General features: G+C 43.8%; 1 protein-coding gene across 1 annotated transcript; it reads right to left on the bottom strand.

The window, feature by feature from the left end:
- Positions 1-13,404: 13,404 nt before the first annotated feature.
- On the bottom strand, positions 13,405-70,638 carry LOC311240718 (uncharacterized protein; the record flags this gene model as incomplete). The annotated part of the gene is made up of 16 exons (XM_084329292.1): positions 70,517-70,638; positions 65,430-66,131; positions 45,349-45,538; positions 43,456-43,579; positions 34,599-34,703; positions 27,560-27,646; positions 23,935-24,010; positions 23,633-23,848; positions 23,379-23,512; positions 23,011-23,277; positions 22,703-22,892; positions 22,082-22,557; positions 21,549-21,876; positions 21,230-21,449; positions 21,068-21,121; positions 13,405-13,604 (listed from the first exon to the last, which is right to left on the bottom strand). The coding sequence occupies exons 2-16, from the start codon at positions 66,090-66,092 to the stop codon at positions 13,405-13,407; spliced, it is 3,330 nt and encodes a 1,109-aa protein (XP_084185418.1). The 5' UTR covers positions 66,093-66,131; positions 70,517-70,638.
- Between the last annotated feature and the right edge of the window lie 1,451 nt (positions 70,639-72,089).

The following is a 72,089-nucleotide window of genomic DNA, read 5'->3' as shown; positions in this document are numbered from 1 at the left end:
ATCCGTTAATAAAGTTCTCATTCATTCATTCAGACGGCAAACAGAATAATTTTGATTGACAGTCGAGTCTGCCAATTACGTCACACAGCTTGCACCCGCCCTGCTGTTCTTAGCACCAAATCGGCAAGCGTGTTGTGAAGTTGTTTACTTCCAGGGTCCTCCATTGATTTTGAAGAGTGCTCACAACATAGCTACTAACGTTAGCTCCCCGCGGCCGACGACTAGATTACCAGCGCTCCGCAGGATGACTAAAACGAGGCATAATGATTTTACTGCAACGAATGTTATAATAAAAGCCTTGCCATACATCGGTCTGATTGAAAACTTTATTAACAGACCGCAGAATGGGCACAACTCAGTCAGCACGGGCTGAGATATGTAGGTCGTCCGCGGATGTTGCTATGTTCGGGTAAATACGCTGATGTTATTGAACGTGTAACTATATAACGTTAATGCCACAAAACGAATGCCTTTGGTAATCATAAGTAGTAACTTTGATGCAGTAGTGTGTGTGTGGGGGCGGCGTTTGTGGTGTTAGGTTAATGTGTGTGCGCTATTGAGAGTGTACAGGCCACCGTACTGGGGGTCAGGTAGAGTTCGAGATGAACCTAGAATGGACACCCATGTAATGTAGCGACGCATAAGCTAATAAAGATACTAACAACCAAAGCAGAGGACTCACGTATTTGTTACCGTGTGAAGTAACACGACATGGTGTCAGAAGTCCTGCAAGAGTTGTGTATGAGTTCGGTCGGACGTTAAAGTGCCATTTGAGACTCGTTGATGACGAAGAAAAGCAGAAGGAAGAAGAAAAAGATGGACATGGCTAACGCTGTAGCCCCGGTAGCGGCAGTGGTTTCAAGTCCTACGTTTAACATCCAGCCTCCCGAGTCCTTCGACTTCTCAAAGCCGCAAGAGTGGGCCAAGTGGATACGCAGGTTCGAAAGATTTCGTCTGGCAAGTAACCTAAATGCTAGCTCTGAAGACAATCAAGTCAACACGCTAATATATTGTATGGGCGATGAGGCGGACGATATTTTGCGTGGATTAAATCTGACTGTGGATCTACGACGTACGTACCAAGGGGTGCGGGATGGATTACAGGGTTTCTTAGTGGTCAAGAAGAACGTGATCTACGAACGTGCCAAGTTTAACATGCGCAATCAGGGAGAATGTGAAACAGTCGACTCCTTTGTGACGGCATTGTATGCGCTGGCGGAGTATTGTACATACGGAGCGTTACATGATGAACTTATACGTGACAGGCTTGTCGTCGGTCTGATGGATAAGCGGCCGTCAGAACGCATGCAGCTGGACCCGGACTTGACCCTAGAGAGGGCAATGAACATGGCGAGGCAGAGTGAAGAGGTGAAACGACAGCAAACCTCTCTGCGAGGGGACGCCAGGACAGAGGCAAGTGACATTAAATCGGTCGACAGGGTGTTTAAGAGCAGTAGCAAGAATTATGCTAAGAACAGCCCCCAACAGGCTAACAGCTACCCAGCCAAATCACACAGTGCCCAGTACTCAAGGGGGAGAAGTGTCCAGTGTCATAAATGCGGCAGTTCTCAGTCCCACCCACAGCGCGATTGCCCTGCTAATGAGGTGGGAAGATGGGGCATTATAAGCGTGTGTGTAAATCTGCCAAAAATTTACATGAGGTTGAAGAAGACTATTCCTGCTCCTGTGATGGGGAGGAGGAGCACATGTTCTTGGGCAGCATCACAACTGATGGTGAGCCATGGATGGTCGACATAGACATCAATGGCAGACGTGTGCCGTTCAAAATAGACACTGGCGCTGATGTTACTGTGATGCCTCACACTGTATTCAGAGAGATCTACGGACACAAGGATCCACCTACCCTACAGAAGGCAACAAAACCACTGATGGGACCTGGGAGGAGTCCACTAGATGTTGTGGGCGTCGCCAAGCTGTTGCTGAGGAGAGGAGAGAGAGACGCCCAGAAGGATTCCATTGCCACTGATGGACAAAGTCAAGCAAGAACTGTCCCGCATGGAAAGCCTCGGAGTGATCAGCCGGATCGAGGAGCCAACCGACTGGTGCGCCGGCATGGTAGTAGTCCCTAAGAAGAAGACAGGTGACGTACGCATATGTGTCGATCTCACAAACCTCAATGAGTCAGTGTGCCGGGAGAAATACACCCTGCCAACAGTCGAGGAAACACTGGGAATGCTGGCCGGAGCCAGGATATTCAGCAAGTTAGACGCAAATATGGGATTTTGGCAAATACCCCTGACTGAGGATTCGTCAAAATACACAACCTTCATCACGCCGTTTGGTCGTTATCACTTTAATCGCCTACCTTTCGGCATCGCCTACCTTTCGGCATCGCCTCCGCCCCAGAACACTTCCAAAACAGAATGGTGACTGAGGTCACAGAGGGGCTGGAGGGTGTCGTCTGCCACATGGATGATGTGCTGGTGTGGGGCCGATCACAAGAGGAGCATGACGCTCATCTGCATGTCGTGCTGGAGAGGATCGAGAAAGCAGGAATCACCCTGAACACCGATAAGTGCGACCTGTCAAAAGAAGAGGTGACCTTTCTAGGCCATGTGATCTCCAGCAGTGGCATTAACCCCGACCCGAGTAAGACGGATGCCGTGAGGAGGATGGAGGAGCCGACAAATGTCAGTGAGCTGAGAAGCTTTCTCGGCATGGTAAACCAGCTGGGGAAGTTTATCTCGCAGCTGGCGGAGAGAGACAAGCCCCTGCGAGACCTTCTGTCAAAGAAGAACTGCTGGCTGTGGGGCATCGAGCAGGCCAGAGCCTTTCAAGATTTAAAAGATGCACTAATATCCCCACCAGTGTTGGCCATGTACGATAACCACAGGGAGTGCAAGGTCTCAGCGGATGCGTCGTCGTACGGCTTGGGGAGTGTGCTTCTCCAAGAATGGGATGGAGTGTGGAGACCAGTAGCCTATGTGTCGCGGTCTCTCACACAGACTGAGCAGAGATACGCACAGGTTGAGAAGGAGGCCCTGGGCTTGACCTGGGCTTGCGAGAGGTTTAGAAATGTTCTCATCGGCAGACACTTCCAGCTGGAGACGGACCACAAGCCTCTCCTGAGTCTCCTGGGGTCTCAGGCGTTGGATGATCTCCCTCCACGGATTCTGCGCTTCCGGATGCGCCTGATGCGCTATTCCTATTCCATTGCACATGTGCCAGGGAAGAGCCTGTGGACTGCTGATACGCTCTCACGTGCACCTGTGAAGAGGAGAGAGACATGAGGAGAAGGAGTTATTTGAGAATACAAATATTTATGTGGACATGGTAATGGAGAACCTGCCAGCGAGCACTGCCTACCTGGACGAGCTGAGAGCAGTTGGAGGGGGACAGTGTGTGCGCACAGGTGAAGCAGTGGTGTGCAGAGGGATGGCCAGCACACAACAATGAACTGGCTCTCAGGCTGTACTGGGCAGAACAGGCGTCACTCACAGTAGAGGATGGACTGTTGCTGAGGGGAAGCAGGCTTGTAATCCCTTCAACAATGAGAAACAATGTGCTTGCCAGGCTGCATGAAGGCCACCAGGGGGTGGTAAAGTGCAGGGAGTGCGCACGGCAGTCTGTATGGTGGCCCGGGCTCAGCCAGCAGCTGAATGAGCTGGTCCTCAACTGCCGAACATGCAGCAAAGAGAGAGAGAACCAAAGGGAGCCCCTGATGCCATCTCAATACCCGGGGCGACCGTGGCAGAAGTTGGGAGCAGACCTGTTCATGCTGGAGAGCAAGACTTACCCGCTGGTCGTGGATTATGCATCAAGGTACGTGGAGATATGCTCTGCTGACTCCCACAAAATCAACAGACGTCATCCACCACCTGAAGTCAATTTTCACACGACACTGGGTGGAAGGAGGAACTGGTGACGGATAATGCGCCGCAATTCTCCGGAATGGCCTTTGCAGCGTTTGCAACATCATATGGGTTTCGCCATGTCACAAGCAGCCCGAGATATCCCCAGAGTAATGGGGAGGCAGAACGTGCTGTCAAGACGGTAAAAGGCCTCCTGAAAAAGGCAGCCGACCCATACCGTGCTCTGCTGGCATACAGAGCCACCCTGTTGCATAACGGATACAGTCCAGCCCAGCTTCCAGCGGTGCCAACGCTTCCTGCTCTACTGGTCCCTACTCTTCCCGACAGTAAGGCGGTTGTTCTGAAAGAAGAGGAGAAGAGAATGAGAGATGCACAAAGCTACAACCGGCGTCATCGTACACAAAGTCTCGACAGGCTCCCTCCAGGAAAGGAAGTGTGGGTCACAGATCAAAGTGCAACTGGAGTTGTGGTCAGCATTCACCCCACTCCACGTTCGTACATCATAGATGGACCCCATGGAACATTAAGGCGAAACCGTCGCCATCTCGTCCCCATGGAGCCCTCACCGGAGCAGAGTGCAGCAGAACCTACGGAGCAGGAGGTCCTGGAACCACCAGCTACTCCCAGAACCAGGTCTGGGAGATGTGTGGTGAAACCAACTAGGTTGGACTTGTAAGAGACAGTAGAGAGAGAGAAAGAAAAGTGACATTCCTGCAATAGAATGAAAGAGGTTTATGGTTAAGCTAAGACTGATTGATTGAAAAGTTTATTAACAGATTGCAGAATGGGTACAGTACAGTACAGCTCAATACATACAATTGTTAAGGGGATGCAGACCAGAGAAAGACTTTAGTCTTGTTTACATCAGGGTCCCCCATTTTCAATTCATCATAACATATATGACATACATGACATACAGATAGACAGTACTGCTACATCTATACATTTATGACATATCAGATTTGCAAATACAGTACTGTTTGTGATACAAAGTGTCCAGAAAAAGAGTGTATATACATTTGACGTAGAAACTGTACGTTGGAGGAGGTTGGGTGGGTGGGGTGGGGTTGGGTGGGTGGGGGCTGTACATTGGAGGGGGGACACTGTACACTGTACATTGGAATACTGACAAAGCCATACTTGGTAATTTACTGTACAACTGGGTTAAGACATTTGTAGGGGCCAGTTTCGAATTGCAGTCTCCCGTAGGTGTTCTTTGAGAGTGTTTTTGAAAGTGGGTAGTGATTCACATTCCTTTACAGCTTTGGGTAGGGCGTTCCACATTGATGTGGCATAATTGCGAAACGTGTTTAGTCCCTTGTTTGAGCCGAATCTGGGTTTAACATGATTTGTGGCGCTCCCTCTGGTGTTGTGATCGTGGTATTCACTGACCTTTGGGAAGTATTTTGACATGTACATGGGTACCTTGGTCGCATAGTGTATCTTGTAGACCAGGCCCATTGCAAGTTGCTGTACTCTGTCGTCTACTCTAAGCCATCCTAGGTTGTCAAAGTGGGCCGGGGTGAGGTGGGTTCTAGGAGTCAGGTTAAAGGATAACTCCACTATTTTGGGAAATTAGCTTATTTAACATCTTCCCTGGAGTTAGACAAGAAGAGGCATACCTTTTTTGTCTCTGTGCGTGCATTTTAGCTTTGGGAATAGATGCTCCGTTAGCATAGCTTAGCTTCATCACTGGAAGTGGGGGAGGACAGTAGCCTTACAGTGCCTTACAGTGTATTGCAAGGTCTGACATTGACCAAACTTGATATGCATGACCTTGGTGGGCTCTAGGTCAACTCCTGAAAAGGGGGTCAATGTCAGACCTTGCAATCAAAAGTTAGGGGCGCACTGAAATTATGGCAAGGGTTATTAGCCCCCTAACTTTTGATTGCAAAGTCTGACATTGACCCCCTTTTCAGGAGTTGACCTAGAGCCCACCAAGGTCATGCATATCAAGTTTGGTCAATGTCAGACCTTGCAATACACTGTAAGGCACTGTAAGGCTACTGTCCTCCCCCACTTCCAGTGATGAAGCTAAGCTATGCTAACGGAGCATCTATTCCCAAAGCTAAAATGCACGCACAGAGACAAAAAAGGTATGCATCTTCTTGTCTAACTCCAGGGAAGATGTTAAATAAGCTAATTTCCCAAAATAGTGGAGTTATCCTTTAAGCAGTAGTCTGACTAGCTTGTTTTGAGATGTTTGTAATTTGTTTTTTAGTGCCTTTGAGGTGCTTTGGTACCATGAGGTGCACGCATAGTCGTAGTACCCTTGAATGAGTGCTCCTGCCAGAGTCTTCAGGGTATTCTTGTTTACCAGAGAGGAGATCCGGTACAAGAATAGAGTTTGTTGGTTGACTTTTTTTATTACATTGGATGCCATTTTGTCACAGGAAAGATTAGCCTCTAGGATGGAACCTAGGTAGGTAATTTCATCTTTCCTTGTGACAATATTGTCACCCACTGTAACCGAGAAGCCGTCGGTCTTGCTGAGTTTGTTATTTAAACCGAAGAGTATGGACTCTGTTTTGCCCATGTGTAATGAGTTTGTTGTCGGCGAGCCATATGCAGATTTTGCCTAGTTCCGAGTCGAGGGCTTTTTCAACCTGTAACTTGTTCTCGTCAGAGACCAGCAGGGCTGAGTCGTCCGCAAACAGGAACAAGTTGCAGTCACAAGCTGACGACATGTCATTTGCATAAATTAGGAATAGTAGCGGTCCTAGTATGCTTCCTTGTGGAACACCACAGACATGTGTTTCATGTTTATATATATATATTCGTTTAGATATAATGTTCGAAAGAAAGCAATTGCTATGTTTAATATAGCCTATGGTTTATATGGCGTTAAAGAAATTGTTTAGATCAGTTCAGATCGGAACAGACCTTTTAGATATAGAGGCAGAATAATCCTCTAAGGTCTGGGGAATCAATGGCAGTCTACCCATTGATTCTAGAAAGGGAGATGTGGTATTAGGTTAATGTGTGTGCGCTATTGAGAGTGTACAGGCCACCGTACTGGGGGTCAGGTAGAGTTCGAGAGGAACCTAGAATGGACACCTGTGTAATGTAGCGACGCATAAGCTAATAAAGATACTAACAACCAAATCAGAGGACTCACGCATTTGTTACCGTGTGAAGTAACACGACAGCGTTGTTCAAAAGTTTGAACGTGTGGACCAGATTGACGCGACACAATCCTCTTGGGCAAAACATCACGATATCCACGATAAGTTTAAAAAGTGTATCGTTAATGAACTGTACCCGATATTTATATAATATCGTCATATCGCCCAGCCCTACACCAAAGTTATGGAACACACTACCTATGGACATTAGGGAAGCTAGATCTCTTAATATTTTCAGAAATAAGCTAAAAACGTACCTCTTCACCATAGCCTTCTAATACACCCCGCTGTTGATTGTACTGTAGCACTATTTTACTCTGGCCATTCTATTGCATAATTTTACTATCTATTCTACTATTCTATTATTGCACTGTATTATTGGTGTGCAAACTAGTCAACTTACAAAAAAGAGCCTGTTGGAGGATTTCAACAAGATAAATTCGACAACAGTGCAAAATATTTCACTATAATATTTCAAAGTGAAGTAAAAAATATTATAATTATTTGATCATGTTAAAAAAGGGAAAATTTAAAAAAAATTATCAGTGGGGCACAGATGATCATCAGTAGGGCACGGGTCTAAATACGCCGATGGGCAGGAGTCTTTAGATCACAGGCTGGTCATGCATAATCTCGCCCACCAGACTCTACCGAATTGACTAGGTCATGCAAGTCAATCAATAGATTACACTTTCTGTAGGCCTAACACTCACCTACTCATTCTGTTGTGACACAACTCCAAACTCATAGCCAAGCTCAGGGACCTGGGCTTGAACTATGACCTCTGCCAGTGGGTCTTGGACTTCCTGATGGGCAGACCCCAGGTGGTAAGAGCAGACAACTGCACCTCCTCATCCATCACGCTCAACATAGGGGCCCCCCAGGGCTGTGTTCTGAGCCCCCTCCTCTACTCCCTGTACACACATGACTGCGTGGCACAGCGGAACAACAACACAATCATCAAATTTGCTGATGACACAGTAGTGGTGGGCCTGATCTCTGCCAACGACGAGAGGGCCTACCTGGAAGAGGTAGAGAATCTGTCACAGTGGTGTCAGGAGAACTGCCTCTCCCTGAACGTCAGCAAAACAAGAGATGATTGTGGACTTCAGGAGGTCGGGGGTCAAGGACTACAGCCCCCTCAGCATCGACGGGGCACCGGTTGAGAGAGTGAACAGTTTCAAGTACATCGGAGACCACATATCCAAGGACTTGACATGAACCACACACATTGACAGTGTTGTGAAGAAGGCACGACAACGCCTCTACTTCCTCAGGCGCCTAAGGAAGTTCCAAGTCAGTCAGAAGATCCTTAAGAACTTCTATTCATGTACAATAGAGAGCATCCTGACTGGCAACATCACCTCCTGGTTTGGGAATAGCACTGCACAAGACCGTAGCAGACTACAAAGAGTGACACGTTCAGCCGAACGCACAATTGGAGGGGGGCTTCCCACCCTCCAGAACATTTACAACAAGCGGTGCAGGGGTAAGGCTAAGAGAATCATCAAGGACTCCAGCCACCCGAACAACTGCCTCTTTGAACTGCTGCGGTCAGGCAAGCGATACCTGTACAGCTTTACTCCCGCTGCTGGGGTGAAGGGATGGACAGGATGCCACTCAGTTGTAAAAAGGTTTTAATTCTCTCTCCAACAGCTTACAAACCTTGAAACAAAACACACATTAAATCAATAACTACCACAATACTACTATCATTCTTAAAACAAATCGCTTACACACATCCACTCACCAGTTCTCACTCGTCTCCCTTCGCTGCTGTCAAATTCCCCGCAACTTCCTGTTTACTAGTTTCACTGACACCACGTGACGTATCTCGACCAATTACAGCCCACTCCTCGCTACGTCCCTGGATCACATGTGAAATGAATACACCTCCATTCACAACTTTAACCAAGCATACAGTGCCTCCATACATCCGAAATGACAACATAATTATAATCATAGCTCAACTACCACTAATCAACATTCACATAAACGCACAGCATAAAAAACAACACAAGAAAAACATTACTTATTTACAAACGCAGACTAAAGTGCACCTAAACTCCACCACCACAATAGAAAGCTGCACAATACCGGAGTCTTAAGGCGAGCACAGAAAGACTCAGAAGAAGCTTCTATCCCCAGGCCATCAGGCTGCTCAACGAACAATAAACACTATGCAACAACCATCAAATGCACACAGCACACACACCCACACACTCACTTTAAACAAACACACTGCAGCACCCACTCTCCACACTTTAGATCACCTAAACACACTTTATATTTATTGGTAAAGGATTTGCACTACAACTCGTACACCTTACTGTAAATTGTACCTAAATTGTACCTCATCCCATTTCTGCTTTGCACTATATAGTATTGTATATTAGTACATTGCATAGTATATTGTATATTGTATGGTAACTCAGTTACTTGTATTCTGCATCGAACATTGTACATATGTCTATACTGAACACTGTGACCTCTATTTTTACTTCTATTTTACATGCTATACTATTTTATTTCATACTTATCTTGTCTAGCACAGTCTCTGGAGCGTAACAGTAAGAAGCATTTTGTATAAAAGTATTCTGTACTTCTGTATGACAACTATTAAAGAAACTTGAACTTGAATGTTAGGGTTGTCACCTTCCGTGATCATGTTTGAACCAATGTGTAAAAAAATCTGTTTTAGATTAGGCTGTAAAAATCTGTTCTATAGGCTATATTTAGTCTAGTTTATTAGACAAAGCATTTAAAAATACTTTGATGAGTCTACATCAATAGCATTAACCATACATCATCAAGGTTGACGGAATAAAGTCTATATCAACTTATTTCCATCATGGACCTTGGTGTAGGCTAATAACAGAACAGATTGACAGGTGGCGACAAAGCACAAGACTGGGCATTTATTTAAAAAACATACATGCAGAACATGAAAGAACAGACAATCATCAACAAACACAACAACCGCATTGGCCATGGGAGTCTTATGCATGGCTATACTCTTATGTCATTCTTTAACTGTATGTGAAATGCCACATACCTGTTCTGTATGTGCATACATTGAATAACTAATAGCACCAATTCAACCCTCCCCTGTCACGAACGCTGTTTCTTGCCTCCCACAAGCCGGCTGCAATGTGGACTAAGTCATACATAGCACAAGTCCCCTCCGGTACTTGAGGTAACAGCAGTCGCATCTTTTCACCTGCGCAGCTCGATCTCTCAGTGGCGAGGAGTGACGCGTGGGAGGCTCACGCTGCCCCCGACACTTCCTGATTCTACTGCGCAGGCGCACCAACCGACCTGTAGGAGTCGCTGTCCACAACGCCCGATCCCCACCCATCAGTTTCCCACCCCCTAATACGGCCAATGTGTATTAGTATGAACGACCAGCTAAACTGAAAGCAATGTGGAGCGCTGGGCTCGAACAGGCGAGCCCAGCGTCTCCGCATTCGTGGCGAGCGCCTTGCCCACTACGCCACCCCAACAGGGCAGTTTTAAAAACAGACAGTGGACAGACTTGTCTTTCTTGCCTGCAACTTAAAGTAATGGCTTTGCTTGTCCAAATGACAATACTGACCAAATTGAGATTTATTTTTCTCTTGTCCATTTATTTTGTTTGCTTTCTAATTTAAAATACAGTTTGAAACAGTCTGTACACAGTAGGCTATGTGTGCTAGCAGAGCTAGACTCGTCACGAGTCACGGTCCACCAAAAAGCCACAGCCAGCAGAGAAGCCGTTTTACTTTAGCTTTTAAACCAGCTGCAGCCTGAGAACTGGAGTGTGAGGGGATGTAACACTAAAGATGGCGGCAACGACAAAGAATTGCTGCAAAATAAACATACATCTGTTGTTTAATAATTTTTTTTTTTTTTTTTTTTTTTTTACTTATAACAATTTTGATAATTATCGATATTGAGAAATATGATAACATTATCATATCGTTATCGCGATATGATTTTTTGCCATATCGCCCAGCCCTATAATAGCATATGTAGCCTATAGGTCTACACACATAAATCAACAGATCTGACTTCAGAACAGAGAGTTGAAGGTAAGTAGGCCTATTGGGTACGTTCAGCAACATATCATTCAATCCAGAACCAGTACCAAGCAGTGGCATCGTGTGGGTAAAATAACAGAAGATGCCAAAAAAGATAATTATAATTTTTTTTTTTTATTAATAATCTTTTTTTAATAAATTGTTTTCATATTTAAGCCAAATAATATATATAATATATTTCTCCCTCCCTCGCTCTCTCTCCCTCTCTTTCTGAATATTACAGACACACAACACAAATATACACACACACAGTGGTTGCCTGCAGGAGGTCTGGTTTGATTATGAATCAGAGAGAGAGCGAGAGAGAGAGAGATCATTTAGGTTCTAGGTTGAAATGAATGAATGGCCTGATGTCGCCATAGGAAGCGGTTCTCAGCGTCTTGCAAGATATTGCTGACATGGCAGAACATACATGTATACAGTAGCATGTGGCTCGGCCCATCAAACACAAGCAGACCAGTACAGTATGACTCTGCGAGTCGGCGCCGCCCCATCAACACAGTATGATATGACACGGCAGAATATACAGTATGGCTTCCCACACACACACCGGCATCACTTATGAAAAGTTATCAGATTAGGTACTCACCATTGTAGCAACTGACGCGCCTTGGCCCAAATTAAGTAAAGTAAAGCAACGTCCACAAAGTTCTCCAAGTCCTGTGGGTATTCAGGTATTCTCCTAAACTTTTCTGCAGCCGAGCGAATTTCAGGTCTCCTCAATGAATTAATCAGAGAGGAATCCGAATTTCAATCAAACAATGCTGTTTGTTTAGACATTAAGACTCACATAACGTTAGCTAGCTATCTCCGGGGTTCCCTCGTATTGTTGTTTTGATTCAAACGTGGCCGCGAGGCGTGTATATTTTCCCCAACGCAGTTTCACTGAAGCGATGACGTCGTCACGTTTAGCTTTGATTGGTCAATCGGTGGAAACATTCTGGACTGGCCCGCCTCCAGAGCGGCACATTTTTTTTTATCCGCTTTTTCTCCCATCCCAATTTCGTATCGTCCAATTCAACCCTCCCCTGTCTCGAACGCTGTTTCTTGCCTCCAACAAACCGGCTGCAATGTGGACGAAGCCATACATAGCACGAGTCCCCTCCGATACCCGAGGTAGCAGCCGTCGCATCTTTTCACCTGCGCGCCGCGATCTTTCAGCGTCAGGGGTCTGCGCTTTGGAGGGGCGCCGCCCCCATCGCTTCCTGATTCTACTGCGCAGGCGCACCAACCGACCTGTAGGAGTCGCTGTCCACAACGCCCGATCCCCACCCATCAGTTTCCCACCCCCTAATACTACCCCTAATAATGTGTATTAGTACGGACGACCAGCTAAACTGAAAGCAATGTGGAGCGCTGGGATCGAACCCAGCGTCTCCAGCATTCGAGGTGAGCGCCTTGCCCACTGCACCACGTAGCCGCCCGCCCAGAGCGGCAAATTTGAAGATGCTAGACTACTTCGCTGTCAAACGGCCCCGTGTTAAGGTGTGGGAACCCCTTTATTAAGCTCGAATCTTATTGGCTAATAATTGGTTCTGGAGTCCATAACCATGAATCACATGGTGGACGCTTGAAAAAGACACCTCCCCCCTCCCCATTCTGCCTGAGCTGCAGTGACTGAAGCTGCAGTGAGCAGAGTGACTACCAGCCTGCCTCAGTGAGTCTGACAGTGTTAGAGAGAGTGAGAAGAGGGAGACAATTAAAAAAAAAAATATATATATAACAGAGATGAAAAATAATGATTTTGTATTATTATTGTAAACTATATATAAAAAAAAATATTATTTTAATTTTTTACTGTTCATATTTTTCTGGGGAAGCATGGCTTCCCTTGGCTTCCAGGAAGATTCACCACTGGTACCAAGAGGTAATTAACATGTCATTTTAGCAACAGGTAACTTCATATAGGCCTAGGCCTAGAGATTTCTACAATGGCATGCAAATGTATTGATTCTAAACAGTCCACCCTTGAGTCTAACCCTCCCACAACCGCATTTCTTTAATTACCCTGTTTATTTTATAGCAATAGGGCTGGGTGGCTTGGGCCATTGTAGAAAAGCATTAGACCACTTAAAGTCGTGGGTTAGACTGTTTAGATCACGCCTAGGGGGGTCTCTAACAACCACCCCTAGGCGTGATCTAAAGAGTCTAACCCACTCCTCCTCGTGATCTAATGCTTAAGCAGCCTACGTAGGTAGGTTTAGCAATATGTAACCACATAACAGATATTTAAAAGGTAATTAACAGGCATGTTCTGCAACATATATCCACTCTTGAACAATGAAAAACTATGAGCTTCAATGTTTTTTTGCCCCACTAGTGTTCAAAGCCACCGACAAGCTCAGGTTGTGTTGCTTCCCAGGTCGCTCAGCTGGAACTCGCCTCCTTGAGCCGGCTGGCAACTTCGGACTTGCCGTATGTGTGGAGGGCTGACAACATTGCGGAAGGGTTTCTCTTCAGCAGCAGATACTGTTTTGACATGGCCTTGAGTCCAGCAGTGAAGAGGGGGTCCCGGCTGCGTCGCCTCATGTCTGAGATCACCTCTGCGAGATCGGAGTTGTCATCATCTGAATGTGTGACAATAAGGGAATAGGTTTATTTTGAATGTGTATGCTGGTATTGTACATGCAGTATAGTATAGGTAATAATTACCATTATGCACATTGCTCTCTGCTGAACCAAGGAGACTCTGATCCGCCAGATCAGAGTCGTCATCATCTGAATGTGTGACAATAAGAAGGGAATAGGTTTATTTTGAATGTGTATGCTGGTATTGTACATGCAGTATAGTATAGGTAATAATTACCATTATGCACATTTCTCTCTGCTGAACCAAGGAGAACTAGAATGGTCTGTCTGTATTGTAGTCACAGGGTTTGAACAACTTCAAGGATGTACATACTTCATATTATTATATCCTATTTAACACTTGTGGCTGGAGTAGGGAATCCTACATAGTTAAACTAGTGTGTGCGTGTGTGACTGTGTGTGTGTGTGCAGTGGCGTTGCACAATATTTCGGGGCTCCCCCGCAGGTCGGACCATGGGGCCCCGCCCACTCCCCTAAATCAATAATAAAGTGACATGGGATAGACACTTAAAGCTTTTTTTTTTTTAAATGTTTATTTTTTCAGGCATCATTCGTTGACAAATACAAGTGGCTTTGTATTTTTTGTAACATGAAGGTATTGTAGAACGTTATAGCCATATCATAATTTGAGTTCACACAATGGAACGGTTCACATAACATAATCCTGTATAAAAGAAAAGTAGTCTACAAAAAAAAAAAAAAACACATGCTATAGGCTAGGTGTCAAACTCATGGCCCACGGGCCAAATGTGGCCCGCCACGTCATTTGATGTGGCCCCCAAGAGCTCTGGTATTTTTTTTAAACATTAATCTTAGGTTAAAAAATAGCAGCGTTAAAAGAATTGTGGGTTAATGCGTTAATAAAGCTTTAACTTTGACAGCCTTAGTTATTACACATTCTTACACACATGTATGTTGAACATCTGAGGTATTGATGAAGTAACAAAGGAAAAAAGCCAAAAGCACTTACTCCTCAGACATTCTTTGACAATTTTACAGCCCAAAATACAAAAAAGATCCAGGCGGAATAGGTAACAAAGGGTTGAAGAAATATTGTCTGAACTGTCAGATGCAAACTGGCTGTGTGACATAACCGAGCATCTCGCTCAATTGAATAAGAAGCTGTAGGGACGCAAACAAGTCCCACCCAAAACTTGACAAATATAGTTGTGAACTGAGACAACCCTTATTTTGTTATTTTTGAGTACAGTTACAGTTGTGTGTTCATGCAGACACATAATAGCAATTTCATTACGAATTGAAAATGGGGGACCCTGATGTAAACAAGTCTAAAGTCTTTCTCTGGTCTGCATCCCCTTAACAATTGTGTGTACTGAGCTGTACTGTACCCAAAATAGTCATGAAATGGGCCATGTTTAAATTTATTGAAATAACACCAATATCGTGACCTTTCAAATTGGCCCTATATTTTGTTTTCAGAGCTGTCATGGATGAAAAGCCAGCTTCACACAGATACTGTATGTGGTGCTGAATGGTATCAACACCTTAACTGCTGCATCATGAGATACTTGGTGGGCCATGAGATGAGATACTTGGTACTCTGCACCACACTCTGAAACTAGCTCTCTAGGTGGTATCAGATGAGATTTCAAAGAGTTCTTCCAAGAGTTTGGATGGAGATGTGTCAGGAAACTTTGTCTCAATGTAGTCTGTAAAAGTTTTTTTTATCCAGAGTAACTTGGTGATCCTTTTCTGTGTTTTATTAAATAATGATTTTCAGATTTTGAGAAATGGTATTTTCATGGAGAACAGTGCAGCTGCAACAGATAGCACTTTAGTGATAATTTTCTGTAATCCCAATTTTTTTTTAAATAAATTTCAAGGCCCCCCCTGTCATGCATCTATGGAATTGTCAATCAGCAGTCAAGAAAGCTGACTTCATTACTGCCTACGCCCATAGTCTAAATCTGCAGCTCCTGGCTCTAACTGAGACCTGGATAACCCCCAATAACTCATCAACACCTGCAGCATTATCTACAAACTATAACTTCACTCACACACCTCGACCTTCCAGGCGGGGTGGAGGCACTGCCCTCATGACATCTCCTTCATGGGCTACAAACGTAACACCACTCCCAGAACTGTCACTCTCCTCTCTCGAATATCATGCAGTATCTGTCTCTAATCCTTTCAATCTCACCATTGTTACACTCTACCGCCCTCCAGGTCCGCTCGATCACTTCACAGATGAGCTGGACATGCTTCTTAGCTCCTTACCGGAAGATGGTACCCCTCTCCTTCTACTGGGCGACTTCAACCTGCCTGACTCATCTCAGTCAGTCATAGTAGTCTCCCTCCTACAATCGTTTGACCTGACTCCCACTGCCATGCCTCCCACCCACAAAGCAGGCAACTCCTTGGATCTCATATTTTCCCGTAACTCCAGCATCATTAACACCACGGTAACTCCCCTACATGTATCTGACCATTCCTTCATATCCTTCTCACTAACTCTCATGCTTAACCGAAAGGTCTTCACCCCAACTCAAACAGTCTCACTCAGACGCAACCTGCCCTCCCTATCCCCCTCCACCCTCTCCTCTGACATACTATCCGCTCTACCTTTGAGTGACACCTTCTCTGCTCTCTCCACAGAGATGGCAACCTCCACCCTCCTTTCAGCCCTGGCAACCTCCTTCGACAAGCTCTGTCCCCTCGTTGAGAAACCTGCCCGCCGTTCCCCACCCAGTCCATGGCTGACAGATCCAGTGAGAGAACAAAGACAGGTCCTGAGAGCAGCTGAAAGGAAGTATAGAAAGTCACGCCTCACTGCTGACATCGACACATATCACAACCTCTTGTTAACATTCTCCAAAACCATCACTAATGCCAAAGCTTCTTTCTTCCACCATAGGATCGAGGCCTCTGCCAAGAATCTTCGCAAACTGCATGCTACCATGTCCTCCCTCCTCACTCCCCCCCCACCCCCCCCTCCCTCATCTTTCTCTGCCGAAGACTTTGCGATCTTCTTTGAGGAAAAAGTGGAGAACATCCGCAGCTCCTTCTCCCAACCCCCACCCATTCCAAATGCTGAATCGAGAACCTCATCCTTCACTCTGTCATCTTTCTCTCCCATTACAGAAGCAGAGACCCTGACACTGGTAACGTCAAACCGTCCGACTACTTGCCAGCTGGACCAGCTACCCTCCCCACTCCTCCAGACCATAGCACCAGACATCCTCCCATTCCTAACTGCAACCATCAACTCCTCACTCAACTCGGGGGTGGTCCCCACCTCCCTAAAACAAGCCAGAGTCACGCCGCTCATAAAAAAACCAACCCTGAACCCTACTGTCATAGGCAACTACCGTCCTGTCTCTCTTCTCTCCTTCCTTTCTAAAACACTTGAACGTGCTGTATCCAACCAACTTACTACTTATCTCTTACAGAATGACCTCCTAGACCCTAATCAGTCAGGCTTCAGGACTGGTCACTCCACAGAGACAGCCCTCATTGCGGTCACAGAGGCACTTCACTTAGCAAAAGCGAAAGGCCTCTCCTCTGTCCTGATTCTCCTAGATCTATCTGCAGCCTTCGACACAGTCAACCACCAGATCCTCCTTGCGGCCCTCGCAGGAATGGGAGTGGCTGGCTCTGCGCTGACATGGCTGTCATCATACCTCAATGACCGCTCCTACCAAGTGTCATGGAGAGGGACCCTGTCGGCCACCCGCCCCCTGCGGACGGGTGTCCCCCAGGGCTCGGTTTTAGGACCCCTTCTCTTCTCCCTCTACACTAAATCACTGGGTAACATTATCACGTCTCATGGCTTCTCCTACCATTGTTATGCCGACGATACTCAACTCTTCCTCTCCTTCCCTCCCTCAGATATCCACGTCTCTGTGCGGATCTCGGCCTGTCTGTCCGACATCTCAGCCTGGATGACGTCCAACCACCTCAAACTGAACCTAAGCAAAACAGAATTGCTCCACCTGCCGGCCAAATCCTCCCCCCTAACCGACCTTTCAATCACAGTCGAGAATGCAGCTGTGACTGCGTCCCCGACCGCCAAGAACCTTGGTGTTGTCCTCGACGACCAGTTGAACTTCTCTGCTCACATCGCAGCGACGACCAGAACCTGCCGATTCCTCCTGAGCAACGTCAGAAGGATACGCCCCTTCCTGACAAAAGAAGCCACCCAACTCCTCGTCCAATCAACAGTCATCTCCCGCCTCGACTACTGCAATGCACTGCTCGCTGGCCTCCCGGCCACTGCCACTAAGCCTCTTCAACTCATTCAGAACGCAGCGGCCCGCCTGATCTCAAACCTACCGAAGTCGGCCCATGTCACCCCACTTCTTAGGGACCTGCACTGGCTCCCCATTGCTGCACGAATCCGCTTCAAGGCCCTCGACCTAGCATACCGTGCGGCAAAGGGAACCGCTCCCGCCTACCTCCGGTCAATGGTCTCTAACTACACACCCTCAAGACCCCTACGCTCTGCATCTTCTGGCCGCCTCAGACCTACTCCTATCCAAGCTCCGGGAGGGTCATCAAAGAGAAGTCGCCTATTCTCAGTCCTTGCCCCACAATGGTGGAATGAACTACCCACCCCAGTTAGGACAGCCGAATCACGTCCAATCTTTCGCCGTCGACTAAAGACGCACTTCTTCAACCATTATCTGAATTAAAAAAAAAAAAAAAAAAAAAAAAAAAAATCTAACCCTAACTAACCGTACTGTCATGCACTTGTCCTAATAAACTAACCTACACTGTAGCACTCAACACTTTGATGAACATTGTTGCTCAGCTGATAGAGTTGTGCCCTTCCTGATGGCTTGTCGTACAGAACTTGTAAGTCGCTTTGGATAAAAGCGTCAGCTAAATGACTAAATGTAAATGTAAATGTAAATGCATCTGCGCCCCCCCTGGGGGGCGCGCCCCCCACTTTGAGAAACACTGCATTAGTTGGATGTATGGCCTCTGCAAGGTTGTGTGCAGCCATTTGTTTTTGTAACATCTGCTACATCTGTCCCACGTGTTCTTTGCAGCTCACAGTTGTTAGTTCTGCCCCTCTTGACTGTGACAAAAAGGTTTTGAACAAACTTAATGTCATAGCTTGTATTTGATGATATTCTTCTTTGTTATTTACTTGAATGGTTTAATCATTGATTGATGGAGTAATATGGGGTTCTGATAAACTAAAATTATTTGTTAAAATAACATGAGCTAACATATATTTTTACATCTATGCAAATGCATATGCAATGTATAACTTGAATAAGTAATAAATACAGAAACATGTTTAACAATATGTAAATGAGTAGCTACATTTATTTTACATTACAACATTAATTTTTTTGATCCACTTTTTCTCCCATTTTTCTATATTTTTCTCCCATCCCAATTTCGTATCATCCAATTCAACCCTCCCCTGTCACGGACGCTGTTTCTTGCCTCCCACAAGCCGGCTGCAATGTGGACTAAGTCATACATAGCACAAGTCCCCTCCGGTACTTGAGGTAACAGCAGTCGCATCTTTTCACCTGCGCAGCTCGATCTCTCAGTGGCGAGGAGTAACGCGTGGGAGGCTCACGCTGCCCCTGACACTTCCTGATTCTACTGCGCAGGCGCACCAACCGACCTGTAGGAGTCGCTGTCCACAACGCCCGATAACATTTATAAGGTCTTTGGCCCTTTGAGGGCAACCATAATGCTGATGTGGCCCTCTGTGAAAATGAGTTTGACACCCATAGTAGAGGATGCAGTCAGGAGCTGCTTTTATATTTTTTTTTTATTATCTTTCTTGCCCTCCTTTTTCCCGATTTTTTCTCCCATCCCACCCTTCCTGGTTGTTGCGTACTTTCCCCTACTGTTGGTCCGGGAGACCGGAGACTGTCACATGCTTTCCTCCGACGCATGTGCAGCCTGGGACACTATCTCTCCTCAGATCCAACCCTCGCTGAGCAGGCGCCCCGACCGAACTGTAGGGGTCGCTGTCCACAACGCCCAGGACCCACCCTTCAGCTTCCCACCCCCTGATACAGCCAATTGTATCAGCGTGAGAGGACAGCCAAGCTGATAGCAACGCCGGGAGCTGGATTCGAACAGGCGAATCCTAGTGTCTCCCGGTGTTTGTGACGAACGTAATCTCCGTGCGCCACCTGCCCCCCCAGGAGCTGCTTTCTATTGTAGTAGGCCTATTATTTTATACAAGCACGTCTCCTGGCATTCTTCTGCGCAAAGTCCAACACTCTTTAAATCTAGTGTCGGCTCTCAATATTAAAAACGTTAATAATAATAATAATAATAATAATAATAATAGCTTCATTTTATATAGCGCCTTTCAAAAGACCCAAGGTCGCTTTACATAGGGGGGAAAATAACTAAAGTAACAAACAGTGGTCAGACACAACATAATTTTGTGCTGGCTGTTCGGTGTCTGCCCATCACCTCCACCAAGCGTGGAGAATAGGAATAAATTATTGGCAGGGTCTCTCTAAAGAACAAGAATTATCTCGCTCTCATTTGGCAGCATGTATCGTTTATGATACGCGGCGGTGGAAACATAATCTGACCATTGCGGCGCAAATATCATCCGATAGTTTTACGAGAGAGTTGGGGTTTTGGACCGAGGTCCTAACCAGAATAACTGATGTTAGTACACTAACACTGGCCTCTCGCAACTCTGCTTTCCGGAGTCAGTGAGAGAAAATAGGTGATATAGATAATGGTAATTTCTTATCTATAGAACTTATGGCGCGTTATGCGCACAATTTAAACCATGTACTAAAAAATTTACGGATTAGATTCCAATTCCAATGTAACCTGTAGCCTACTCGTACTGGTTATGGCGAATAAAACGTTATATTATTCTAACCTGTCTCGGCGGCTGTAGCGACAGCGTGGTGGGGGCCTGGCTGGGCTGTGTGTCTGCTGTCTGCCTGGACTCGGAGCTGACCGGGGGGTTGCTAGTGGTGGCCGGGCTGGGTGAAGAGCTTACTGCCGAGTGCCGATGCATCTTCAGTAACGTTAGAGTCAGTCTACCTTTGCTGCCTGCTGGACCAATGATGTTCTTTTTGGTAGCTTTGCCGTCTCCTGTTCGGCTTTCGCTCTCATCTTGTTTTTCTGAGCACTGCTTGGGTATTTGCGCTTCATTTTTACCAGCGCGTCCCGCTTTGTTTTGAACGCTGCCCAGCCTGCCAATGAACATTAGTTATCAGCCGGCTAGCCCTATCGCAGTTGAGCAAATCATTATAATGATACACTGTTGTACTACAGCGTACACATGACGGGGACGGAGTGCCTAGCAACATAGCAGGGAGGGAGGAGGGGGCCCCGCCCTCTGCGTCCTGTTCCCGCATTACGAAATCTAAGAGGATAGCCTACAGTCGGGGCGTGCAGGGGCCTCCCCTACGCCACTGTGTGTGTGTGTGTGTGTGTGTGAGAAAGTGACACAAACAGACAGTTCATAACTAACCGGTTTCTTGCAGCTGTTCCATGGGCGTACTGCTTGGTCCAGGGGGGGTGGCTTCTGTTGACACAAAAGACATCCACATATCAACAACTACAGTATTTCACATCTTATGGTGTGTGTGTGTTTGTGTACGGTTTATTGTGAAAAGGAAGGCATTAGCTTTACCTCCTGATGTTAATTTGAGCATTTCTGCTCTCATCTCCGGACTTGTGGGGAGGAAAGTGCTGGACATATCCACACTGTAAAACTTGACCACTGCTGCCAGGTGTTTACATGGGGCCCCAGTTTGTCCTACCGGGCATGAGCACAGCTCCATCTCCATGTCCACGATGTATGTCCCCTGGGCCTTCACCGACCCCTTCACCTCATACGTGTTGTCCTCAAGCTATACAAATCATAAGTCATACAAGGGACATTATACAATGGCTAAATCTGCACTGCTTACTGCAGTAATCTCTAAAAGTATGCATTTGAGATATAGTACCTGCTGAATCTGAGATGCAGTGTGGTTGCAATCCTGGGGAAGGAATCTCCTCTTCTGGTACGCCTCCCAGCGTCCGAGGGCAACATCCACAATGCGGGCCTCATAGTAGACATCCAGCCTCGAGGTCAGGAGGTCAAACACTTGGCCTGGATTGAAGGCTTTCGTCTTCTGGAGGATTTTGTCTTTGAGGACCACCCGCATCGCTGCTTCAGCAAAATTGTTGGTGTTAATTCCCCGGGTGAGGAGACCGCAGCTGTCCCGGTAACAGAGTGCCCAACACTCCCTGCGACTGTACAGGCGCTCAATGTACTGCAGGTACTTTTCATACCTGCAATTGATCAAATAAGGAAACAAACAGAGAAAATGCACTTACATGGATGTAATGACAGCAGGCTCATGAAGAGGTAGACACACATATGAAGTATGCAAACACAAGCCTCCTGACTTTCTTGCACCGAATTTGCAAGACTGCTGTGTGATTGTGGGAATGTCTGTGTAAAGCTAAACATAAGCAAACTTGTCTAAGCACTAACCTGACTGCAACAGGGTGCTCTCTCGCCTCCAAGTACAGCCTGTCCACCTCTGCTATCTCCTTGGAGTAGAGCATCTCTTTAACCAGAGTGAACAGAGTTGGTCCGTCTCTGCACACCACCAGACTCTCCTTGCTCCACAGCCATCTCCATACTGCTTGTAGCAGATGGAAGGAGCACAGGAGAGGAGTGGCTAGTGGGAATGCCCTCCCTAAGGCTCCCCTCTCTGCCGTGCAGTCATCCGTGATGAATACCTGTGGCCCTGCTGCTCCCCTGCCAGCAAAGGCCCTCTCTCCAATCAAATTCTTCAGCAGCTGTAACCCTTCAAAAATAGTCTCCTCATCCTCAGACTGGCAGAAGAAGATCCCCAACGGTAGACCTCCGGCAGGGCTGTGTGTCAGCAACAAAAAAACTTGCATGTTCTTCCTATCCATGTTCCCTGATGAATCTATAAAGCAGAGTTCGCCACTGTGCTTCAGCTGACAGACCGACAAACACAGACGGACAGACAGAGGCAGGCATAGTTAGTGTTAGTTAGTGTGTTACTTAGTTGCCACCTCAGCACCACTGTGAATGGAACACCATGACAAAATCACAGTATACAGATACAAATAGCCAAAATACCTGGTGGTGCACTTTTTTCATCAGGGGAGAGCACACCGCAATTAATGGGGCTCCCTGAGAAGAGGTTCCCATTACAGCACAGCTGTCCTGGCACTTCTCGTTGTAGGTTTCCACCTGTTGACCGAGGGCTTCCACCATACTTTGGCCACTCTGGGTGCCAAGTTGGTCCTTGGACACCTTTTGGAATAATCTGGCATAGAACACTAATTTAGTTGGTGGAATTGTAACTGCATACAATTCCAATTCAATGAACATCTACATGGTTATGAATATTTTGGCAGTACTGGAGTTTATAATTGAACGTTTACCTTTGCACATAGGACTTCTCTGGGCAGATCTCTCTGTTGCCTGCAGCATAGACGTAGTTGTCTCCTTGTTCGATTTTGATATCGTGCTTTAGCACAGCAAAAGCAGAAGGAGGGGTGTGGCCAATCGCAAATAACCCCGTCAATGTGTCTATGGCCTTTTGTCCAACATCTCTATAGCGGATGGCATCTCCAACATGGAGATCATGATTGTGCCTATTCACAATGCGAACGCGCAATGGGAAATGAGGGATGTGTGGGTCTTTGCTCCTGTAAAACAAATCAAAATCAACTTAACAATAAAAACTAGGCCCCAACTGTTATGTCCATAAAAACAATTGAATTATAAGTATTGTATAGTGCAAACTCACCGGTACATTCCTCTATTTTTTAGTGTAACAGCCATGGTAGCTTGGCAGCCGGTGTTTTTGGATGCCATGGTAGCTTGGCAGCCGGTGTTTTTGGATGACATGCTGCGCACCTTATGCTGGCACCGGTAACATTTCTGCGCAACATTTTGATTGAATGCAGTATGGGTTAGCAGTATGGGCTAGCAGTATGGGTGAAAGACAGAAATGGTAATCTAACAAATGACAGTAAGACGTTTTGACAACACAATTCTTACCTTGAATAGGACAGAGCGCCCCATCCCTGGTCGGGTACACTCCACTCTCCATGTCACCCCAGATGACTCGTTCACCAACCTCACCCACTCCTTGGCCTGTTCCACAGTGCGGACATCCACGCATACTGTAGACACGAAACCAGTGTGGTCTCCTAATGGGGCCACCTCTTCTTCATACCCGCACACATGAAGCGGAAACTTGTCAGGCAGCCAACCCTACAGGATACATGCAATTAGCCTACTGGTAATTTAAGACCCCCACATAAAGATCAGGAATGATCATATTCCACGACAGGGATTACCTTTAACTGTGGGTAGTCCTCTATATTCTTGTCTTGTGCTCTCGCTGGGTAGTCATCACAACCCCCACCACCAAGTCTAAAGTCCAAATGAACACAAAAACAGCAGGCTAGCTATTTAGGTATACAAATACTGTATATCTTATGATCAGGGGTGAAAATTTACTTTTGGCTCACCCGCCAGGGGGACTGGTAGATGAAAAAAATCCACCGGCCAAGTATATTTTTTACCGGCCAAATATTGTATTTGTCACAAATATATGTTTTAGTAGGCTAAATTTTTTTGAGAATTATATGGGTTCAATTACATAGCCTACTGAAAGCTTTGCTCCACTAGTCTGTCAAACAATTAGTTTCCGTGTGACTACTAGTCTGTGTGACTAGTAGTATAAGCCCTGCTTATGATGTAGCCTACAGCAGGGGTTCCCAAACTTTTCAGGCCGCGACCCAAAAATAACGGGGTCAGAGAACCGCGACCACCACTATTATAGTAGGGAAAAAAATATATATATATAAATGGAAATGTATGGTTGAAACATGCACACTGTTGTGAAGGGCCAGATTAAACCGAATATATATATTTATTTATATATATATATTTAATTGTATTTGTATATTCTCTAATATTCCCTGATATCCCTTGTATATTCCTTGTACAATATGCATTAAATATCCATTCTAGCCTACTGAACATCCCATAATAGTCTCCATTCGACTATTGGTCGAGACCTTGGTGCCAGGCTGCCATACCCCCCAGACCCAGTTCAAACGTACCGCTCAACATGTACGAACAAGTCCTAGTTCCGCGTAGGAATCTGGCTACCGCACCACTAACGGTACTATTTGTTCATAGTGCGTATATATACTGCGCTACTAAAGTAGGACTTCCTTTTTAGTCCAGTTTCTTACCCTCCAATAGAGTGACAGACGTAAAGCCTCCCCGCGACGCCACGTGTGGGAGTAAGGCCAAGTTCGGCCTACCATCGGTATTGAGACATCGTGTATATTAATATTTGAATAGTCATATTTGGCACTATATCGTCGAGTTGGACGTAGTCTATTAAGCTAATAATAGTCTATTCATATGTAGTGCTTCGTGCGGTGAGAATACTATCGTAGTCAGTACCCCATCGTTTCGGGCAGAGAACTGGCTGCTTATCCAGGGTGGCCGACCCCATGTGAGGCTGCACCCGAGGAGCCCCAGAGCCGACGAGCGAGTGGACCTGCATACCGGATTATTCTACCGACGACAGCCCGCCTTCCCAGGCACGGATTATGCTTTGTATACAGTGATTATTCTATGGATAAAGACCAACACTGCCGTGTGTTGGAAAACCCCCCCCCGGAGAGGACGACAGGTGAGGAGACGCTCTACACGACGAGGTCGCTTCACGTCTCTCCATCGTGGACCGAAGGAAGCCGGCCCACAGAGAGTCCAACTGCTTTCATCTGTGGATCGAGGATCGCTGAGGCACCGAGCCGCACAACCGTGGGTTCTCCCAGGATACCCTCGGCCAGACGGATACAGCCAGACTGCGTGTACCGGTTCCGCAACAGTAAGTGACTTCCGGGTAGGCCTGATTGGCCCCGACAGGCACGTGACGCGGCAAACTCAGGACGCGCAACGAGGCTGCTGAGAGCTGTCGCGCGGAAATAGGCTGTCTATTGCCATTCTCTAACACAAACTCTAACCTTAACCAGCTCCTTAACAGCGCCTAAACTTAACCGTTCTAACCTTAACCAACTCCGAAACAATGCCTAACCTTAACCTTAACCATGCCTAACCTTAACCATAGAAAGAATATTGCCATTCTCTAACACAAACTCTAACCTTAACCAGCTCCTTAACAGCGCCTAAACTTAACCGTTCTAACCTTAACCAACTCCGAAACAATGCCTAACCTTAACCTTAACCTTAACCATGCCTAACCTTAACCGGCGAAAGAATACACGTTAAAAAAAAAATCACGTTAAAAAAAAAGATTTGATGGGATTCGAACTCACCAACAACGGACCGCAGGATCGCAGGACCGCTGCTCTGCGAGGTGAGCTATAGCGCCGAATGAGAGTCATGGCGTATTTGGACGGTTACGTAATTCCGTAAGGGCTCCGCGGAGCGTGCCGCGCGGCAGAGAAAGTTGCGCGTCACGTGCCTGTCGGGGCCAATCAGGCCTACCCCGGAAGTCACTTACTGTTGCGAAACAGCTACACGCAGCCAGACTCTACCCCCCCCCCCTTCTCCAGTTGTCTTACAAGCGACCGGAATTCCCCCCTAGTGTATCCAGTTCTATAATCATTGAAGTATCATTGCTATTATTCCTTAAATATTCCAGGTTGTATATTTACCGCCTGCGCCACCAGAGATTGGACGTTCTCTATTGATATGCCAACGAATACTCATTTGCCATAAAAGTGCATCCTATTTCAAATCATAAATGTAATTAAGTGATTGCTCTACATACCTTTTGCTATGTATTAATTATTATTAAACGCAGACTTTCGACTTGGTACATTTGTGTTGGATCGTTTCATCTACGTGGGAGTGTTTACCATAATTATTTATGCCTAGTACTGGGTGGCCAGAGTCTAAAGTACAAGAGGTAGTGGTAGTAAGTATCATATCTAACAATACAGTCAGGGAATTGTACCCCTCAGTTACACACACGTTCAAACGCACACACACTAATAAGCATTGGAGGCTTTTAACCAGGGCCGGACTGGGGAAATCATTCAGGCCAGGAAATAGTGCAAAATATAGCCCCAGTCAAGCCACTTTTTAAGCAGGGGGTCTGGGGACATTTCTTGTTACAAAGACTTAATTTCCTGCATTCTGGTGCAGGCATTTTTTTATTTGTACCCTTTAAATGCCAGTGTTTGTGATGGCATCACAAATTATTGTTAAAAAACAGGCTAGCATGTATGATTAGCAACAACACTGATTTTGATGGATTTTCAGTTTTTTTTGTAATGTCAGATTGAAAATAATACAATCTTTTATTCAACTTCAGCCCTGATCATACCACATATTAATTTTATAATTCTAACCATTTAAATGCCAGTGTGTGTGATGGCATATATTTGCAATATATCAAATGCAAAGTAGATTTTTCTGGGGGGGATTATTACAGGCTAGCATGTGTCAATGATTAGCAACAACAGTTTTTTGTAAGGGTCCCGCCTCCACCAATCACATGCAGCTCCTTTTGTGTGTGTGTGTGTGAGAGCAAGAGAGAGAGAGAGAGAGAGAGAGAGAGAGAGAGAGAGAGAGAGAGAGAGAGAGAGAGAGAGAGAGATAGTTCTCCAACTTGTGTGAGTTGCAGTGATCTCCTGGTTGTTCCCCACCTAGGTTATCCAACTATTGCGCTGCTGCAACTAGAAACACTGTCCTGGCCTGCTTCTAAGGTCAGTGGCCTGACTGCAAAAAAAATTAAAATTAAATCATATGGCAACCCCCCCGCGGCGGCTCGCGACCGACCCCGACTTTGGGAACCCCTGGCCTACAGCACACCAGGTTTTAGAAATGTGCCTCATGAATGAAATGCATTACTCTGATTGCTAGGGTAACAACACCCCTTAGCTGTTATAAAAACCACCATAAACCACAGAATAACTATGTACTAAAATTTACCTCTGCTTGGCTGAATAGCAGTGATCCTCCATATTCCAGCACGAGGGTTTGTGGACGACGTAGGACGTGTAAAAGCGTGTGTCCTTCCTTGAAACGAAGGAAGGAAGGATTCAAGGATGAGTATTCGGACAGGCCCCAGGTGTTGTCAATTAGCAGGGCCCAACTTCCATGGAGTGGAGTATAGGACTATAAACCTCTCTTGGAAAGCGTCATGTGACCCTTTCTAGCCAATCACACTGCCGTATTCAGACCCCGTCTATTTTGCCATTGTTGATCTATCTATAGGGGGGCCTATAGCCTATTCGACCAGATGAAACGTCAATCAGCTGTTCTATCTACAAACTATTCATAGGTTTCATCTGTAGTCCTCTACCTGCCATGTTGAGGACCAACACAGGTGATTCAAATGAATTCATTAATTGTACTGCCCATGATTCAATTCAGTAGAGCGAATCAGACAAATTGGATCACCTGTGTTGGTCCTCAACATGGCATTCATAGTCCTCTAGACTCTACTACAGATGAAACCCATGAATACAGAGGTGCTTCACCTTATCACTCGCTCTCTACCAGCTAGCTACTACTGACCGACTCAGCTGAGAGCGTCGTTTCTTGTTGTGATCGTGTCATCATATAAAAAATTGTCAAGCTACAATATTATTAAAGTTAACATTCTAGTTACATTTCACCAGATGAATCTGATACAATCGGCATCGAATGACATTTCCATCCCTCTGAAATCCTGTCAGGAATTGTGCCTCAAAGCATGAATGAACCGGCATTTCTAAACGTAGCGTAGCTAGCACATAAAGTCATTGGCGGAGTTGGGGTTCGCTCGAGAGCAGAGACGCGTAGAGAGCTGCCTGCCGCATCTTGTTTACATTGGGCGCTGAGAGAAACGTCAGTGGCCAATCAGATTGCAGATCCCGAACGCGGAACTGAAAGTGGGTTGGGCAAAATCTTTACGCGTTGGGGAGAGGTGAAACGGACGGCCCCCAGGGGAGGGACGGGGAGGCGCTGGATACTAGGGCTGCACAATTTTGGGAAGTGAACAGATATTGCGATTACATTTGCGATTATATATATATATATATATATATATATATATATATATATATATATATAAAAAGGCAGCCCCACAGAGGTTTATTGTAAAATGCGGCTTGCATCTGACCTACGCGATGGGTCTTTTCGGGACACCGAGCCTGAAAATGTTTATTTTTACCTGGGAATCGATACCGGTACCCAACGGTACCTTTTTTTCTGTACTTTACTCTCCCTCTCTGAAGTCTAAACTTCAGAACACACAATCTAAAACCCCTTACCTCCCTCTCCCAAACGGATCTTGTATCTCACTTCCTGGTTAATTTTTTTTTATTAAGTATTAAAAAAAAATGTGATTTTATTTTTTTTGCGATTTGATAATTGCATCATTCCAAATCGCGATTTCGATTAAAAATCGATTAATCGTGCAGCCCTACTGGATACAACCGGATCAACCAGGACTCGGGCACCCAGGTCGGCCGGACCATCCGCACACGAGATGCAGGCGCGGAGGTCGCCCGGGCCGGCCAAGATACGAACACGGAGGCTACACACACCAACCGAGATCAGAGGACCGAGACCAACCGGACCAGCCAGAACTTGAATAACGAGGTTTCACACACCAAGCAGGACTCGAGCACTGAAGTCATACACACCGACCAAGATTCAATACCATATGCATATAATGTGATAGTGAATGGATTCGAGACACACTGCAGACAACACAAAGACCACTGGGGGACATATAATACAAATAACACATACTAGACTAAACTGTAGAAACTAACACACATGACGCACAACTAAGCATATTATTTGATAGTGAATGGAGGTTATGGCTCGAGACACAATGCAGATAACACACAGACCGCTGGGAATACAGACAAGGTAAACGCATTAGTTGGGGAGATTGGGACTTGATTCGGGGCATATAGTACAAATAACACGCACTAGACTAAACTGTAGACACTAGCACACAGGACACACAAATGGGATGACAGGGAACATGGGGAATCACATTCGGAGACCGGACTGAGAGCTCTGGAAATGTACTAACATATGAAAGATAAAAATTCAAATAAAATGTTGGACAATAATAGGGACATTGGAGAATCCCCATTGGGGATATCTACGTCGTTATAGGAGGGGCCCTCTCCAGGAGAGCCTTACCCCTCCAACCCGCCAACGGGGGTTAAACTGGGTTAAAAGAATTACCTGGGAAGTGCCAATTGTCATTAGTATTATTTTCTTCTGAGTTATGTTAGAATAGCAGTTGCTTTAAATGTGCACATGGACAAATATGAAGGACAAGAATTCAAAACGTTGGACATGAAGAGAGGCTTGGAGAATCTCCTTTGGGGGATATCTCCGTCTCTGGGGGGGGGGGGCTTCTCCAGTGGGAGGGCTGATCCCCCCCTCAAACCGCCAATCGGGGTAAGAGTGCTAACCATATAACTATTTCTGTTCACTTCATTTTTCTTATTGTGTTGTTAGTTTAGTTTTTCATAAATATATGCGGTGATGTCGGCGACATGGGAGGTACAGAGGTGGGCAGGCTGGGTTCAGTGGGGGGGGGGGGGGGGGGGCATTGTTCCGGCGGTTCGACCCGGGGGAGGGGGGGCCTTGCGTGTTGTGGGATTGGTGTGGGGGGGGTGGGGTTTCCTGGGGCCCTCGGACGCCGTGGCGGTCTGGTCACCGGGCTTGGGGTCGCGGGGGGGGTCGGGGGATCATTGAGGCGTGGTACTTTGGCCTTCTGCGGGTCTGGGCTTGGGGTCCTCGTGGGCCGGGGCCTGGTGGGGGCGGGTGGGAGCTCATGGTGCTCGGCTCCGCGCATGGTGGACCAGGATATGGGGGTGTTCTGTTTCTCGGGGAGGAGGGTGGGAGGGAGGGGTTTCTCTCAGGAGGATCAGAGCGGCTGGGCTCTGCCCGGCGGGGTCCTGTGTTTTGGGGGGGTCGGGGCTCTCGGTGACATGGGAAATAGCGGGATTGGCTCGGTGGGGGGGGGGTCCCCTATCCTTTCCTCTACTGGGCTGGCCCAATTGATTCAAGGGACCCGTGTTGCCGGGGGCCCGGCGGCACGCGCATCGGCCTGGGATATGGGGGGCTCCTATGGGCTTAGCTCAGGGGGGGGGGGGGGGGGGCGTAGGGGGAGGGGGACCATCGTTTCCGCGGTTTGCCCCGGGAGAGTAGGGTCTTGGATGTTGTGGGGTCGTCGGCCGTGGGGTGGGGTGCTGGGTGGCATGGGAGGTAGCGGGCAAAAAATATATATATTAGTGCTGTCAGGCGATTAAAAAAATTAATCGAATTAATTACAGGATTTGTAATTAATTAATCGAATTAATCGCATTTTAATCGCATAACCATTTTATGCCTGATATTCTATATTCTATAATCATATTTCAAATTGCATGTGTCCGGATGGCAGAATTCAGTACTGTATCTACAAAACCTTCCGTTTAATCATCTTCCATCTATTAATTTGCTTAGATTTTTCAGGTCTGGTCAATTTGAGCATGGTGTTATTCACAGTCAAAGATAATAAAACATTTTTTTATTGATATTCTCATTTGGTTCATTACAATTTACTCAAAATAAAATGTTCATTCAATCAATCAATCAATCAATTGATTGATTGAATGAAAATGTTATTAACACATTGCAGAATGGGTACAATACAGTACGGCTCAATACACACAATTGTTAAGGGGATGCAGACCAGAGAAAGACTTTCGTCTTGTTTACATCAGGGTCCCCCATTTTCAATTCATAATGAATTGTAAGTAAGGGTGCAACTTGCACCGTGCAATCCATTCTTTGTGGATCTAACCCACAGTATTTCTGACACTGGGAATACATTCCCTGAGATTCATAGATGTCCCTAGAATCAGATACCAAGAACATGCAAATGGACCATATTAAAAAAAAGTCTGTAAATGTGTATTCTACATTTTTATTTTTTTTGTAATTAATTTTGAGTTCATTTTCATAACGCGATAATTTGCTGTGTAATTAATTAATCTAATTAACGCAATATATATATATAAAAGAAACATCACAGAAGAATGAAAAGGAAACAAGAAAAGAAATTTAATGTAAATAAACTATGTAAAAATAGAATGGACCGAAGAACCCATGTCACCCTTTTTTATTTTCTCATTTGTGTCACTTTTATTTATTTATTTTTTGATATTATGTCTTTATAATTTTGTATGTCGAAATTTACTGTTTGTTGTTTATCGAAAAACTGCAAATAAAAATTTAAGTAAAAAAAATATATATATGCTGTAAGTGGTTTTTCTTTTGTTAAAATAAGTGTTAAAGGAACACGCCAACTTTTTGGAAAATTTGCTTATTTGCCATCTACTCTGGAGTTCATTCACTGGAAGTAGGTGTGCCAGTGTAGCCTAGTTCCCAACAGTCACGAAATACACTCCAAATACAACTCAAGTGATTTCATCACCTCAAAAGCCCTGTTAAAAAAACAACAACAACAGGCAGCAGTGGTGCAGCAAAAAAAAATTCCAAGTATATATCTGCTTAGAAAACGAAAATGTGGAATTTTTTATTTATTTTTTCTCCACGTGGTAAATACACAGGTCACAACATGTTTACAGGAACGTTTTGGAGTAGTATTTGGAGTGTATGTCGTGACTGTTGGGAACTAGGCTACACTGGCACACCTACTTCCAGTGAATGACGCTAAGCTAGGCTAAAGGTGTGGCTGTTCCCTAAACCTAATGCATGCACAGAGAAGAAAAGGGTATCTTATCTGCTGACCCTTTCACTACCACAATACAGAAGGTTAACCCTTTCACTACAACACTACAAAAGGATAACCCTTTCACTACCACACTACAGAAGGTTAACCCTTTCACTACCACACTACAGAAGGTTAACCCTTTCACTACAACACTGCAGAAGGTTAACCCTTTCACTACCACACTACAGAAGGTTAACCTTTCACTACCACACTACAGAAGGTTAACCTTTCACTACCACACTGCAGAAGGTTAACCCTTTCACTACCACACTACAGAAAGTTAACCTTTCACTACAGAAGGTTAACCGTTCACCTCCACACTACAGAAGGTTAACCTTTCACTACTACACTACAGAAGGTTAACCCTTTCACTACCACACTACAAAAGGATAACCTTTCACTACCACACTCCAGAAGGTTAACCTTTCACTACCACACTACAGAAGGTTAACCTTTCACTACCACTCCAGAATGTTAACCCTTTCATTACCACACTCCAGAATGTTAACCCTTTCACTACCACTCCAGAAGGTTAACCTTTCACTACCACACCCCAGAAGGTTAACCCGTTCACTACCACACCCCAGAAGGTTAACCCTTTCACTACCACAATCCAGAAGGTTAACCTTTCACTACCACACTCCAGAAGGTTTACCCTTTCACTACCACACCCCATAAGGTTAACCCTTTCACTACCACACCCCATAAGGTTAACCCTTTCACTACCACACTCCAGAAGGTTAATCCTTTCACTACTAGACTCCATAAGGTTAACTCTTTCACTACCACTCCAGAAGGTTAACCTTTCACTACCACACTCCAGAAGGTTAACCTTTCACTACCACACTCCAGAAGGTTAACCTTTCACTACCACACTCCAGAAGGTTAACCTTTCACTACCACACTACAGAAGGTTAACCTTTCACTACCACACTACAGAAGGTTAACCTTTCACTACCACACTACAGAAGGTTAACCTTTCACTACCACACCCCAGAAGGTTAACCTTTCCCTACCACACTACAGAAGGTTAACCTTTCACTACCACACTACAGAAGGTTAACCCTTTCACTACCACACTACAGAAGGTTAACCTTTCACTACCACACTACAGAAGGTTAACCTTTCACTACCACACTACAGAAGGTTAACCTTTCACTACCACACTACAGAAGGTTAACCTTTCACTACCACACCCCAGAAGGTTAACCTTTCACTACCACACTACAGAATGTTAACCTTTCACTACCACACTACAGAAGGTTAACCCTTTCACTACCACACCCCAGAAGGTTAACCTTTCACTACCACACTCCAGAAGGTTAACCCTTTCACTACCACACTTCCACCACTTAACCGTCTGTAGTAAACACTACACCGTAAACAGGGGTGCAGTCGTAATATCAGAACTGCCTGGATGCCGCGCGCACAGAACAGATGATTATTATGCATAAATAGTAGGAAACATGTTTGTATAGGAAATTACTAGTTTTAGTTTAGTTTTTGTAAATATTGCCTTAAAATAGAGAAGCTGAAAAAGGTAGCAGGATGTAGCCTTCAATATATAAAGAAATTATATTGTCAACAGATATGGTTGAACATTATATTGTCAACAGATATGGTTGAAAAACAAACAATGTTTTAAATGTAATTGTAGTTACAATTTCTTTAATTGAATTAACTTAAACTAGAAAAGTAAATACAAACTAAATTAACAATGTAACTTAGTTTACAGAAGGACAGTTTCCTTCTGAAGCACAACTTAATGCCTCATCCTTCCAGTCGGGACCATTTGTCACATAGTGAGAGGTTCCACAGCTCAAGCAAACCCCCACAGGGCTTGTATTATGGTTTTGCACGTCTCGTTCTTTGTTATGTTATTGGTATCCTATAATTATGCAAAGTCTAGGTGATAGATAAGTGCCGGTACTTGGCGCACGGCGCGACGAGTCAAGTGAAAGTTGTGAACGCATTTTTGTGTGCGCGCGTGCACATCCGTGCGCATACTTCTGCTCAGAAAACTGCTGGGACGGCGTGGTACCGCGTGGGACCACCACTGCACCCCTGACCGTAAACACTAGACTAAAACAGACACATATTCTGATGTTCCAAAACGCTTACTTTCCCTAACAAGAATAAATAATTAAATAATACAAAAAAGTATAAGAACATACATATTTATATAGTAAAATACCAGATTGGGGCTTTAAGTCCAAATGCGTGTGTGTGACTCACATGGCTGAAGGGATGATTTCTGTGGTGTCCTCATCCACCTCCTGCTGCAGAGACACAAGCTCCTGCTTGGAGTTCCTCAGGCTCTCTAGCTCCCCCTTCAGGAACCTGGGGGTACAGTTAAGGACCCAAACGCTCTTCCTACTCAGAACCCTTGCACCCTCTGTAGTCTGGAGAGATGTGGATTTCAGCCAGACGTCCACACAAACTAAAAATGTTCTCTCCCTCTCTCACATGCATCCCTTTCTCAAATTCTCTCTGCAGTTACCCAAAACTAAATCTATAATTATTAAACAAAAAAAGATGTATGCAAAAACTAAACTCAGCCATACTAAACTCAGCCATCCACCTACATCAACTATCAACATGAATACATACCAGGCTCATCCACTGACATCAACTATCAACATGAATACATACCAGGCTCATCCACTGACATGTCTCCGACAGTAAACAAAGACAGGGCTCGACAGTGCGAGCTAAAAAAATAGATATGTGCGAACCTGGACATTTATTTTACGAGCACAGTGTGAATTTATTAGAATCAGGACAGAGATTTGTAAAAGAAATATATGTGTAAATAAAATTTTAACCATACCCAACCCTGGTGAAAAACACCATCAACCCTGGTGAAAATACACGTGTACGCCTGGTTTCCAACTGGTTAAGTTTAGGCCCTCTAAAGTAGGTTTAAAAAAATAAATAAAAAAATAGGGCGAAGAAAACTTTTTTTTCCCTATAGGGCAAAGAAAACTTTAATTTGTTTTACCTACTTTCTATAGAAGCATCTAAGAATGAAGTTCTATAGAAAGTAGGTCTGCATCCCCTTAACAATTGTGTGTATTGAGCCGTACTGTATTGTACCCATTCTGCATCTGGTAATAACATTTTCAATCAATCATTCCAATAACAACCGCTAACTTCATAATTAAAAACTAAAGAAAAGTTGGATGTGTTAGTTGGTTGGATGTCTTAGTTGCAAGACAGTTGGATGTGTTAGTTGGTTGGATGTCTTAGTTGAAAGACAGTTGGATGTGTTAGTTGGTTGGATGTCTTAGTTGAAAGACAGTTGGATGTGTTAGTTGGTTGGATGTCTTAGTTGAAAGACAGTTGGATGTGTTAGTTGGTTGGATGCACTTCCGAGCTGCTTCCACATGGAGGCAACTTCTCTTTTTTGTGTTGTGGGAACTACTTTTTGTGGCGGATGTTTTTTTCAATAAATCTTCTATTAATGTGTGTTTATTGTATAGCAATAAGGTTGGATGAATGTGGCAGTTGTATAAAAGCATTACACCACTTGCAGTCGTGATTTGTGAAAAATAAACCATGCCTAGGGGGGTCTAACGACCACATCCTGCGCGTGATGTAATGCTTAATTATACAACGGCATGCAAATTTCTCGATTCTGATTGGCTGAAAGTCAACTTACACATGGGTATTTTTTTCTTTTTTTGGATCTTTTCCCCCTCCATTTTCCTCAGATTTTCTCCCATCCCAATGTTAGTCGTATGCCAATTCCCAATCCCCTTCCTGGTCGCTGCGCACTTACCCCCCACAGTCAGATAATCTGGGAGAGTGGAGGCTATCACGTGCATCCTCCGACACACGTCCAGCCAATCAACCGCTTCTTTTCAGCTGGCAGCGCGGATCCTCCCTGAGACGGCGTAGTGTGTGGAAGGATCACACTATCCCACTCAGGTCCTATCCGCGCTTAGCAGGCGCCCCGACCGAACTGTAGGAGTCGCTGTTTACAACGACCCGGACCCACCCCGCCAGCTTCTCCCACCCTCTAATACAGCCAATTGTATTAGTGTGAACGGCCAGCCAAGCTGGTGACAACCCCGGAGCTGTGAGCTGGATTCGAACAGGCGAATCCAGCTCACAGCTCCAGGGTTGGTGACGAACGCAATCTCCGCTACGCCACCTAACCGCCTCACACGTGGGTATTTGTAATAACCCCACGCGCTTGGTCCCAGGACCCGCTCACAACCGCATTACTATCAATGCGCCGTGCACATTTTTAGAAGTGAAAGCAAGATGGCGGACACACCGGACAGTAAACGTTACAAAAGGATATGGTGATAGGGTCATAAAGACTAAATGAAAAACGATTCTGTCACAGCGAATGTGTTAGTTTCTTAAACAATGTTGGATGATGTAATTGATGGGTCATGAGTCATTGTGGAACAAAATAAAAATCGCGCAAATTGATTGATTGCTAATTTTATTACTGTCCGCCTTGTTTCCAACTGGTTAAGTTTAGGCACTCTTTCGAAGTCACTCTCTTTCGAAGTTGGTTAAGGTTAGAGTTTGTCTTTAGAGCAGGGCGATAGACCACCAGCCCTGATTCCAAACGCTAACCTTAACCAACTTCGAAAGAGAGCGACTTCGAAAGAGTGCCTAAACTTAACCAGTTGGAAACAAGGCAGACAGTAATAAAATTAGCAATCAATCAATTCAATAATCCACGCTCACTTAAAACAGCGCACCTCCCAGCTGCTTCTATAGAAAGTAGGTTTAAAAAATTATAATAAAAAATCCCCCCTATATAGGGCAAAGAAAACTTTTTTTATTTGTTTTACCTACTTTCTATAGAAGCATCTAAGAATGAAGTTCTATAGAAAGTAGGTTCAAAACAAAAGAAAAGTTGTATGTCTAGTTGAAAGACAGTTGGATGTAGAGCTGCCGCGGTTACTAGGGGTGGGAATCACCAGTTTCATCATGATACGATACGATATCGATTCTTTGGACAACGATACGATATTTGCCGATATCACAAAGTCTCTCACGATACGATACGATTAGATTCAGGTGCCTGCGATCGATATGAGATGATATCATATGCCCATTTAACACAATCAGTAACATTTAGATCAACAAAAAAAAGGTAATGAAAATATCATTTGACATTTGTATTTTTGAGCTCTTCCAGACATTTAAAGGAAAATCAATCTATTGTTTTTAATACAAATATACCTCCTGTTCACTGTAAAGTGCCACGTTTTTATATATTGAGCTTTAAACTTTAAGCTACATTTTTTGGAACTCAAAACTCACAACCTCCCTCTCCCAAACCGTTCCTACAACAATTTGTTGATGTTGCATGATCATGTATAGGCCTACATTTATTATGTATTACCGTAATTCCTCTAATAGTAACCCCGGCTTGTATTTGTTTCAACTGTAGCGGGTACCAGGCTTGTATTAGGAGGAGGCCTGTATAAGAGGGAGGCCTATATTTCAAATTTTCAAACGGATCATAATGAATAAATCAACATTTTGTGTCAGTTTTAACCCAGTAAAATGTACTGGGTTCATTTATTGAAACCAAGTACTGTATGAAATAGTAAACAGTGCAATTACAGGTGGTCACTGGTCATTTCAACGTTTTCAAAGTGAAATCAAGTAACTAGCTCAGTACGCAGCTCAGTATATTAGTAACCCGGCTTGTATTAGGAGGCCGGCTTATAATTGCTTAGCTCAAGAGCGCACCCGGCCATTAATAGAGACCCGGCTTGTATTTGAGACCCGGTTACTATTAGAGGAATTACGGTATATTGTTTATGTTTAAATAACATTTAAACATCAAACTCCTCTGACCTCATCTGGTCTTTCCAAAGACGCGCGCACACACACACACACAGAAAGGGTGAATGCTATGCTGTAACATCTACACACACGGAGCTACTGCTGTTGTTCTTGGGCGGATATGAGACTCGCCACAGGATTTTCAAAATAAGAGTATCGATATGAATCGATCTTATTACATCGCATCGATCCGATTCGATTGTTGATAATTACATCGATGTATCGATCTGGATCGATGTATCGTCCCACCCCTAGCGGTTACCGCGGTATCGCTGTTACATCACGCCCACCGCAGTGTTAAGCTGAATACCGCATCACTGCTGTTTTTTTATAATAATAATAATAATAAAGTACCCTGCTCTGTCGAGTTTCCAAGCGGGTAGAAGCATATCTATGGGTAGAAGTGGTACCAGAAAAGTCACGTGAAACACTGCAGACCACTGATTGGTCAGAAGAGAGACGCTTCACATGCTATAAAGAGTAGACTACAAAAAAAATGCATTCAAACTCTTTTTTTTGTGGTTACCGCGGCGGTAGGAAATATTTCGCAAATTTGTGCGGTAAGGAAAATATCAATACCGCGGCAGCCCTAGTTGGATGTGTTAGTTTGTTGGATGTCTTAGTTGAGAGACAGTGAGAACAGTTGGATGCACTTCCGAGCTGCTTCCACATGGAGGCAACTTCTCTTTTTGGGAACTACTTTTCTGCGGATGGTTCTCAATAAATCTTCAATTAATGTGTGTTTATTGTATAGCAATAAGGTTGGATGAATGCGCCAGTTGTATAAAAGCCATTACACCACGTGCAGTCGTGGGTTGTGAGAATTAGACCATGCCTAGGCATGGTCTAATTCTCACAACCCACTCCAGCGCGTGATGTAAGGCTTTATTACACTTTACAGCACTGACAAAGTTGAACAAAGTGCTGTACAAGTCCCACAACTTAAAAAAAAGTTTTTATTTACATTTTTTTTTATTTTTTTTTTTTAAATCGAATCTCGGCCCTGAAGCTTCGAATTCCAATAAAAACGAAGGTCAGCCCTAGTGGATTGTTGAATTGCATCACTGTCACTCACACGTTATTGTGATATTGTAACTGGGTTTAAAATGTCTGATGAGATGCGCTGTTTTACGGATTTGATGACGTGACGTGACTTGATCAAATGAATGAGCAATTGCAAGCCTTTGACGTTTTGTAGAATGAATTTGAGAAAATGCATTTATCTGTTCAAGCACTGTTAGTGTTATCTGATGATGAACAAGAGGGTGATGAACATGACTGGTATAAACCAAAGGTTAATCAATTCAATGCATGTATGGATGATGTCCGAAACAGATTAAAACCTGATTAATAGTGAAACTGTATATAGCCTCCAACTCCCTCTCTGACACGTTATTTCGGGAGTCGCGCCTTGAAAACTTTGGGAACCATGTATTTATATAGTAGGCTACATGATACCTAAGCACATTATACTTACTTATACTACTTATTCTGAAAGAGTTTAACTAATTATTTTCACTAGCAAGATCTCATTCGATTATTCATTCCATTAAGCCTACTGCCAGCAGGCACATTTAAAGAAATATAATCTGATTGATTGGGGTAATAAGGGACTTAAAATTAGCATATAGATTATGCATTTAACTTGTCAGCGAGGCTATTGAGCCGTACTGTATTGTACCCATTCTGCAATCTGTTAATAAAGTTTTAAATCAATCAATCAATGCCGTTAGAAAATCAGGATTTCTGCGATCGATACTTGCTGTCTTTTCAGGTGAGGCGGCCGCGCGCACTTATCCTGAGTATCAAGTCTGGTTCGAATTAACGAGAGTGAATCAGCGTTCAAGGAACAGGGAAAGCCTGGATTCAAACATCGGGTTAATTGAATCTGGATAATGGGACTTTTGATCGACTTAGTTGAACCAGGTACGGGGAACAGGGCCCTGGCTCATCAACATGAATACATACCAGGCTCATCCACCGACATCAACTATCAACATGAATACATACCAGGCTCATCCACTGACATCCACTATCAACATGAATACATACCAGGCTCATCCACTGACATCAACTATCAACATGAATACATACCAGGCTCATCCACTGACATCAACTATCAACATGAATACATACCAGGCTCATCCACTGACATCAACTATCAACATGAATACATACCAGGCTCATCCACTGACATGTCTCCGACAGTAAACAAAGACAGGGCTCGACAGTGCGAGCTAAAAAATAGATGTGTGCGAACCTGGACATTTATTTTACGAGCACAGTGTGAATTTATTAGAATCGGGACAGAGATTTGTAAAAGAAATATATATGAATAAATACAATTTTAACCATACCCAACCCTGGTGAAAAACACCATCAACCCTGGTCAATAACACCAAACAACATGCGTTGTTATGGTTACGCCATTCACAAAGGGGTCACGTGGTGTAGTAGTAGTAAAAGCCAGCGGGTTTCAGGTATGGAACGGTGAAGGGGGGGGAACGGGGAAGTCATATTTTGCTGACTGCACGCTACACAAGGTAAATCAACCCGTGATTCACTTTATTATGATACTACTATATCAGGGGTCTCAAACTCGCGGCCCGCAGGCCAATTGCGGCCCGAGGGATGATATTTTGCGGCCCCCTACTTGACATCAAAGTTTAGTGTTAATGCGGCCCGCGCGCAACTGTTTGCCGAGTCGTTGCGCGAGAGTTGGACGTTTTATTTATTTTATCACTTGTAGGCTACCATAGCGCAGGCTCATGCCAGCAACGTTACGTTAGTGACTTGGTTGAAACGTGATTCCGGAGTGATATCAAGTAAAGTGGAAGGCAAATTCATCCTCGCTATCTCCTCTGACTGCGAGCAGTGCTCTGCATGTCCGGCTGCACTGCCACTGTCTGTCTGTGTCTGTGTCTGGTCCAATCACATTCAGCGTCCCGTCAGTGTTTTTCCCCCCTCACCCACATTCTGCGAATCAGAGGCAGAGTAGGGCGGGTCTTAAACAGTCTGAGTCAGAGCAGAGTTGACAGCGCATCTACAGTAAACTCGCTCCCAGTTTTATCTCCGTGAGATAAATGTAGCTACTAGCCTAGCTTCGCCAGCAGAAAAATATGGCATTTTCAAAGATGGTCAGTAAAAGAAAAGTCGACTGCAATTCAAAGGTGAATGGACTGAAAAATATGCGTTCATCCTGAGTCCCAGCACCAAACCAATGTGACTATATGCCAAGAAACGGTAGCTCTTGTGAAGGGTGGCAATTTGAAAATAATGTATGACTGAAGGGATGGAGACCATGTTTGAAGGCAAACAAAAGCAAATCCCCCTCAGATAGCACAGCAAACAGAATAACTGAAATACTGGCTGGTGATTTGATTAAACAGCTTTGTGATAGAATAAAAAAAAATGCACAGTGCATTTCGATAGCTGTGGATGAGTCCACTGACACCACTGAGAAGCCTATGTTCTGAAGAACCATTCATGTTCTGAAGAACTGTTCATGTTCTGAGATGTTATTGCTAAAGATTGAGAAGATTGGATCAGTTGTACTTTTTTTTTGAATACTTGAAACCCTTTTTTTGTGGAATTTTTTATGCGGCCCAGCCTCACCCAGACTCTACCTCCAGCGGCCCCCAGGTAAATTGAGTTTGAGACCCCTGTACTATATGAACTGTTTTAACATCAATAAAATAACCAAACGCGGTATCCTTGTGATTTCACTGGCAGCCGTAGAGCTGCCGCGGTATTGATGTTTTCCTTACCGCACGGATTTGCAAAATATTTCCTACCGCGCGGTTATTACCGCACGCACACAAAAAAAAGTTTGAATGCATTTTTTTTTTTTAGTAGTAGTCTACTTTTTATAGCATATAGCCTGCCTCTAGTCTAAATGTCGATCTTTAGAGGATGACTTTGCAGCATGAATATTGTTTGGGATTCGGCAAGCACGCATTAGTTATTGAAAGTGAAACACGGATTCCAAGTTTCCCCTCTGGTCGTGCGCCGTTCACTCGGTGTCGCGGGCAGGGGTGGTTACCCCCCCGACCCTTCCTTATTATTATTACTATAAAGTTACTACTTTATAATAAAGGCATTCGTTTTGTGGCATTACCATTATATAGTTATACGTTCAATAACATCAGCGTATTTACCGGACCATCTCAGTTCCTTTCTTTGCTCAGAGCGTGCTGAGTTGTCCCATTCTGCGGTCTGTTAATAAAGTTTTCAATCAGACAAGTGTATAGAACGAAGGGCTTTTATTATAACATTCGTTGCAGACAGTAAAATCATTATGTCTCGTTTAGTACTCCTGAGGAGCGATGGTAGTCCACTCCGGCGGGGAGTTAAAGCTAACGTTATTAGCCGTATTGTGATGAGCTCTGATCAATGGCTGACATTCAGGATGTAAAAAACTGCAGGGCGCTCCCAACGTGTGACGCGTCTCTCTTCTGACCAATCAGTGGTCTGCAATGTTTCACGTGACTTTTCTGGTACCCAATAGGGTCGCTTGGAACCTCGATAGAGAAGTAGGGTATATCTGCAGAGCCGCAAGCCCAACGAGAGGACTCAGAGGAGGGTACTTCATTATTATTATTATAAAAAACAGCGGTGATGCGGTATTCAGCCTACTCTGCGGTGGCCGTGATGTAACAGCGATACCGCGGTAATGCGGTAATCGCGGCAGCTCTACTGGCAGGTATAATTATTTCCCCGATTTAGTCTCTCGGTGACTACATAAATGTTTGGACAGTCGCCATACACCTGGTGAAAAACACCCATCACCCCTGGTGAAAATACACGTGGCACAAGCTAGTGCCGTCTTAAATACTTCGTTCGATGGGCATGGGATTCGAATATGAAAATAAAATTCAAATAAAAACTCTGCCTCTCTTTGTTAACTACAACAAGCAATGCTGTTTGTTATTTAAGATGAGGTCGGACTCGGCACTGACAGATTTGTGTTCATTGCGCTGCTTTTATAAAGCCTCAAATGACGGCTTACAATATTTCATGAAAGCAAAGTGTTTCATTTGTCTAAGATTTAAAAAGGTTTCAACTTTACAGCACTGACAAAGTGCTGTACAAGTCGCACAACATAAACAAATATATTATAATAATAATTAAAAAGTTTTATTTATAATTTATTTATTTTTTATCTCGAAGCTTCGAATTAAAATCGAATCTCGGCCCCGAAGCTTCGAATTCCCCCGAAGCGAAATAATTCAAAGGTCAGCCCTAGCACAAGCGCATCATGCACACAGGATACTGGTGTTCTGCATCCAGGGTGTGGTTACTGGCGGTGTCCTTCTGGATCTGCTCCTCCAGCCTCCCCACCTCCTCCTGGAGGTCCAGCAGGCCCTGGCTCACCTTCTCCTCGTTCTGGGCAAAACCTGAGAGAGGAGGAGAGAGCACAAGGACCGGTGTTAAACCCTTTCACTGTGACAATACAGAAGGTTAGCCCTTTACTATCACACAACCGACGGCGATGCAATAGTAAAGGGTTAACCTTCTGTCGTGTGGCAGTGAAAGGGTTAAAAAAGGGCATACCTCAGCAGCTGCACCTTTGTTTACATCATTAATTTGCGTCATATTTTTGTTGTATTTAGATTTAATTTGATTGATTACACCCCGTTTATTTTCCCGCACATTTTTATATTCAGATCGAGTTTTATATTTGCCTATATTTATCTCTTTCTTCTATTACCCTGCCCATACCTGTACCTCCCCTCCCCCGTTATGATGCCCAACAAGGGGATCAACAAAATAATATCTTATCCTAGAGAAAGACAAGACAGTGTCTGCATTGTGATTTAAAAAATAAATAATAATAATAATAATAATAATCTAAAATGGAAGAACACGTTAAAAAAAAATCAATTGAATACAGTACTGTATTCAGGGTTCCCACACATTGAAAAATGGAATTCAAGGACTTTCAAGTAATTTTCCAAGCATTATTTTTCATTTAAAAAAAGGATACAATTCACTTTTAAAATGCAGTTTTTTTTTTATAAAAAAATTAATAAAATCGGATCTAATATGTACATTTCCGACAATTAGTTACACTTTAGATCAGGGGTCAGCAACCTTTTTGACATGGAGTGCCTGTTTGAAATATAGTTGTAACTAGTGTGCCTCAACAATATTCCATGCATCGTAATTTTTTTCCCCTCATAATCAGGTCTTTTTAATGATAATTTTTACATTATTACATCATTATTATTATTGTTATTATTAACAATATTATTATGATGGTTGTATCAACCCTAAATCTGAGTCGGGGGGGAGGGGAATGCAATGCAGACAAACAGCTGCATACAGTGCAACCATTTCACTCACATTTGCCCATTAATTTTTGGACACATCACCCACCATTGGTGTGTGTACTGTACGTGTGCCGTCATAGCTCCACCTACAGGCCTAATGGAGAACACCAGGATGTGAATGGAGGGTGAATGTGAGGTATATCGTGTAAATAAGTTTTGATTGATCGCAAGACTACACTGTAAAAAAATATATAATAATAAGTTACCAGAACTTAAAAATATTGAGTTCAGTTACTGTGCATTAAGGTTTTCAGTTTTCAATCCATAATAAGTTAACAGAAAAATAAGTACACAACCACATTATTTCAACCTAATAAAACTATGTTTATTGTCATTGTTTTAAGAACACAAGTTGACTTGGTAATACTCACATTTTGAGTAAAAAAAATGGCTTTTAACATGTGCAATGTTCAATGAAATAGAAAAATAAATAATACAATTTGTTGATTAATCCCACTGGTCACAATGGTGACCGTAATAATGTTTTTGTTATAAGGCTCTGCAAATGTTACTGAATGATGTAGCAATGTATTTCCAGCTAAATTGAAATAATAAACAAATAAAGGGTCTCAATTAAATATGTGGTAGTAAAAAGAACCTGTGGGAGGATTTCAACAAGATAAATGCGACAACAGTGCATAATATTTCACTATAATATTTTTTTTGCCTAGGGTTGCCTAGGGTTGCCTACCCCTGCTTTAGATTAAAACAATTATATTTCTTGATTCAGATAAATGTTATCATGGAATGGATGAACAAAACGTTCAATGCGAATGGTTGATTTGAATTTCAAGCACTTCAAGGACCTTGTGTGAACCCTGTGCATTACTTGCCTGTTACTTGCTCGTTGGCAGCCATCTTTGTTTCCACGGGTCGCTCAATGTAGGCCTGCGTGTCGTCTCTCATTTGGCTGATTGTATGGTCAGCCTTGCTGCCCAGGATGAAGTCGTTGAGCGCCTTTGACGACTCCTCCAACTCCTGGAAGTTGTGTTGAGGTTGAGCCATGGTGGACGAAGAGGACCGCTACACGGACAACAAGACGCAGGGTTCCCACAGTCAGAGACATTGCAAAATGAAATTCAAGGACTTTCAAGTACTTTTCCAAGCATTATTTTTCATTTGAACCCTTTCACTGCCACACCATAGAAGGTTAACCATTTACCATCACACTACAGACTGTTTTAACCTGCTGTCGTGTGGCAGTGAACGGGTTAACCTTCTGTGTATTGTCGCAGTGAAAGGGTTAAAAGCACTTTTAAATGGATTTTTTTTATATAGAATTTGGATCCAATATTTATGGCTTAAAAACAATTTCCGACAATTAGTTATAACCTTAGATTAAAAAATTATATTTCTTGATTCAGAACAATTTTATCATGGATGAACAAACAAACTTTCAATGCGAATGGTTGATTTGAATTTCATTTTTCAATTACTTTAAGCACCTTGTTAAAAAAAATGGGCCGTTTAAGGAATTACATGCCTCGACTTTTTTTGGTAAAAGAAATCAAGCACTTTAAGCACTTCAAGGACCTTGTGCAAACCCTGAAGACGCTACACACGTCAAAACTAACGTTGCGAGTGGGAATCGAACGGGGAACCATCCGACTGCTCTACGTCCTGAGCCACTTTCACAATACGTGAACGTATTTAGAAACATTACTGTAACTGAGGGTTTACAAATCCCTGACTGTATTAAAGATTGTGATAGATTAAACCACTGCTAGTTATGTACTTTAATTACTGGCCAGACAGTACATCAAATATAGATGGTGAACACCCACAAGAACACGGCATTGACAAAGAAATAGTATTTGAGGGTAATTTATTATTATTAGGCAACGTTAGGTTACAGAATGAGAATTAGGGTTGCGCTTGTATGGCGAAGAATATACGTAAAGTCAGTCAATAGCATGAGTCACTAAGAATAGCAGGAATCCTACGATGGGTCTAAGTTGACACCACCTGTCGTATAGTAGCAACTAGATAGGGCAACACTGGTACCGACTGGAGACAATGGGTTCCCTCCGGGGGTGTAAGGCCTGGAGGGTAGAGGAATGTTCGGGTACTCTGTCTGATTCAATGAGGAATAAAGAGACTCCAGGTACAGGAGTCGGTCCTTGTAAATCCCTTGATCAGCAGCAAAGTAATAATTGTAATCCAAATGCTCGACAGCATTGATAACAGCTAGCCAGCCTCCGTCCACGAGGCTGGCCCGAGTTGTAATCCTCACGAGGTTGAATCCCAAACGATAGTGGAAATCAACGATGCTCTTCTCCGGGTACCACGTTCCAAATCAATATAATCCAACCAGTAATGGTTCTGCAATCGCCGACGCCGATTCTCCTGTGTACATGTCCAACGGTTCTCCGCCTAGGACTCCTCGGGTGTGGGCGACGTATTTAGGCCACACACCCTGGTTAGGTACACTAGCTAAAGACACGACGAACCGCTGGGTAATGCTACACACGAACGAACTGTGGCCGCACGATATACAATAAATGAACGACTATTCACTTCACATTAGATTAAGTCGAACTCAACGTTACTTCATTAAACTCTGACACTTTTACCATTCTATTCGCACGCGGTTCTCAATGCTCTGTTAGACGCAAGGTTGCTCACTTCACTGCACGTTGACTCGTGGTGAAGGTGGGTAAGGTACTGAACGAAGACACAAAGCTAAACACGGTGTGCGCACCTTGCGCTGTATTTATACTTAAGTGAATATCTAGTCCCAACCTCAGTCCTTGTCTGGTATCACTACGCTGACTCCGGGCCTTCAAATCTGAGCTACAGAGAAAAGCCTCCTTGATATACTCGACTTACAAAAAAGAACCTGTGGGAGGATTTCAACAAGATAAATGCGACAACAGTGCAAAATATTTCAAAGCAAACAAATAAAAAAAAGTATAATTTATTTTTAATGCTGCCCCCTGTGCCAATGAAAATGCCCCCGCATGCCTATGCAGGCACGCGTGCCTAGGGTTGCCTACCCCTACCTTATATTATAGGGGCTGCTACCTTATCATTTCAATGAGCTGTAGTTCAAGTTTTGCTTTGTCACATATAAGGTACATGTACATTACATTGGTTCTGTATGAGCCCCCTGAGATTGTGCTTCATACAGTAAAAAAAAAGTTATTAATACATAGGCCTGTTGCAATAAGCAATAAATCAATTTATCGCGCAATAATGAAAATGAATGCAATGATTTTGATGGGCGCAATTAATTGTTATTTGCGTGTTTGTTTTAATGAGGCGGGAACCAGTACCTCTTCGTGTGGGGAGGCGGGCCGCTGCCGTTACTACAGAGTACAGCACGGGAGCTCCTGTGAGCACCATGCGTATGTTGGGCAGTAGCAACGCTACATAGCTTAACTACATTTCTCAGTAGCGTGATGGTAGCGTCGCTCCTTTTGAACCAAGTAGCGTTCTTTGTAGTGTAGCTATTTTTAGACCCAAGTAGTGATGTAGCGTGAACAAACGCTATACGCTACTGCCCGGAGAAACTGGACTGCTAAATAAAGATTAAAGATCTAGTGTTGATGCTATGACGCTTCCTCCTCATCGTTGATTGCCTGTAGTAGCTGCATCTAACGTTAGTAGCTAACGTTAAAACTAACCTAAAGTTAGTTGTTCACCAACAATCTCAACATTTGTTTTATCAGTAGCTCAAAAACACAGAACCGGACGACACAAGTTGTCCGCTCATAGGTTCTGCTAGGATAATAACAACAATACTTCCGGTCGGTGGGTTTCAAAATAAAAGAGCAAAGTCTAAAACACCGGAAAAGACGTTTATTTTGTACAGCGTTTTCCTCCACGAGTACTCAAGTACATCATGTGATCAATCGATCTGTTTTTTTTTGCCCATCCCTAGTTTATCCTGTGCTGAAAAGTCTCCATTCCAATAGAGATAGTATATATTTGTGTTTATTTGATTATTGAGCTATATTTTAATCGAGAGTAACTGGTAGTGTAGCTTACTACATTTTCCAAGTAGCTTGCCCATCACATAATCCGCGAGCCACAGTAAACAAACGCGAGCCACAGTTAGGGTGACCAGGTGTCCCGCTTTTGGTTGTATACTGCACAGCCATTTTACCTAATGTCCCACGTCCCGCATATTGAGAGGATGTCCCTCTTTTCGAAGCAAAAAATAAAAACATGGGTCTAAAAGCCCCTTCCTACAGTAAACGTAGCAACCCGCCTCTTGTCCACACACATTGCTCTGCTCGTTTTATCATTGCTCTCACGGAGATAAAACTGGGAACGAGGTTACTCTGCTTCTGACGCTACCTCATATCTGATTGGGTTGCATGGTTGCATGGCTTTAGGTTGCACGAATCTCGCACAGGATATTGCTTTTCATTTAAGCCATATTGTCGGGAAGGCTCGCTCCTGGGGGACACGGTCGTCGGTCTGCTTGGACGTCTGTCTGGGGCCGGCTATACGCTCTTTATGGACAACTTCTACAACTCGGTACGTATGTCCGCCAGGCTCCGACAGTTGAGGTCCGACGTCTGTGGTACCCTCAGGAAGCACCGGGGCGAGCCAGCCATCATCAAGAACGTGACCAAACGTGACATCGGTGTGGGGGAGCGCATTGCGGTCAACAACAAGGAGGTCCTGATCGTGGCATGGCGCGATAAGAGAATCGTGAAGACCATCAGCAGCTTCCACGAGGACACCATGGAAACAGCGATGGTGTGGAAGAAGCAGAAGAAGGGCAAAGCGCTGAGGGTGGAGATGCTCAAGCCATCATCAATCATGGAGTACAATAAATTCATGAACGGCGTCGATCAGCTGGATCAAAATATATCGTACTATCCGGTTACACGTAAGACTGGAAAGTGGACCAAAAAGTTTGTGATGTATCTGATCCAAATATGTATGTTCAACGCTTTTGTCTTGTAAAAAAAAAGCACCCACAAGGGCATTACTACAACCTCTTCCGGTTCACCAGGGCTGTGGCGCGGACCTACAGACGGTAAGGAGAAGAAGATTCCTGGGGTGACAGCGGAGATGGAGGCGGAGGCAGGGGAGGAGGCAGGGGGTGGGAATGAGGAGGAGGCAGGGGCTGAGCAGGTGGGGCGTGTCGACCCTAGGGCCCCACTGGGGGACCCGCAGAGCAGATTAGTGGGTGGCTTTGTGAAGCATGTAATGGTTGCATACAAAGCCACCCCCAAGAAAAAGCTACCGTGTAGGAAATGTCGTGTCTGCAGTAGGCGTGGCATCAGGAGTGAGACCAGATATTTTTGCACATCGTGCAAAGTCCCCCTGCATCGTGACAAATGCTTCACTCTGTACCACACAGAGGGATTTCTCTAAATAGTTTCTTTATTAGTTGTCATACAGAAGTACAGACTACTTCTAAATAATCCGGCACACAGAAGTACAGATTACTTCTAAATAATCCATCATTGTGTGATACAGACAGAACCATGTGTACCGGTACATAGTATAGCTAGCTGAGTGTAGTATAGTATAGTATAGTATATTGTAGTATAGTATAGTGTATGGGTAGTTGCACTGTTTTCTGTACAAGACAAATGCGTTGAACACATGTATTTGGGCCACGGTTGTCGATATTGCATAGGCATGTTTGGACCACTTGCAGATGAGACGTTATGTTAGCGATCTAGCTGTATCGACTCCATTCATAATTTGCATTGTGTGTGTATATCGTTTTTTTTTTTTTTTTAATCTTTTTCCCCCCTCATTTTTACCGTTTGCACAGAACCAATGGTTGCTGACAGTCACCCAGTTTATAAAAGTATATACTGTAGGTAACATACCACACTTTTCTAATGCAGTCCATTGGCCTATTATTTATATACTTTGGAAGCATGTATTGGATATTTTTTGGTCCACAGATCTGGCGCTTCATCCATTTATCAATGGACAATGCAGTCATCGATGCGAGAGACCAAGTAAGATATGCCCTGTAGTTCATGTGACGTGAATGTTACCAGCAAACTTCTAAATGCACTGAAACAATGGTTGGTTATCCTCCAGTGTTCACTTTTTATAAGGTATTGTCTTGGTAAATTACCATAATCATATACTGTGAATGTTACCAGCAAACTTCTAAATGCACTGAAACAATGGTTGGTTATTAGGGATGCCCCGATCGATCGGCCACCGATCGTTATCGGCCGATAATCAGTATAAATATGCGATCGGGGAATTCCGATAATGAGTCATATTCGCCGATCGCGGAAACTGATCAAGTGGATATCTCACTCGCTTGTCTCAGACGCACAGGACCTGCAAACTGCTCCTCCTCCCTAGCCCCGCCCGCCCCGTGTAGAGTTTGTAAACAAAGAGGTGCGGCTCCTCTGCTCGAGTCTGTAGTGCATTCGACCTGCGCTAACGTTAGCTACCTAGCTATCGTTACTGTTTAAACAAAATTACCCAGTCAACTATTCACGTTTAGTAGGCATTGTCTAACGGTATTTAGCCGGCTAGCTACCGATAGCTCCTGATATCAACAAATGATCCAGAAAATCTAGTAGTCCATGTTCATACCTCCGGTAGCTTGTGTTAGCTTGCATTAGCTGACGTTAGTTTACTGTTCAAAACGAAATGTCCCATTGAACTAAAGTTCTGTCTTAACGTCATCTAGCCGGCTAGCAGTAGCTACAGATAGCTCTTGATATCAATGTCTTATAACATTGATTTAATGCGTATTCGAGCTGAGGGCTTGCTGAATGTGAAATGACCAAAGCATAACGTTACCAATAGGGTCCCGCTGCAGCGCCGGAGAATCCTTTTTGGAGCTGGGCTACTAGAGTACACACAGACAGTGGAGCTGTTTGCAGATAGCGAGCATTTTGACTTGTTGCGTGGTGGCGATGTCTCGCAGATAATACAAGTACAAGTCTAATTATATAATATATATATTTTATAAAAAAAAAAAAAAAAACGTTTTATATAAAATAAGTTTTAATTTCTTTTTAATCAAAAACGATCGGTATCGGATCGGTATCGGCCGATATGGCTCACGACGATCGGTGATCGGTATCGGTGGCAAAAAATGTGATCGGGGCATCCCTATTGGTTATCCTCCAGTGTTCACTTTTTATAAGGTATTGTCTTGGTAAATTACCATAATCCTATACTGTGAATGTTACCAACAAACTCCTAAATGCACTGACACAATGGTTGGTTATCATCAGCCAGTGTTCACTTTTTATAAGGTATTGTCTTGGTAAATTACCATAATCCTATACTGTGAATGTTACCAGCAAACTTCTAAATGCACTGAAACAATGGTTGGTTATCCTCCAGTGTTCACTTTTTATAAGGTATTGTCTTGGTAAATTACCATAATCCTATACTGTGAATGTTACCAACAAACTCCTAAATGCACTGAAACAATGGTTGATTATCCTCCAGTGTTCACTTTTTATAAGGTATTGTCTTGGTAAATTACCATAATCCTATACTGTGAATGTTACCAACAAACTCCTAAATGCACTGAAACAATGGTTGGTTATCATCAGCCAGTGTTCACTTGCTGGACGGAAAGGATTGACAGATTGATTGCTCTTTCTCGATTCTGTGGGTGGTGGTGCATGGCCGTTCTTATATTGAGCTTTAAGTTCCCACCTCTACAGAGAATGACTCCCACCTCTACAGAGAATGACTCCCATTGGGACACAATACTGTCGGACAAATAACAAGAATTAACTCATTTGTATTAAGTTTAGCAAATAAGGGAACAGATAAATAACATTTCACTGCAGTAAAAAAAGCAATATTTCGATTTTCGGGTTTCGTCCACATATAAGCCGCACCGTTATATAAGCCGCAGGGTAGAAAAATGGGGGAAATTCGGGCGCTCCGTTAATAAGCAAATACATCCACAGCGAAGAATATGAAACTAATCAGAGCCAAACGCCAGATAGGTTTCATTCATTAAAAATATCCCAGCAGGATTCACATTTGCAATGATCCGCGTTATTAAAATAACCAGTGTATCGCGATCGCCGTATCCGTGTATAACTATGACGTGCATTATTTAGTAAATCCATAGGCTGAATATGATTTATTGTCAGAATTTTAGGTATATTATTTTACATTTCAAAAGCCCCCTCTAGAAAAACGAAGCACAAAAACATAATTCAGAATGGTATAATGGGATCTAGACTGAGAATTATTTCAGGAAGCGAGCTGCATTTCTTTGCGAGGGCGTGGCCATGCAGGTTATCAAGCTAACTGAACTAAACCCTGCCCTCGACCAGGTTCAAACTTTCTGATATGTTGCCATAGGGATTTAGAAAATCGCGCATCGGGGAACGGAAAGGTCTGGCTTAAGTCAAGTTATCCTGAAAATGATCCGGCTAACTCAGTTAGCCAGGTACGAGGAACAGGGCCCAGAGAAAGACGTTTGTCTTGTTTACATCAGGGTCCCCCATCCCCCACAAGAATATAATCAGCCCGGAAAATACCATCAACAGTGTATCCCATTTTTCTGGGGATAGCTATTGTTGTAGTTGAGCTATATTTAAATCGAGAGTAACTGGTAGTGTAGCTTACTACATTTTCCAAGTAGCTTGCCCATCACATAATCTGCAAGCCACAGTAAACAAACACGAGCCACAGTTAGGATGAACAGGTGTCCCGCTTTTGGTTGTACTGCACAGCCATTTGACCTAATGTCCCGCGTCCTGCATATTGAGAGGATGTCCCTCTTTTCGAAGCAAAAAAAATAAAACATGGGTCTAAAAGCCCCTTCCTACAGTAAACCTAGCAACCCGCCTCTTGTCCACACACATTGGGTCTCATTCTCCAACGGACTTATGACAAAAAGGGCTTTCTCTTAGGGCCATTTGAGACCTTTTCGGGCAAAACATGAATATAGACAATATATTATAATATAATATTAATTACATATGTTTTATTGGGACGGTTGGTGAATCCCAAAATCGGCCCGAAAGGGTCTCAAATGGCCCTAAGAGAAAGCCCTTTTTGTCGTAAGTGCTTGGTGAATGAGACCCAATGTTTGCTCTGCTTGTTTTATCATTGCTCTCAGAGATAAAACTGGGAACGAGGTTACTCTGCTTGTGACAGCTGACAGCGGATAGTACAGGTACAAATACAATAAAACAGCAGGTGGGGGCTGTTGTGTAAACCTTGTACTCTTTAGTTCACATATAATAAGAGACGGAGTGTTTGTTTACTAGTCTCTGTAAGCCAGGAAGTACTGTGGTGCAACATACAAATGTGTCCGTGTAGCAACACAAGCCAATACCTTATAGGACAGGGGCCCGGGGAGGGAGCTGTGTGTGTGTGTTGTGTGTGTGTGTGTGTGTGTGAGAGAGCGAGACAGAAGTCAGAGGAATAACGACCTGTTATTCAATAGATTAAATTAGTTTAAGAATAAAAAAATAAATACATTTTAAGAGAATCTCAAATACATTATTTTATTTAAGTGTAGGCTATAGTTAATGTTTTATTTTTTACAGTTTTTGTATTTTTCTGACAAAATTGCAAGAGTGACCCCTCTGCACAAAAAGGGCAGCAAATTAGACCCAGGCAACTACCGCCCTGTTTCTATTCTTACCTCCATCTCGAAAGTCATGGAGAATTGTCTACGAACAGGTCGAAAAGTACCTGGCGGAAAAAAATCTAATCTACGAATTCCAATCTGGCTTCAGAACATCCCACTCCACTGACACATGTAGGGATGGGAATCGAAAACCGGTTCCAGTTGGGAGCCGGTTCCTAATTGTCCGATTCTTGGAATCGCATGCCTCCGTGACTATCGATTCCTCCATCGATGCCATGTTTTTCTGACTGTTGCGCATTTCAAAACAATAACGTTAGAGTCAGCATGTAGCCATGGCAGACTATTTGATTCCTTACGCTCGAAATTGCCTGGGTTTTGGTCATATGCTCCCGAAATGCTCCCGCTGTTTGACTGTTTCTAAGTGCAGTGATTGAAAACTACTCGAATGCTTTAGAACCGAGTCATTCATTTAACCTAACAGCCACAGAGCTGGCGCTGGCTAACGCTAGCTGGCGCTGGCTAATCAGGCTCATACAGACACACAGAGAGAGATAACAGCCGAGAGCAGGTAGTACAGGTACAAATACAAAAAAAAGGGGTGGGGGCTGTTGTGTAAACCTTGTACTCTTTAGTTCACATATAATAAGAGACGGAGGGTTGACTGTTTACTAGTAGGTACCGTGCAATAGGGGTGGACGGTATAAACGGTATACGGTATAAACGGTATTAATTTGCTCTACGGTATGGATTTTGACTATACCGTGTAACCGGTAGAGCAGCTCTAAAATAGCAATGACGTCATGTAACCACAGCGCGACTATTTCAATCGCATTTGCCCCTAAAAATAGATAGAATTCATAGATAATAGATATGTGCAAACTGGAAAAAGTTATTTAGGAGGCTTCGCGCAGTGGGCGTGTCAACACGCAATTGTCATTTCATAATAAACACATATCACCGCAGCGCACAGCAAGTTTCAATTTCAGTTCCTGGCATTTTTAACCAGTGGAGAAAGGTAAGATATTTCCCTATCGTTTTTCTTATATGAATTATTCTACGTTAATAAAACATACCTGGTGATCAACTACAGTTTGCTGTAAACATTACGATATGTGTGTAGTGTTATGATAACGACGGCAGCAGCGGGAGCCGGGAGGACGGCTGCAGCAGTGGATTTGCGAATAGCATGCAGCTGCAGAGCCGCAGAGCCAGGGGCTCTTTCAGGTCTGGTCACAGGCCCGTCAAACAGCGCCCCCCCACCCAACGGCTGAATTGCCAATGGCTGAAATGAATGACCTGAAAGAGCCCCTGGCTCTGCGGCTCTGCAGCTACCTATGCTTCTAGCAAAATCCAGCCCCGCTGTTTGCAATGGGAGCAGGAGTCTCGACTTTATACGCACAAGTAGCCTAGTTTTAAGTTAAAATATTATAAATCTACATGCCTTGAGGATGTCATTCTTTATATAGCCTGCCTATCAGGCAAAAAAAATTATTCTAACAGAAACACTGATACCGTGATATATACCGTTACCGTCTATGCTTCAAATTATACCGTGATATAAATTTTAGACCACACAGTCCACCCCTACCGTGCAACATACAAACATGTCCGTGTAGCAACGCGAGCCCATAGCTTACAGGACAGGGGCCCTGTGGAGTCTATATTTATCACAGCCGAAGAGTGCGTCGCGTTTCTCTGATTGGCCATGACGCCCATGTGACCGCGGCAGCGCGAGAGAGCGGCAGTGCGGAAATAGGCTGCATCCTCCACGTCAAGAAAGACACAGGCATTCTCTGTGACAAACCCTAACCTTAACCAACTCCGAAATAATGCCTAACCTTAACTTAACCCTAACCAACTCCGAAAGAATGCCTAACCTTAACCCTCCCTAACCTTAACTTAACCCTAACCTTAACCAACTCCGAAATAATGCCTAACCTTAACCCTAACCTTAACCAACAACCAGCGGAAGAATGCATGTTTATAGCGAGAGATGATAAACGTAAAAAAAAAAAAAAAAAAAATGAAGTGACCAACCACACCGCAGGCTCCACAGCACGGCGGCGTACCAGTTGAGCTAAGAGTCGATGGAAAAACATCAGGGATTACGGCTACATAATGCCGCAAGCTCTGCCGCTCCGCTCTGCGGCTGCCGCGGGGCGTGTCGCAGCCAATCGCGGAAAACGCGGAAGCACTCGGCAGCACTCTTCGGCTCCAATTAAAGAATAGGCGGCCCTGTGTGTGTGTGTGTGTGTGTGTGCTGGTCTTCTGAAAGACCAGAGACAGAGAAGTCAGAGGAATAACGACCTGTTGAATGCAACTACGGTTCAATAGATTCAATTAGTTTAAGATATTGAACTGTAGTTACATTCAACAGGTCGTTATTCAATAGATTAAATTAGTTTAAGAATAAAAATATTCAAAAAATAATTTTTTTAAGAGAATCTCAAATACACTATTTTATTTAAGTGTAGGCTATATTTAAATGTTTTTGTTTACAGTTTTTGTATTTTTCTGACATGGGGGCTCAACAATAAATGACAATCAGAAATGTCAAGTTGCATGTTGTTATTCTAACCAGCTTAGTTCTGTTGCATTTCCAATTTATTTATTTAAATTATAAAGCAGGAAGCGATAAGGGAATCGATAAGGGAATCGTATCGATACAATCTTATCAATTCCCATCCCTATTTATTACATTTTTAATTGCATGAAACATTATGAAGTATTCTCTTATGCTGCTTTTCCACTGCAAGTCTGCATGGTACCACTACCTACTCGACTCGAATCTTTTGCTTTTTGAGCGTCTTTGTAGCCGTATTTGAAGTGACGTCACACGAGGAAGTACATTTTTCAAATCAATCAAGTCTAGCCAACGACCTGAATGAGTTCTACTGCCGCTTTGAACGATAATGGAGCGGTCCTGACAAGAGTATTCCACCTCTTTATTTTACAGTTGAACAGCCCTGGCCTATTTTTTTTTTCAGAATGATATTATATTGTGCTTCTATCATAATTATCTTAGTTCATATTTCATTTTACTCCACCTTTTTATTTTATTATCTAATGTGGCACCAAAAATGACCAAAGCAAATTCCTTGTATGTGAAAACTACTTGGCTCCAGCAGCCTCAGCTACCAGTCCAGGCCCAGGCTTCACCTGCTCAGCTACCACCATCAGGCCAGGCCCAGGCTTCACCTGCTCAGCTACCACCATCAGGCCAGGCCCAGGCTTCACCTGCTCAGCTACCACCATCAGGCTACCAGCTACCACTTCCCTTACTGAATGTTTACAAGAAATAGATTTATGGTTCACAGTCAACTACCTAAAACTAAACAGTGATAAACTCATTGGTTCAAAATCTACCATAGCCAAATCCCACAGTTTTCCCCTCACCATTGACAACTCTACAGTCTTCCCTTCCCCTCAGGTTAAGAGTCTGGGTGTCATCCTTGATAGCACACAGTCATTCAAATCTCACATAAATAACATCACAGTCTGCTTACTTCCACCTATGCAACATCAATCGTCTCCGCCCCTCACTTACACCTACCAGCACCGCTACTCTTGTTCACGCCTTGGTCACATCCCGCCTGGATTACTGTAACTCCTCCTTATTGGTCTCCCACACAAGTACCTCTATAAACTCCAACTAGTCCAAAACTGCATCATCACTAGAACTCCCTCCACCAACCACATCACTCCTGTTCTCCACCAACTCCACTGGCTGCCTGTTAAGTCACGCACTGACTACAAAGGATTACTACTCACCTTCAAGGCCCTCCATAACCTAGTCCCTCCTTATCTCACAGAACTTCTCCAGTCCTACACTCCCTCTCGGTCACTCAGATCCTCCTCTTCCTTCCAACTTATCACTCCCCCTTCCCGTCTGACTACCATGGGATCCAGAGTAGGCTTGGGCGGTATGATGGTATTACGGTATACCAGGGTATTTAGAAATCCCGACAGTATTGAAAATCAATACCGTCAAAATCACAGATGCGCTTCAGTTTCTATTACAGTGAAACAGAGTTTTGAGTGTAGTGCACACACGCGCCAGCAGAGGGCGAGACCAGTCCTCACTAGTGGAGCGAGTGGATCACAACAGTGTTCACGTTTTACGGTAATGTTGCGACAGTGCTGTGAAAATACCGTAAAGCCAGGGCTGTACGCTAAGCTTTTTCACTAGGGGCACACTTGCCCCTAAATGATAAATTTAGGGGCAAAGAAAAAATTTTAGGGGCACATTTTTAAATAACTATTTTACCATTATAGTAGGGCTGGGCGATATGGCCTCTAAATGATATCGTGATATTTAGAGATTTCCTCTAAAGCACTTAATTTAACCCTTTGATGCATAGTCACGCCAATATGATGATTATAATAAGTCCCTGCAACATATGTTTGCATTATTAAACCATGAAGATGCTTTAAAAAATAATTTAATGAAAATGTACTAAGAGTAGTCTACTGACACACTAAAGACAATTTATATAAAAACTCTTGGGTGCCTTTTACACAGTACTGTGTTTTCTATCCACTTTAGCCAAACACACACACACACACATATATATATATATACACACACTACTGTGAGAAAATAATAATCACACAGACTTAATGATTTTAGAATATTTCAGATAATGAAATTAAATGTTTATGTCATCAACTATCCAGTTAGTATTTATACTGTGTGTAACATTTGGCTACTTTAAATCATTGAATGTAGAGAGAGAGCGAGAGAGAGAGAGAGAGAGGGGGCGAGAACGAACAAGAGAGCCAGCCCCCCCCTTCGGGTTTTGTTCTAGGTTCGCGTTTTGATCGTCTAAGCTGCCGTAGGTGATGACGTCACACTCGAATGTAAACAGGAAGAGATGGAGATGGAGACACACGGAGATGGAAATTCAATGATATACAGAAATGAATAACCAATAAATATGAAGTTATGTTTAAACTTCTGTTGTCAAGCGTTGTCAATATATAACCCACCCCCTTTCCTCACGAATGGAACTAGTCTTGTGGAGTCCGCTTTGACCGTTTTCCAGGGTTAGCAGAGATCGCTAGTTAGCTTAGCATAATCCTAATGGATACCTTGGTTAGCAGCTACCGTTAGCTCATTGCTCGTGTCAATTAAATTGCATGTTATTAAAGGTCCGCGCTGGTCTGTCTAATGAAATTACAACCGCAACATTATATTGCACTGTACAGCCCTGGTTGTAGGCTAATGTTTTACTACAATTTGTATGGATTAATTTAGGAGTGAAATGCGAATGAAGGGTTGAAATCACCACTCGCAAGCTTGCCCCCAGATATTATTTTAAACTCGCACGGACCAAATTAGGGGGCAATTTGCGATCATATCATCGCAGTGTACAGGCCTGAAAGCGTTGTGGTAACGAGAGTTGGTGTGTGTTGTTGTGCACTGGTGGAGCAAGCAAATAATCCGTCTCTTATTATATGTGAACTAAAGAGTACAAGGTTTACACAACAGCCCCCACCCGCTTTTTTATTGTATTTGTACCTGTACTATCCGCTGTCAGCTGTTTATCTATCTCTGTGAGCTTGATTAACTAGCGTTAGCTCACGTTAGCTCCGCGGCTAATCTTAGATTACCCTGAACTAAATCAATGACTGGGTTATAAAGCATTCGAGTAGTTTTCACTGCACATAGAAGTAGCCAAACAGCGGGAGCATTTCGGGAGCATATGACCAAAACCCAGGCAATTTCGAGCCCTTAAGGAATCAAATAGTCTGCCATGGCTAGGCTACATGCTAACGCTAACGTTATTGTTTTGAAATGCGCAACGGTCGGTAAAACCTGGCAGCGATAAAGGAATCGAAAGTCACGGGAGGCACGCGATTCCAGGCATCGGACAATTAGGATGGTTTTCGATTCCCATCCCTAACTACGGTGCTGCAGGCTAACTGACTAGCATTCTGAGAGCTAACGATAGTAGCACTAGATGCTGCGGGCTTCTGGCTACCATTCTGAGAGCTAACGATAGTAGCACCGTGATTTGTTTACTTGGTAACACGGGTTGCCCCCCCCCCCCCCCCCCTGATGAAAAAGAAAGTCATACCGTCATATACCGTATACCGGGGTATTATGTCAGCAAGGTATGACGGTATGAAAAATATTATACCGCCCAAGCCGGGTGAGGTTTCCCGTGTTGAGTCAAATGAAGCCGCAGGCTCCACTCCTTACATATGGTAATTAAGCATTAAAAACACATGCGGCTTATAGTCCAGTGCGGCTTATATATGTACACATCATTCAATTTAGCTGCTGCGGCTTATAGTCAGGTGCGGCTTATAGTGCGAAAAGTACGGTATCTCAAACCCTGCCCCTTTTCTTGATCCTCCAATCACAGCTGTCGCTTACCTCGGACAAACTTTGTTTGTACGAGGAAGTCCGAGGTAAGCGACAGCTGTGATTGGAGGATCAAGAAAAGAGGGCAGGGTTTGAGATAGGTCCATTCCCTACCACAAGACATCCGTGCAATAGACAACCTCCCCACCTTTTTTTCCCCACCTCAAAACGGGAATCATCTGTTCATTCTGGCATATTCACTTTCATTTTAAGTTTATTATAACTGCTCCCCTATGTGTAACTCTGTAATATTGTGTTTTTACTGGTGTGTAATTGTATGTTTGTTTTTAACCCTGTACGGCGACCTTGGGTGCTTTGAAAGTAATAAAATGCATAATTATTATTATTACCACCACCAGGCCACCACCAAAATCAGGCCAGCCCCAGGCTACCAGCTTCAATGAGGCATTGAGATTGAGCGAGCTCACTGGGCAGCCAGCCGCTCACAACACCAGACCCAGACCCATAGTGGTGAAGTTCTTGAGGTTCAAGGACAGATCAGCGGTTTTGGAGAGAGCCAAAAATCTAAGAGGGACGAACATCTACATGAAGATTACACTGACGCAGTCAGAATGAAAAGGAAAGAGCTACTCCCTAAATTGAGGGAAGCCCGGGAGAGGGGTGAGATTGCCTTTCTGAGGCATGACAAGCTCAGTAAACTGCAATGTATAGAGCCATAAAATATTGAAAATTTGAAATAGGATCCTGTTACATATCATACGGACGGAAAACAAGGACAGTTTCCAAAATAAACTTAAAGGAGCCATAATCCAGAAGGAAATCAATATATGTCATGCATGAGTGTAGCTGCAGCCATGTTATCCAAACTTCTTCTGTATACTTTGTTTTTGTTTTAAAGGTATGGTGAAATGGATTCACCTATGACCTTCTTTTGTTTTATTTTTTTTATTGATTATGTATGTGATATATGACTGATTTATACTGAATGTTTCATATTTGTATGTGTATTAGGGCTGCAACGATTAGTCGACAACGTCGATCATAAAAACTCGTCGACGCAGAATGTTTGCGTCTATTAGTCATTAAAAAAGAAATATATATATATATTTTTTTTTTTTGCACTATCCATCTTTGTGAAAGTGGCTTCTCAGCTCTGGTCCAGCTGAAGACAAAGCAGAGGAACAGATTGGACATTAGGCCTGTCACGATAACACATTTTGCTGGGCGATTAATTGTCCCAGAAAATATTGCGATAAGCGATATTATTGCGGTTTTGAGAGATTTTTTTTTTGAGAAATGTATTTCCCAAAAGTTTTCAATTAACCGTTTTATTTTTTTTACTAATATAATAATAGCATAATAATGCAAGGAAACCGTTTCAAAGTGCAATAAACCTTTATTTAACATTGGAAGATATTTTAAATATCCTAAATAAAAAAATTCTCAGTTTGATTGTTTATTATAAAACAAACTGAAACTGGAAACAAGCCCTCTGTCTGGCTTTTTGTATCATCCTTTTAACATGTACATTTATTATTAATGTACCTTGCGGTACCATGTACAAAATGTTAATAAAGTATGAGGACAAAACTGTGGAAATGTAATAAATAAAAAGGCAGTGAAACAATAATCAAATAAACACCAAAATATATACTATCTCTATTGGAATGGAGACTTCAGCACAGGATAAACTAGGGATGGGCAAAAATAATCCAGATCGATTGATCACATGATGTACTCGAGTACTCGTGGAGGAAAACGCTGTACAAAATAAACATCTTTTCCGGTGTTTTAGACTTTTATTTTGAAACCCACCCACCTGTCCGGAGCGGAAGTATTGTTGTTATTATCCTAGCAGAACGTATTGAGCGGACAACTTGTCTCGTCCGGTTCTGTGTTTTTGAGCTAATGATAAAACAAATGTTGAGATTGTTGGTGAACAACTAACTTTAGGTTAGTTTTAACGTTAGCTACTAACGTTAGATGCAGCTACTACAGGCAATCAACGATGAGGATGAAGCGCCAAAGCCGTATATAATAGAATAGTAGCCCTGTGGTGCGTAGGCACGACTCGAAACTACCTGTTATAATAAATTAATTCATGTTTAACTTGTCCCCGTGTCCAGTCCTTTGACTAGCCCCACCCGTTCATTGTAAACAATGATGCATGTAATTGTATTAACGTTATTCTGTGTTGTAGCTAGCTATGCTATACGTTGTATTTCGTTTGTTAGCTATTTAGCTAATGTTGATAGCATCAACGCTAGATCTTTAATCTTTATTTAGCAGTCCAGTTTCTCCGGGCAGTAGCGAGTAACTACTTGGGTCTAAAAATAGCTACACTACAAAGAACACTACTTGGTTAAAAGGAGCAACACTATTGAGAAATGTAGTTAAGCTATGTGGCGTTGCTAGTGCCCCACGGAGCTCCCGTGCTGTACTCTGTAGTAAGGCCAGCGGCCCCCCACACGGAGAGTGACTGACAAGGGGTACTGGTTCCGCCTCATTAAAACAAACGCGCAAATAGCAATTAATCGCGCCCGTCAAAATCATTGCATTCATTTTAATTATTGCGCCGATTAATCGATTTATTGCGGCAGGCCTATTGGACATTTATCATGCCCTCAGAGTTGCTTTGTCTACCATCACCCCAGACTTTGAGACTCCTGTCAGGAGCAAACAACATCCCAGTTATCCCATTAGTTCCCTGGGATGTTAAGCTAAGAAGTCTGCTATATATATTTTTTTTAGTTATTTAAACACTTCCACTTTAATTTGTATTATTTAATTTATTTATCTTGTTATGAGTGATTGTTGTATTGTTCAAATACTTTTTGATTGAAAGTTGCTTAAGATCCAAATTCAAATGTTTCATGAGTCATTGTTTTAATTTGCTATGGGATCATCATGTTATGTTAAGTTAAGTTAACTGTTAAGGCAGAGGGACTGGACAACAGGGTGACATTCACAGGTGTGCAGACTTGAGCATGTGAGGTAAAACATGCATTGGAGAAGGAGCCATGCCCACAGGAAGCAGAGATTGAGGGTGTGACAAAAATAAGTTAGATTAGTCGACTAATCGAATGACAAAAATAATCGTTAGATTAGTCGATTACCAAAATAATCGTTAGTTGCAGCGCTAATGTGTATATCTGTGCGGACCCCAGGAAGAATAGTCAACACATTGGTGATGACTAATGAGGATCCTAATAAACATAAACTTGGCAATAAACACCTTTCTGATTCTGATGGTTGCTGGCTTGGTAGAGGTGGCTTGTTGCTTGTGGCACAGCAACTAACTGAGAGACTGGTGCTGGAGGGGCCTCAGTCTGTAACTAACTGAGAGACTGGTGCTGGAGGGGCCTCAGTCTGTAACTAACTGAGAGACTGGTGCCGGAGGGGCCTCAGTCTGTAACTAACTGAGAGACTGGTGCTGGAGGGGCCTCAGTCTGTACCAACTAACTGAGAGACTGGTGCTGGAGGGGCCTCAGTCTGTAACTAACTGAGAGACTGGTGCTGGAGGGGCCTCAGTCTGTAACTAACAGAGAGACTGGTGCTGGAGGGGCCTCAGTCTGTAACTAACAGAGAGACTGGTGCTGGAGGGGCCTCAGTCTGTACCAACTAACTGAGAGATTGGTGCTGGAGGGGCCTCGGTCTGTAACTAACTGAGAGACTGGTGCTGGAGGGGCCTCGGTCTGTAACTAACTGAGAGACTGGTGCTGGAGGGGCCTCAGTCTGTAACTAACTGAGAGACTGGTGCTGGAGGGGCCTCAGTCTGTAACTAACTGAGAGACTGGTGCTGGAGGGGCCTCAGTCTGTAACTAACTGAGAGACTGGTGCTGGAGGGGCCTCAGTCTGTAACTAACTGAGAGACTGGTGCTGGAGGGGCCTCAGTCAGTACTGTTTCCTTCTTTTTTTTTAACCCAGTAGCTGCTGCTAGCTGGAGTCTTGTGAGCCTGGTCTGTAGGTGAAGGTCGTAAGTCCTGCCTGACTTGTGATCCCGTTACCTCCTCCCTCTTCATCTCTTTCTATCTCTCTGGACACTTTGTAGTAATCTATGTGTACTTTGCATCACTTCATAACGGGTGTCTGTGTAGACAGAGAGAGAGAGAAATATGTTATTGTGAAAGAATTTATTTGAAATGTTTGAATAAATACACTGTTGCACCAAATAAAATAGAAGTTATATTATACAAGGATCTAGTACTAACAGGAGCTGAGATATGACACTTGTGGCCTGGTGTCAGGTAGGGCTGCAACGATTAGTCGACATAATCGACGATGTCGATCATAAAAATTCGTCTGTGCGGAATTTTAGTGTTGATGCGTTGTATAAAAAAAACAGAGAGCCGGTAACATTCATTCAAAAATGTGCAAATGCACTACAGGAAGTGCTGGGGCAGTATCATTTCCCTTGTCTGCCATGTCTGCATTCTGTGTACTAATGACAAAGAAGAAGAAAGCAGTGATGCACGAGCAAGCACCCTGGAAGAACCGTGATGACAGCTACTCGGATCATGGGTACGTTTTAGCTTACATGTTGGAAAACTCATGGATAATGCTTGCTAAGCGAACGCTATTTCAGTTAATATGTTGTTGAGGCTGCGTGTCCTCCAACAAGCTGTATGTAACGTTAGCTAACGTTAAACAGCGGCAAGCTTACAGGCTACTAGAGCACACTAGAGCTTGGCTAGGCTACCCGTGTTTACACAGCTCTGTGAATTAGCACCAAGTGTCGTATTTTTGCAGACTGGAGTATTAATTAGGTAAGTTAAGACAGCTAGTGCCAACGTCCATCGTCTACAGGTGCAGCTCGATAAATTAAAATATCGTGGAAAAGTTATTTTATTTCAGTAATTCAATCCATGCCCTGGAGCTGGTCCTAGACCAGTCCCAGTCCCCTGTACCTGTGTCTCCATGTCCTGGAGCTGGTCCTAGACCAGTCCCAGTCCCCTGTACCTGTGTTTCCATGCCCTGGAGCTGGTCCTAGAACAGTCCCAGTCCCCTGTACCTGTGTCTCCATGCCCTGGAGCTGGTCCTAGACCAGTCCCAGTCCCCTGTACCTGTGTCTCCATGCCCTGGAGCTGGTCCTGGACGGCGGGTCGAATGGGCCTCCAGTTGTTTGAGGCTCTCCTCTGGGTCAGCTCCATGTCCTTCATAGTCTTCTTCACCCTCCGCAGGAAGTCCTCCTGAGACTCGCCCGTGGTGCTGATGAGGACCAGATGTGAGGGCACCAGCTTGATGGGCAGCGGGTTGGCCGGAGGGGTGAGAGTCGGGAGCGATGACGACGACGCGTCCAAGTCCAGGCTCTCCTGCATCCTGCTCTCCTGCATCCTGCTCTCCTGCATCCTGCTCTCCTGCATCATGCTCTCCTGCATCCTGCTCTCCTGCATCCGCACAGTCCACTTTCGAACCCTGGGCGTCGCCAAGCTGGAGCCGGGCGCCTGTTCGTTCTCCACCAGGAGCAGTCGACAGTCGGTCCCGTTCTTACCCGGCGAGGCCGCGGCGCCCTTCCCTCCGGCGAGGCTGTGAGACGCCGGCCGGTGCATCTTCCTCCGCTGAGGGGTCGTGTGGGGAGGACCGCGGACGGGCGGTTTCACCAGGAGCGTGTTGAGCGGGTGTCCGACGTTAGACGTGGTGGGGCTGACTACGAGCGCAGGGATGGCGCTGGCCGCGGCGAGGGTGGGAGGCTTGGGGTGCAGGACGGGTCTTCGCTGGGAGCTCATCGTGACCTGAGGTGGCCTTGCGACGAGCAGATGTGGGGCCTGGAAGATGACAATGCAGAGATATAAAAGGAATCACACACTGAGGTTTCTTCAAGATCTTACTTCAACGCAAGACACAGAAAAAGATAACTAAGTGATACTTATTGGGGAACATTTAAAGATCTCAAAGATCAGGAATAAAATAAACAAAAAAACAATGGCTGGATTTCTTATCAAAAAAGAAAAGGGTCACTGTTATTTAAAATAAATAAATCATGTGTACTAAATATATATATATATATTATATTACATTTTTAATTGCATGAAACATTATGAAGTATTCTCTTATGCTGCTTTTCCACTGCAAGTCTGCATGGTACCACTACCTACTCGACTCGACTCTTTTGCTTTTTGAGCGTCTTGGTAGCTGTAACTGAGGGGTACAATTCCCTGACTGTATTGAGAGTATGGTATCATTAAACCACTACTTAGTTATGTACTTTAATTACTGGCCATACAGTACACGGTATATATGGTGAACACCCACACAATAACACAGCTTAAAAAAGAAAGTCCTGTTTAGAATATTTATTAGAAGAGCAGCAATAGTAGATTACAGTATTGAGAATTAGGGTCGCGCTTGTATGGCGAAGAATATGCATAAATAGGTCAAGAGCGTAAGTCCATGAGCATATTACGATGGGGATAATTAATACCACCTGTAGCATAAGAATTATATAAGGCACACTCGTAGGTCAGCTGGAGATACTAAGGGGGTTCCCTCCGGTTGTAAGCCAGCAGGGGAGAGGAATTGTCGGGAGCAAAAGTCTGGATCAACGAGGAATAAAGAGACTCCAGGTACAGGAGACGGTGCAATAATCCCTTGGTCCTTAGACAAAGCAACAGCTATACTCCGGTATGCATTGCAGCATGGATGAAAGCTAGCCAGCCTCTGGGTCCTAGAGGCGGGCTCGACGGTGCTCCTCACAGGGTAGATCCCACACAGCAGTGGGGTAGACGGTTCTCTGCTCCAGCAGCCACAGTACCAAAGCAATATAATCCAGCCGGAAAAGGCTCTGCATTCGTCGGTGTAGGTTATCCAGTGTACATATCCACACGGTTCTCGTCTAGGACTCCTCGGATGGCGGCACAAGGTTAGGCCGCCCAGCCTGGATAAGCACACTAGTAGCTCGGTACGACGAACCGGTGGTAATGCTGGTCACTGTAGAACGGTAGCCGCACGATACACTATACATAATAGACTATTACTTTATAATAGAATAAGTCGAACTCGACGATACAGCGTTAAACTCTGACACTTTAGCTATCAATTCGCACGTGGACTCAAGGCTCTATTAGAGCCATATGAAATCCGTGTTCACGGAATCGCGGACGGAATCGCGGAATTGACCAATAAAAATGGAATCAACTGCAAAACGTGGAATATTGCAGAATTTGGCCTAATCTGGACTGAAATTCCGTTTTTGGGTGGAACGCTTGGTGCACACGCGACCGGGGAGGCGGACGCTAGAGCGGGTTACACACAACACAGGCAGTCTCCCAAGCGTCTCGCTGCTTCGGTGTTTACATCGTCAAGAAGCTAATAAATTCCCCAATAAGCCCTCAATTCAGAGCAGAGCAGTATCCTAATGACTTTTATGCCTCCGGCGATAAGGTGTTTTGCTAATTCTGTCAACGTTCCGTGGACTGGAGCCACAAAAACACTTGCGACACTATTGTGATTAAATAGCTATAACGTTAGGACATGATCGCTTCTTGCTAAATCTAGTGCACCCATCCATTTGTTTAATGCAAACGAGTCATTATACACTGCCCTTTATAATCGAAATAAACTTAAATAGCTATGAAACGTTTTACAGTACATAGGACTATAGATGGAAATGATAGCTTCTTGCTAAATCTGGTGCAATCCATTTGTTTAATGCAAACGATTGTCATTATACACTGTCCTTTATAAACGAAATAAACTAAACTAAAGGTGCCTAAATTATGCATTACTATATTTCATCACAATAAAATAGATATAGCTAGGCTACTGACATTGTGATAATGTCAGTAGTAGCTAGCTGTATCTATTGTTTACACTTGAAATGTGTATTTTTATTTTGTCACAATATTATTTGAAAAGTATTGTGTAAAATGTAACTGTATTTCTGAGTTGCAGCACTTAAAAACATTAAATGGACTGTTATGTCATATTCAATTGTAGACATTTATTCATTCCCACTTATTAGACACTATTTCTGATGGTAAAATGAGCATAAAAAGCAAAATACAGAATTCTGAAATATTAAAACGGAAAAAACTGAATTTGGGAAAAAATAAAATGGAATTTGGAAAATAATAAAACGGATTTCATATGGCTCTAGGCTCTATTTAGGGGCAAAAAGGGCCCACTTCACAGCACGCTGTATCGTGGTGAAGGCTTCAACTCGTTTTAGGTTAAGTCACTTTTAGGCTAAGTGCCTCTGTATCCACCTGCGACGTATTTATACGTAAGGTGAATAATCTAGTGCCAACCTTATTTCTGTCTCGTATTACTGCGCAAACCTGGGCATGTTGAGACATGTCTTAGCGGTGGCTTTGAACTAGACATTGGGGGTATGGCCGTTGGCGCCTAGGGGGTCGCTGTCAAATAGGAGAACGAATATTATGGTCTGGCCTGTACCTAGGTAAAGGGATATTCCGTGTATATGTACAAAGAATATACAAGGGATATCAGACGATATACAAATATTATACAATATATCTCAAGTAATAAATATATATATTCGGTTTAATCTGACCCTTTGTAACAGTAGCCGTATTTGAAGTGACATCACACGAGGAAGTACATTTTTCAAATCAATCAATCAAGTCTAGCCAACGACCTGAATGAGTTCTACTGCCGCTTTGAATGATAATGGAGCGGTCCTGGCAAGAGTATTCCACCTCTTTATTTTACAGTTGAACAGCCCTGGCCTATTTTTTTTTTCAGAATGATATTATATTGTGCTTCTATCATAATTATATTAGTTCATATTTCATTTTATTTTACTCCACCTTTTTATTTTATTATCTAATGTGGCACCAAAAATGACCAAAGCAAATTCCTTGTATGTGAAAACTACTTGGCTCCAGCAGCCTCAGCTACCAGTCCAGGCCCAGGCTTCACCTGCTCAGCTACCACCATCAGGCCAGGCCCAGGCTTCACCTGCTCAGCTACCACCATCAGGCCAGGCCCAGGCTTCACCTGCTCAGCTACCACCATCAGGCCAGGCCCAGGCTTCACCTGCTCAGCTACTAGGGGTGGGACAGTTCACAAAACCCACGGTTCGGTACGTACCTCGGTTTTGTGGTCAGGGTTTTCGGTTCGATATTGTTTTTTATATATAAAAAATAAAGAAATGTAACTCCAAAAATACCAGATTCAGCATAAAATATATATAGCCTAAAAATAATCCAACTTTTCAGTTATTCTCAAGGACGTAGTCATGCAAAAACTGAAATAATTAGGCAGTTTGACAACAGGCACATCATTTTACCATGAGGAGGAAGTGTTTACAGCCTTAAATAATGTTTGGCACACAAAGACCGAACTGACATACATCAAACTAACACACACACTGTACTGTTTAAAAACAACACTGCTCTGTTCATTCTATTTTTAAAATACGTACATTATCTGTCTACATTTATTTAGACTAACATTATTTAAATATTGAGTGCAACTGTCTGTGGTGGATTACGTAATTCGGTGAGTTGGAACTATCTATGGGTTGGCGCGGGTCCCCACGGACATTTTAGCGTGTGGGACCATCAGTTTAGGAGGAGTTCATAACATCAACAAGCAGCACGAAAAAGCAGCAATAGTCCCGGTTGTAGTTAGTAAAACACAGTTGTATGTTAGCCTTCTTGGATGTTGAATAAACGCCTATCATTGTCTTTAAACACCCCGCCTCTCAGACTCTCATTTCCTCCTCTGCTAGCTAGTAGCTACGGTAACATTTCGTTGACTATTAGCTGGGGCTAGTGCTACCATAGTTAAAACGTGCGTCGTGTTGTACAAACTGCTAACGCTATGGCAAGATGTGTGTAGGCCTATGTAATGTAATGTTAATGGCTATGTTTTTAACCAACTTCGAAGAGTGCCTAAGCTTAACCAGTGTAGAAACAGGCGTCGGCCAATCAGAGAGCGTCTCCGAGAAATGCGGCTAGGTTTGGTAATCACGCAGCTGGGCAAGCTACACTACAAGTTACTGCCCAGCTTAACCAAAACAAGTTGAACCAAAACCACTGCTTGACGTCGCAGCAACGTGACACTAATTGTTCGATTATACACGGTGGCTACTACGACATCTACGCAAAGAAGAACCATTTGGATATAATATAAAAGACATGTTACCAGGAGAATACCGTATATATAATATAAAAGACATAGTTACCAAGAGAAAACCGCAGCGTTGTCGACAGAATCTCTTCGGAACTGACGTTCTTTCAAAAGCGGACCTTCAGCGCGCTGCGGGGGCCTCTATTCATCTAACGCATGTTTGCTTCAATGCTTCCGCGTTCGCGTTCTGGGATAAGAATAGACGCCTCTCGCGGCTAAAGGCTACGTCACGTCCGGTATTCTTCTTTGTTTAATTATCCGGCAGACCAGCACGGCTGAGTGCTCATTGCTGCCACCCACCGGTTGATAAACACCCTTGTAACGCTCAATGAAAGGATTGATTGATTGAATTCAATTAATCATAACATATATGACATACAGATACACATAACATAGAAGTCTCCGTTGCCTTAATTCGCAAAATACTCCCCAATTACAAAACAAAACAACAACAAACGCCCTGCAAGTTTAAATTCCACGATTAAGTTCAAAGCATAATATTTCTCCATTAATTAAAGGGACACATGACTGAAAAACAACCCGATTTATTTAGCACATAATCTCACAAGGATCTAAACTGTTTTGTTGCACATATTCATTTGGTTAGACAGTTATTGAGAGTTAATGAGTTTGAATATGGCTTCCAGTGATGTCATCAGAGGACAATGAGTCCTTGTGTTGTGGTAAATACAGCTCAATGAAATGATGTAGATGAATAAAATAGAGATATGGATCGCAATACGATAGCATTTTATTTTTTAATCGACATGATTTCTGTCTGTCTGCCTAACTGTCTGTCTGTCTCCACTCCCTCTCCATCACTTTTGTCCACCTGTCTCTGGTGAGTAGCATATACTGGAGCTATGTGCATGTCTGTCTGTCTGTCAAGTCAAGTCAAGAGTTTTAATTGTCACGGCATACAGGTATACAATGAAATGCGGGTGGTCTTGCCCGCAACGATGTGCAATACAGTGGTACATATAATAGAATCAAAATGAAAAAACAACATTGTGCAGTAAACAGGTAACAGGTAACATGGAGTGACATCTCGGTATCTGTACATAGTTATTTACAGAGCATATGGGACATGCTAGTTAGCTTTGGTAGTGCAATACACTGTTCCTGTTATTCTAATTTAAAGTGTCCTTTCCTTTGGCCATAAGTGTGCGTGTGTGCGACATGAGTGTGTGCCCGCTCATGTTAAAGTGTTAAGTGGCTGCTCGTGTGTGAGCGTGCACAGTGTGCGTGTCGTGTGTGTGTTCATGTGTGCTTGTGTGTGGATAGTTCAATGTTCTGAGCACTCAATGTTCATTGTTCATGGCTCTGATGGCCTGGGGGAAGAAGCTGAGCCTAAGCCGCTCTGTCCTAGTAGCTGGGGTTCGCAGGCGTCTGCCTGACCTCAGCAGCTGAAACAGGCTGTTATTGGGGTGGTGAGGGTCTTTCATTATCCTGCAGGCTCTGGATTTGCACCTCTTGTTGTATAGAACCTGCAGGGGGGGTAGTGCAATACCCGTGGTACGCTCGGCTGAGCGCACCACTCTCTGTAGGGCCTTCTTGTCCTGTGCCGTGCTGTTTCCATACCAGGCAGTGATGTTTCCGGTCAGGATGCTCTCTACAGCTCCTGAGTA

The sequence above is a fragment of the Notolepis coatsorum genome (genome assembly GCF_963971535.1).
Source record: "Notolepis coatsorum genome assembly, chromosome: 14".
NCBI classification, from domain to species: domain Eukaryota; kingdom Metazoa; phylum Chordata; class Actinopteri; order Aulopiformes; family Paralepididae; genus Notolepis; species Notolepis coatsorum.
The sequence above is the reverse complement of the archived record's forward strand: the minus strand, read 5'-3'. Positions and strand labels throughout refer to the sequence as shown.